This window comes from Rhipicephalus sanguineus, chromosome 4, assembly GCF_013339695.2.
Source record: "Rhipicephalus sanguineus isolate Rsan-2018 chromosome 4, BIME_Rsan_1.4, whole genome shotgun sequence".
In the NCBI taxonomy this organism is placed as follows: domain Eukaryota; kingdom Metazoa; phylum Arthropoda; class Arachnida; order Ixodida; family Ixodidae; genus Rhipicephalus; species Rhipicephalus sanguineus.
This window is the reverse complement of record NC_051179.1, coordinates 39654738-39726581: the sequence shown is the minus strand read 5'-3', so window position 1 is coordinate 39726581 and position 71844 is coordinate 39654738. Positions and strand designations below refer to the sequence as shown.

General features: G+C 45.4%; 3 protein-coding genes across 13 annotated transcripts in view; 2 read left to right on the top strand and 1 right to left on the bottom strand.

Moving 5' to 3' along the window:
* The window catches only part of LOC119389804 (protein O-mannosyl-transferase TMTC2), a 395851-nt gene extending 389260 nt beyond the window's left edge, over positions 1 to 6591 (top strand). The window contains exon 14 of the mRNA XM_037657191.2: positions 2177 to 6591. Within this exon, the coding sequence (XP_037513119.1) occupies positions 2177 to 2380 (204 nt within the window). The 3' untranslated portion in view covers positions 2381 to 6591. The remainder of the gene's footprint in view (positions 1 to 2176) is intronic.
* Positions 6592 to 19181: 12590 nt separating this feature from the next.
* Positions 19182 to 47935, top strand: LOC119389802 (vesicle-associated membrane protein 3). 11 transcript variants are annotated; one of them, XM_037657184.2, is made up of 7 exons: positions 19190 to 19288; positions 22204 to 22244; positions 23588 to 23711; positions 27637 to 27715; positions 30617 to 30696; positions 33435 to 33486; positions 44988 to 47935. In XM_037657184.2, the coding sequence occupies exons 2-7, from the start codon at positions 22237 to 22239 to the stop codon at positions 45026 to 45028; spliced, it is 384 nt and encodes a 127-aa protein (XP_037513112.1). In that variant the 5' UTR covers positions 19190 to 19288; positions 22204 to 22236; the 3' UTR covers positions 45029 to 47935. The 11 variants fall into 11 exon arrangements, with proteins under 11 accessions (XP_037513113.1, XP_037513112.1, XP_049270500.1 ...); XM_049414543.1 differs by having other exon boundaries at positions 43608 to 47935; XM_049414545.1 differs by lacking the exon at positions 33435 to 33486 and adding an exon at positions 32857 to 32908 and having other exon boundaries at positions 43608 to 47935.
* A 7796-nt stretch (positions 47936 to 55731) lies between these two features.
* On the bottom strand, positions 55732 to 64699 carry LOC119389800 (uncharacterized). Its single transcript, XM_037657181.2, is given in 5 exon segments — positions 55732 to 56461; positions 57877 to 58063; positions 59999 to 61965; positions 61967 to 62871; positions 64449 to 64699. Coding segments are annotated over 4 exon segments (3057 nt in total). The 5' UTR covers positions 62672 to 62871; positions 64449 to 64699; the 3' UTR covers positions 55732 to 56263.
* Positions 64700 to 71844: the final 7145 nt, after the last annotated feature.

Here is a 71844-nt window from a genome sequence, read left to right as displayed (position 1 = left end):
TGTTAATCAATCACGCCCGCAGATATAATCTATCATTAACGACCGCTTTCGGACATAGTTCGGAGGTCGCTCGGATCATTAAGTACCAGCACTGTTTCGTTGCGGACGCATGTAGCGCATAGTAAATACCGGCATCGAAGCATCTAAACTGCCCTTTTGCCGATCCCCCCGCGTTCCCGGTAAACAAGCGCGCGAGCTTCACGCCGCCTGTAAAGCGTGCTCTCTTGCAGTTGTACTATGCTTGCGGCAAAGCCCGCTTTCAGCACGCGATGTTCAGAAAATTGCGGAGTTTCAAAGTTCAAAAAGAAACATGCATTGCTTTAAATAGCCTAGTGAAAATGTATATTTACGCGGCTTTTTTTTTTTTTTTACGTCGACCAGCATAAGAAATTATTTCTTTTTTTACTTTTTTTTTTTTACTCTGCAGTCTTACCTAAGATACAGGCATAGGTCGGCAAAAAAAAAAAGTTGGATCTCACGCAGACTCACTCAAGGAATATATTTTGCTCTGCGGGCTCTCTCGGACTCAGACTCACTAATATTTTCCTGAACCGGACTCACTCGGACTCAAGCTCACCAACTTATTACTCAGCGGGACTCACTCAGACTCACGGCTTGACCTGAGCCTGAGTGAGCCTAAATGAGTCGACTTATGAGTCCATTAGCGTATAATTCGCTTTTTCGATCATTGTGGGAATGCGCTTTAACGCTAGTATCTCATATAATCGGTGCTCTACGATACGCCTTTTGATCTTGCGCCTTGAAATACGAGTTATCAGTGGTTTCAATATAGTAATGACATTTTTGTGAAATACGCAACTCACACGAGATATAGTTATGAACAACTTCCCATGAGAGATTTGGAGGGGGTGGGAGGTCATGGCACCCCTCTCCTTGACTCACGCCTCTGATGAATAAATATTGAGGTGGCACATGAACGCTAGCGCATTGAGATATGTGTGAATAGACTTGAGTACAAAGGAAAGCCGACATAAGGCAGATAGTAATGCTGAAGGTGAGTAGATAGGACCATACATCGGCAATAAATGCTGGAGCTCACTCAGACTCACTCAAGAAATATATTTGGCGTTTAGAGCTCACTCGAACTCAGACTCGCCAATATTTTCCTTAGCCGGACTCACTCAGACTTACTAAAATTTTCCTCAGACGGACTCACTCGGACTCAAACTCACCAAAATATTACTCACCAGGACTCACTCAGATTCAGACTCACGGCCCGATATGAGTCTGGTGAGTCTGAGTGAATCGACGCATAAGTGAGGTTACGGACCTATGGATGCAGGTACGACAGGCCATGGAGTTTCCTACTTTCTAATGTAGTTGTGTTGAGCGAAAGGCACGGAGGACTAAGGACAAAGAGAACAGGACAATTAGTTTCTTACAATAATTACATTTTTACCGCCTTTCCCGAGCTACTTTTTTAGTCACGTCCCTACAAGTATCCCAGTATTGAATCCCAATATTGAATAAACTCTCTACGGGCAAACAGCGTACTTCCACTGTTTGATGCGAAATGTCTAAGGCAGCAGTCCACAGGCAGAGCGTAAAAAAATTAGCGGTGTCAAAATTGTGCACGAAACACAGCTATTACAGTGTTGTAAGCGTTTCGCCCCCCCCCCCCCCCCTCCCCAACTTTACGCCGATAATTATTACGCTTCTACGGGTGAACAAGCAGCTCAGATAAATAAATAAATAAATAAATAAATAAATAAATAAATAAATAAATAAATAAATAAATAAATTTATTTGGCAATAGTTACAGCGTCAGCATCGTGACATACGCGAGGACAAGTAAAAAAGATTGCTATCTAGCAGCTTCACTTCTTGCCCCTATCCTTAACAGCCAAAGCAACACAGATTGCAGAAGGAAACATTTCTTCAGTTCTCGTATGTAGCACTTTGACATCACTGAAGGGAAGCAAAAACAGAGTAGTATTATGCAAAGGTAAACAAATACACTGAAATTACTATACGGCGATTATGAAATACATGCTTTGTTTTAGCAAATGGCGTTGCCTCGCACAAAGAAAGCGGAAAGAATGTACAGCTTCCTACAATCGAAATACATGAATTGTTATTGTTCTGCACAGCAGACAATTAACTCCCTCTGCAAGCCCTCACTGTTGCATTCGTCCCTTTTCTCTTATCGCTGCAGGAGGTCACGAGTCACATGAACCTCGGCGCCATGTTGCACGTCAACGGGAAGCTGCTCGAGGCAGAGTCGAGCTACCTGGAGGCGCTTCGGTTGAAGCCGGACGACCCGATAACGCAGAACAACCTGCAAAAGCTTCGAAACTTGCTTGCCCAGAAAGGGCTACGGGCTGCGACGACCACCACCATAGTCAACAACCGGCGGTAGCGACGTCCGCGGATATCTCCACGGTATTAAAGAAAAAAAAAAACAGCAGCAGCGCGAGGTACCGCCGGAACCGGAAACACCTCAGCAGCGCATGCGCGCAGACGGCGCGTCTGACGAGACGACGACAACGCCAGAGCTACATACAGCCTGCGGACACGTCCTAGCCGGTGGAAGGCTTCGTCTGCCGGAAATTCGGCTGCCCCTCACCAAAGTTTCGTATTGGCCTCCGAGATCGGTGGGCGCGCTCGAGCGCACGTGGATATCGGAGGCCACGGTTTCGTCTGCGAACTTCTTGCTCCGCCGCCAGGATTCGCCCGAAGAACTTTTTCGCCTGGCGAAGCGTCTCCGGCGGCGCGTCTCCAACGTGACATACACCGTCTACGCTGCTCCCAGACGTGTTGTTTTAACGCTCGCTGGGTACTTTTGTTGTTGTCGTGCCGTTTCGAGGGTTTCGACCCTCGATATGCGGCAGAGAAAAAAAAAAAACATTTTGTGTCCTACTACGTTGATCGCAAACTGACTATCGCCGTTTGAGTGACCGCACAGAGCCTAGTCAGTCCTATCCTTGCCTCGCCCCCTTTTTTTCCAACCCTATTATTTATAATGCTTTGTTGTTGTTTCTTCCTCTCTCTCATTGTCTGGCAAGCCAATAGCAGCTCTGGAAGCGAGTGACGACATTTGCGGCGCAGTTCTTACTGCACAGTGAGCCTTTGGAAAACGGAACTTTAGTCCCTCGTTGGCTTCTGCATTTTCTTGTCGGTACGACAGGGAAGTTTTTAAAAAAATGGCAGTGCAGTGAACACGTTACTTAGTCACTTGTGTGTCTGGCCGGACTCGATGCAGTATGAGTTGTTTCTTGTTTGTTTTTTTTTCCCTAGCCTGTCCTTGAATGTACATATATCGGGTTCATTATCGTGTTTATATCCCTCCCGGAATATCTGCTGCTTGCTGCCACACTTCGTCGATTGCGTTATAAACCTACGAGAAGCAGAACAGGTCTAGTCAAAGTGCCGACGCGCCGCCATGGCTTGTCCGCTGTAAATTACTAGCTCGCTTGGATGGACCTTTCTTTCCTGCGTTTGTACACGCCTCGCATTGTTTTTATCTTTATCTTTTTTTTTTTCGTGTGTGTGCGAACCCAAAGCCCACGTATGCTCGTTGTGCTTATTTACGATAAGCCTCGCGTTTATAAAAAAAAAACTTGAAGTGGGAGAACAGATTGCCGAGAGAGAGAGAGAGAGAGATCATTATCTTTTCCCTCTCTCTTCTCTGTGAAAGAACGGAAAGAGGATATAGAGATGCGTGAGAAAAAAAAAAGATAAATCTATATATTGAGTTGTGATAACGCGTGTTTTTCGGTTTCTCCTTTTTCGGACGCAATCGCCTGGCGCACACGACCAAACTTTTTGCTTCCATGTGTAGTTTGACGGAAAGGACATAGTATATATATAAATATTATACATATACTTTTTTTTTTCTCGGGCACATCCGTCGTCTTTGTGTACAGAAAAGAGGAAGCGATGTAGGTAGACAACGTGCGGTTATGCGTGAGCCGATGTCACGCATAAATTTGTTTCAAATGTCGGGAAACGAGATCCCCTCTCCCTCCCACCTCCCCTCTTGGCTTCGAAAATTCTATCTGCTTTGGATAAAAAAAAAGAATAAATAGAACACTAAACGTGTGACACAGTCATTGCCCAGCTGTGACTGGCTGTTTGTGGGGTTTTTTTTTTCTTTAAACTTCTTTTAGTGTCAAGGGCAAAGTTGCTTTTAACAAAAGGCTGGCGAGCATTCTATAAATTGGATTCTATAAATTATTTTGTGTTCGCGGCTCTATTCGATTAAGTTAAAATCTAAAATCTGTCAATTCGCAGTGCGTTACGATAGTTTATTCATGGTTCCGCGATGACAACAGTGCAAGAAACAACCTTCATTATAATTTTCTTTAAAGATTTGTAAAAAAAAAAACATTAAACGAAGATATGGAGTCTTTTCGTTGTATATTTATGCTCTATTCAAAAGCACCACCGATTCACTAGCAGAAGCCACGCAGGTTGCTTTCTTTTCCTTTTTTTTTTTAATGGAGAACGAGATTTTTGTTTCATATTTTTTCGCCTAGTGATATTTTTTCTTTTCAAAATGGCCGTCAATTGTGCACTGAGGCTGAAATTTCGAATCTTGAATCGCCGTTTCGCAAAGCTATAAACAAGAAAACGCGGCCGTTTCACGTTATGTAAATAATCGAAACCTGCTTCCGCATTTTCGACGAGAGAAAAAGGAGCTCTCTTGACGTTGACTATATTACTAGATAGTATTACTTTTTTTTTTCATCCAGTGGAGCGGCGGCGGATGTTTGTTCACTCGTGAAGAAATTCTAGGTCATTTGACTACGTTGGATTTCTCTGTGCTCGCTTTCTTTTTTCTCTTCCTTTTTTATCGTGTGTAGGCGTATGGCCGCATCGGAACGCCCTGAGTGACGTTTCCCTTGTTCTGCCATTGTAATTACTAGAAGTGTGAGAGATAAAAAGAAAAGATTAAGAGGAAGTGATAAGCCGCGGTGATTTCTATAGGCTGGTTGGGAGCGTAAGCAATCTTTCTGGCCGCTTCTGTTCAACGAAGAACAGCCGGCCTATTAACTTATTTATATTTATGGCATCCATTTGTTTGTTTTGTTTTGTTTTATTTCCATGCTCGACCAATCACCAAGGTCTGGTAAACGCACGCCGGGATTGATGTGGTATCTTTCGCACTACAAAACTGAGATTGCTTTCTTTTTTCTCGAAAACATGCGGCACTTGTGCCAGCATTCTGACGATATGAACTTTTTTTTTATTTGCAATGTTTCGGTTCAAAACGATTTTTTTTTCTTCCTGAGTGTGTGCTTATGTGTGTGTGTCATTCGAACCACCAAATTTTGACCGGAAATGTAGCACGTGACCACACTTTCTTTTTTTTTTCACTCTGCACAGTGTGTTACAGGGACTGTTACGCTTCCTTTGTAGAACATTTGCTGACGCGTTGGGAAGATTGCGTTGCGCATTGTTGCGGCCTGCGCGCCCACAGTCATGAACCTATAATTTTTCGAAATTCTTTTCGACTTAACGGAAGAATTTTCCCGGCCTACCTAGGATGTACCCTTGCCCACATATACAGTAATGAAAATATTTTAGGAAAACGAATTGCGGAATCGGCTAAAAAAAAGTAAAACTAGAGCGTCAACTTGTCACCCTCAATACTTGGTGTTAAAAATCACCGGCTGCTTTGTCGTACGTGACAGAAGGAAAAACCATCTTGCAATGCTTCTCCTTCTAAGTGCAGAAAACTTCGGAGGTCATATTCGTGAGCAGTCATTTTAGGTGACGTCATCTTTAGATGCACAATAATTGCACAAAATAGCGAAGAGCGCCTCTCTATCCAGAAATCATGCTATACGCTATGTCACTCACAAGAGTTGGCACTTCGGGAAGTGGTTAATTGCGATTACCGTTGCAGGTTGGAGTAGGCTTGTTACTGAAATGGCTAACATTAACCTGTGCTCTGCGGAGTGTTGGCGTTTCCGGCGTTGTTTCTCGCAAATGAAAGATCCGTTTCTACCTTTAAAAAATAAAGCAATGAGACGGCATTTGAAACTTCAACGATTCCTTCCCTTCTTGTCTTTGTTCTTGTAACGTTAGGCATATTAGGCAGTTTTAGATTATGTTACGTAAAGCTTTGCGTTAGCGTTTATCACCACTGCGCATGCTTCGTACGCTATCCCCTTGGGTGACGAAAATGGCGGACGTACTCCACGAACGCTATCATTGCGTATGCTATTGTAAAACTTTTGTGGGTCTCGTGACTTTGGGTGAACAGGACACGCAGTCTTTTGTTTTTCTCTCCTTTGTGACCCTCAATGCAGAGTTTGTTCTATACAAAACACTTGGCACGAGTTCTCGGTTTGTTTTTCATTTCGCTTGCTGCGCCCATCTGTATAACCAACCACGTGCGTCGTCCCACGATGACGCCTGTGCACGCTGCGTCAAGCCGGGCGCACGAAAGCCAGCGCGTGCCGAAAAAAGAAAATGTTAAAAATGATGATGATAATAAAGAGAAATGTTATTAAACTGGGAATGAACGCGCACGTGTAATAAGATTTAGGCTTTCCTGAAAAAAGTTCTGTACAATACATTAAGATATTTACAAATAAATTTTTGAAGCTAAAGACTTCGAATGGTGTCGCTTCTCTTGTTTCTTTTTTTTTATCTACCGGTAATCCTGGAGGATTGGACATCACTGGACACGTATGTAAGTGGGAGTACAGACGCACATTTGCGACTGCTGACTGGTCCACACATACACTGATTTAATAAGGCGAAAGCCTTATATGTCTCATGAGTCGAAAAATCTGGCGTCGTCGGCGTCAGTGTGAACGGTACCAAACGGTCACGTGGTACTCAAGTGAAAGAATGAAGTGAATTACAGTGTATCAAAGTTAAAGTGAGCCTGGGGTTTATCAGAGTGCATCAACGTTAAGTGAGATGGATTACAGTGGCTTAAGGTGCGGAGTAGTATGGAGTAGGTATCGAAGTTCATCAAAATTTTGAACTTAATTACGGTGGGTTAAGCTGCATTAAGGTGTCGATTAAGCCTTCGCCTTAAGTCGTCTTAGCGTTAGTTAAGGGACCCCAGAGATATTAGTAGTAGAAGTATCACTAGTGGTAGTAGTAATCCAAATGACCAGACCAGACAGTCATGTCCGTCATACACATACCGTCCTATGCCAAGTTTGGTCAATACCAAGTTAAGGAGGCGACCATGAGAGCGCCCAGACATAGGCGGCGGATAGATAGATGGATGGATGGATGGATGGATGGATGGATGGATGGATGGATGGATGGATGGATGGATGGATGGACGGACGGACGGACGGACGGATGGATGGATGGATGGATGGATGGATGGATGGATGGATGGATGATGGATGGATGGATGGATGGATGGATGGACGGATGGATGGATGGATGGATGGATGGATGGATGGATGGATGGATGGATGGATGGATGGATGGATGGATGGATGGATGGATTTGTCGAAACGTTGACTTCAGCGACATCCCGTGTTGAAGAATTTTTCGTAGTAGTAATAGTAGTAGTAGTAGTACGAACACAATGGGTAAGTGAATTTCGAATGATTTAGAAGGTTGCCTTCTACGGTGTTTCTCGAGATAAGCAGAGTGACATAAAGCGCAATACTTCGTTGTGCTGGCTGTGGAGCGAGATGGCGAATTCTGTGACATCAGTAAATAGCCCCCCCCCCCAACCATTGGCCAAGCCAGGCGGAAGGGGGGGGGGGGGCAATTCGCCTCCCCCCCCCCGAACTTTTTCAATTTTGCTTGTGGATATATGCACGTAAACATACTAACGCACGCATAAACACACATAAAGGGTATGAACCCCTCCGCCGGATAAACTTTCTGGCTACGCCCCTGCACCCTACAGTAAAAACAAATACTTGCTGTCAATTAAGAGCAATAGTAACAAATAGTGTAAGGTAACAAGAAACGTCTTTGATCATCATCATGATCTCAAATTGGGTCATGCCACACAATAAAGGATCATTGTCGTCCTATTATCTATTATTATTCATTATCACCGTCACTCTCGGTGACGGTGACAATATTTTCCGATTATTACTGTAAATAAAGATACTGTTGTCCAGAACCCTAAAAAGAGTATCGTGGGGCCTGAGAATGCATTGGATATATTATTAATACCACTACCTTAAAAAAGCACTTTCGGCTTCGATATCGAGGGGCGGCTTCGCAGTGACGTGCTAACGCAGTCTGGCGTCATTGGGAGACGGCAACTCGCGACGTACTAGCAGTAGCTCTGCCAGTCGCACGTGGTTCACGTGAACAACGATGAATGAATGGTCGTCTGGCGACTACAACAGCCATATCTGCGATTTAGGCTGCATGCAGGACGCAGAGTTGGCAAACGCAGTGAACTGTGTTGACTCGCCGTGGTAATGTCCATTGCGGTGGGGCTGGCTTGCAGATGCTGGGTGACGAAAACTTTAAAATCTAAGTAAAATATTTTGTGTTGTCTGGCTACGGTGTGTGCAGAGCGTTAAAGGGTCACTAAAGGCAAATAACAATTTATGTCAGAGTGAAAGGCCAATGCGTGAGAACATTTAAAACGTCAATATATAGTATCAACAGCAGTGCTCTAGTAATCGAGAAATTAAGGTAAATGTAGGTAATGTCCCAGTATTTTTCAAAGGTAGCGCAAACCATTGTCCGAAAAGGAAAGGGACAATTTCCTCCCCGCCCTCTGCGTCTCTCCTCTCTTCTTCGCCCTTTTGTGCTCCCCTATTGGACTAGGCTCGACACGTGACCAGTTATCCCCGATGACCCCTCCGCCTCTTGCTCTGGCGCCGGAAAACGACGCCATTATTGGGCGTAGAAACACCGCCGCACGTGCACGCTGTGCGTGAGCGCGGGCTTCTTATAGCTTTTTACAGTTTGCAAGATGCCATCGGCTGCAGCCAGATGCCAACTTGTTGCGCTGTTGGCTGCTCGAACAGCACTGCCAAGGGTATCAAGCTTTTTTTTTGTTCCTCGTGGAAAGGAAAACCTCAAACGGCGAGCGATATGGCTTTATTTTATCGGGAGAAATGATTTCGATTGCCACGACGGGAGGCTTTGTGAGGTAAATCGACCACTATTAAACCCTTTCGCGTATATTTGCCATTCGAACTCTTTTAGATGGAGCTAAGGCTCGATACTGATGCCTAAGTTAGACAAAAAAAAAAAAAAAAGCGGCGTGACATTATCGGCCACGCTTTCTCGCACGCTATATTTACAGCGAAAATAATTGTTCTGCGAAAATTTACTGCAACGTTTGAGAAAAATATCTTTGCAAGATCTCTGTTTTCTCGCTCAACCCTGGCGCGGCCCGTAGATTTTACAAAATTCGTTTGCCAAAAGTCGTTAAAAAGCTTACTCTGAGAAAGTCGGAGCTGTTCCTTTAGCGCTCATAAATAGAGGGTGGTGATGAGATGTGTACGATAAAGAAAGAGACATGGCAAGTAAGTAGCATCGATTGATCAGCGTAATTTGCTGAACGTAAAAAAAAAAATTTACTTAGCAATATGCTGCAAAGCTGCCCGTATGCAAACTATAATTTTAAACGCATGTTTGTTCTCCAACCCTCTCATTTTTTCCCCTGAACTATATGTTTATTTGAAGCAGGTGTAAGTTTTTATTCTTTGTGTTGTCGGTTTTTATATATCTTTAAATTTATCCGCATTTCTCAGTTTTTTCTGATTCAGTGTTGCTGGTACTCTGTTCAATAATAATAATTATTATAAGACAGTTGCTGCATGTTTCTCTTTGATGCGCTTTATTATTTGTTGTAGCTTTGAGCACTTCGGCCGTACTTCGTTAGGCAAATTACAGAGGGCACATTGGAGGATGTCTGTATATTTCAGAAACACTTCACGGACGATCAGTTCGAGCCTGTCATCCTTGCGACAAATGGCTGCAAGAAGCTAAAGCCTAATGCGGTTCCCTCCATATTTCTGCATCGGCCAGTCTGGAACAGTCTCCAATTAAATAGCTAGGTCAAATTAATGAGCGCGAGCAGCACACGATGGAACCAAAAAGATATTTACCTGAGGGGGCAACAGAAGCGCGTCAACCCAGTTCGAAATTTAAAAGAATGCGCGCTGGGGGTATTTAACAAATAGGTGCCTCCGCCGTGTTGTGTGTTCATAATATGATGTAGCGTCTGATTTTCCGAAATGCGTCTTGTGAACAAACACCACGGTATCCGAAAAGAAAAACGGCAGCTGCAAAGACTTTCTAGGATTGCGTTTAATATGTTCTACCTCTTGTTCGCCTGGTGCGAGCGACGCATCCTATACTTATGAACTCAAGTACAATGCACAAATGCTAGGTTTTCAAGTTGTCAAAACAGATCCCAGGTCCGGAAAGCTGTTCGCGCGTAAGGTGCCGCAATGAGATTTCTCATATATGCCGGCACCAGTGTGCGATTTGGTGCTTATAAAACGCGAAATGATAGCTAATGTACCGACCAACCACAAACTATTTTTACTACACATCTTACGTATGAACAGCTGTGTGAATCTGCGCCCAGAAATGTCGCGTTTCTAAGCAAGTACAAGCAAGCGCTTCGACGCACGGCATGCGGGCCAGGCGCGCCTTGCGAGTCTCGCCCAATAATGGCAAACGGGCGAGGAGGAAACGGCGCTGAGAGGAGGAGTTTGCGCTACCTTTGAAAAATAGAGGGACCTTAAATGTAGGACACATGTAGGACACGACGTGCGCCACGAGTGGGACATTTTGGAAATGATCCCGATGACATCAAAGAGTCCAGAGTACGATTAACCGCCACTAATCAAACTAGTTGCAATAAAAAAGGAACCTTCCGTGCATCGCAAGACATAATAAAATGCTGCTTGTTCGTTTCTGTTTGATTCATGGAAAAAATAACCTCTTGGCGCTACCACGGGGAACGGCGTGAGTGGTTCAAAAGTTCCGTTTTCGCCGAGCTGTGCGTCTCAGTGGTAGTTTCGGTATCACGTACTGCTGCGTACGCTTGGCTCTCGCTATTTTCGCCCTGTCGATACTCTACTTCTACTGCTGTTGGTCATGCTAAGCTCTGTTACAGTGAACTATACAGTTTCAGAGTGGCCCGTGGCTGCGTCTTGGCAAGGTTGATGGCCGCTGTTGCGCAAGAAACCCTAGCTTCGGCGGCTGGGCATTAAAGGCGGGCAACGTTGGGCACGGCAACTGCTACGTCAGAAGGTCCGTTCAGGCGGGTGATTTGAAGTGCGCTAACGCCGCGCGGACCTCTAAAACGTGATTTTCTTTCAAAATAAGCATTTCCCTGGCACGAAACAAGCACTACGAGGTTTCTGCAACGCTATTGCAACAGTCAACGTCGACTTAACATTTGCCTTTAGTGTCCCTTTAACACTGCATACCAAGGAAACTAAAAATACTCCTTTTGCGATTCCTCAAAATCGCGTCAGTACTCCTTTAAATAACTTTCATTGTGCAAGTCAAATTTTCGCACAGCTTGGTGAAAAGAAACGTTTCGGTTTCGGAGACCCGCCATGGCGGTCTAGTGGTTATCGTGCTCGACTGCTGGCCCGAAGGTCGCGGGATCGAATCCCGGCCGTGGCGGCCGCATTTTCAATGGAGGTGGAAATGCTTGAGCCCCGTGCGCTCACATTTAAGTGCACGAGAACCCCAGGTGATCTAAATTTACGGAGCCCTCTACTACGTCGTCCCTCATAATCAGTGTTCTAGGTGTTACTGAAAAAAAGTAACTAAATATGTTACTCGTTGCACTATAAAAAAGGAACGAGTTACTGCCCTACGTTACCTACAAAGAAATGTAACTCGTTACCGAAAAAAATTAACGGACGTTACCTCTGCCGTTACTCCGCAATCACAGGTTTTATTCAATGTGTCTTTGCTGCAGGAACCCACAATATAATTTTTTTAAATCTCAAATTTATGTTTCACATAGAACTTCTAACCCAAACAATGATTATATCCAAAATGTTGATTTAGCGAGAATTATTTGCACAAATGTACCAGGCCTTAGCAATGTTATAGTGCCTTAAAATTACCTGCAGATGTGATGGCTTCTGACTCTGGCACATGGTGAAGCCAATTTTCTCGACGTTACACCCCAGATATTATTATAAGCCATTTTTCTCAATGTGACATTATACACAATAGAGATTCAAATAATCAACGCTATCCGCAAAGAAAGCATCATTGAACTCTCAAGAAATTTACAGTAATTCTGACGGCGTGCGTCTACTAGCAGAACAGATGCGCATATTTTGTAGTAGTAAAATGCTTAAACTGCCTAGTCACTGAAAAAATAACTGTGCATAAACATTTTTTGTTCACTTTATCCTGCATAATTACGCAAAAATTGCGAGCGTTTCTGTGAGGATGTTCAAGATCAGCCTCGCATGCTCAGGAGTTCAATAACCAGAAACTCGGGCAAAGTTGATAAGCCTTATCAACTATGTAGCAACTATAATAAAATGTCGCATATTTAGACATTTTTCAAAAGTAGTCTCCTTCGCTCTACAAGTTTCAAACAGTGCTAATTTACTCTTCGTTGCGCACACATTTCATGCACAAAATGTCTTCTTTGTAACGATAATATTTGTGTTTTACCTCGTCGTGAACATTAGGGAACGACAGGTAATGAAATTAGTCCCTCCGTATTGAATATGTTCGATATCTTTTTCCTCGTGAATTGTGCAGTTAATAAAAAAAACTAAGTTCATTTTCGGGCTACTGGGTGGTATGGGCATAAAATATAAAATAATGAACTCTAAAATATCCATTTTCAGATCCGCGTCGATCTCTCGTGGAATCATTCGTTTGCGATAACCACGGTTAGGAGACTAACAGCGGTTATGTCTGCCGTGTAGCTACCTGTAACCGTGGTTAGCCGTAACCGTAGTTAGCTTAACCGCGGTTAAGGCTGTTCTTGTGACAGCGGTATTAATGGGCTTTAGTTGAAACAGAGGGACGCCAACCAAGGTAGTGAGTCAGTCAGTCAAGAACTTTATTCGTCGGTCCTGAGGAGTTTAGGCCGCCGGGCGATCCAGGGGGGACACCCTAGCAGCCGCTACCGTAGGCGACGCCCGAGTCGGGGCGGGAACGTCATGGCGTTCCGCCAGTTCTTGGGCCCTCTGGACTGCCTTGTGTTGTTGGTGGAGCTCGGAGCTCCTGAGTGCCTCTTCCCAGTCGGACTCACTGGTGAGAGGTCCCTGAGGTAACGCGGGACATTGCCATAGCATGTGCGAGAGTGAACAATAGAGTTCTCTGCAATCTGGGCATTGGGGAGTGATTTCTGTGTTGTAATGGCTCAGTCGGCCGCGTGATAGGTACGATCTTGTTTGTAGAATGCGAAAAGCTACCGCTTGCGCACGTTCGAGCTTTGTGTGTGGTAATGGGTATTGGCATCTGTTGTTGCGGTATAGTGCGAGGTGATTTCGTGGAAGGTTAGTAAGGGGTCGTTAAACTGTATGTCTGGGCCCAGCTCTTCGGTGGCTGATTGATCGTCGCGGCGGGTGAGCTCTCGCACTCGGCCATGAGCCGTTTCGTTGAGGTTGGGTTGTTGGGAATGGACGTCTTTGCCCATGTGGGCAGGGAACCAAGAGAGGCAGTGCGAACCCGTGTGCTTTCGTGTTTGTAAGATGTGGGCTGCTTCACGCGCGATGTTGCCGGTTTCGTAAGCCCGAATGGCGGCGCGAGAGTCAGTGAAGACGCTAGTGTGCGAGGGGTCGGTCATCGCTAAAGCTATGGCGACCTGCTCAGCTATGGCGCTCGTTGCTAGCCTAACCGAGGCGGCTGAGCGTAGGGCTCCATCGCCATCTACTGCTGCGAGTGCAAAGGTGGAGGAGCTGCCGTATTGCGCCGTAAAAAGTTTTTTTTTTCTTTTTTCTTGCGTTATCAAAAAAAAAAAAAAATCCGACGTTTCGCGTCCCTCTCGCATTCTTTTTCAGGGTCTTCTTCCTGCCGTCGGGTCACGCCTACTCTCCATGGTGTGCAAATTCCGTTGAGGCAGACTCTCGATCGGCAGCGCGCCTGTAGACCGATTGACGTCAACGGTTATCGCCTGGATGGGCCAGGATTCCACAAAAAGCCGCCTATAGTAATTGGCCTCTAAGTCGACGACGCGGGAGTTGTCAAATTTGATGCGGTGGTCGTTCACCACGCTGTGCTCAGCGAGTGTACTCCTTCGTCACTCTAGCTTGTGGACGTCGTTTTTATGTTGTCGCAGCCTCTATAGGGGAAGTTCTTTGTTTCCTTCATGTACGAAGCGTCACGATGAGCACATGGTATGGAGTAAACCAGCCCTTGCGCTTTCTCGTCGGGCGGCCAGACTTTTGGGCATGAAAAGGCGCAGGTTAGCAATCGACCTGTTACAATCCCCTTCCACGAAAATCATGTCCGTACAGTTTCTCATGGTGGAATCCGCGGCTTTTTTCAAGCTTTGTGTGGCGATGGCCCTACACAGGGAGATGGCCTCCCCAGAGGGAGTCGGCGCGTCTTAAGAAATTGGTCCCCGTAATTTCCACAGACAAAAGCGATTCCACCCGCGCTTTCTTCGTCAATGCATGGCAGGCCGACAGCAGTCCGACGCTGCGACAAAAGAATTCGTCGAGGCGAGCTCTGGGAAAATGGCACCTCCAGGGTGAAAAAGTAACAAGTAACGTGACGCCACACGTTACCGAAAAATGTTAACGTAAGTGCGTTACCCGTTGCAGTTCCGAAATTGTAACGAGTACGTTACTAAATTACCGAGAAAAGAAATGCGTTACCGGTAACGCCGTTACTTGTAACGCGTTACCGCTAACACTGCTCATAATCATATCGTGGTTTTGGGACGTAAAACCTCAACAATTATATTATGTCGAAAAGTGATGTACGTTAAGGGATATTCAGACGGAGGAGAAATGCTCGGGGGTTAAAGGCGGAGCCTAGTGACGTCAGCTCGCGAGGAGAAGTCTCCACAAATGCCCCCCCCCCCCCCCCCTCACACGGACGAGGCAAACGGAGGGGGAGACCAGTGTTACTAGACTACTCTGGTGGCTTGCACCACCCGTTTGACGAGCTGCTGACGACGAGCTGCAGACGACCATCCAGCTGCAGACTGGACACCCACTGCCGCTCTCTGCAGGAGCAAGTGCAACAATGTGGCCAAACAAGAGCCCGAAATTCCGCCACATCCCCCACCGCAGGGGGATCGTTTGTCCTTTCGGGGAAAACGTCCCCGTCTCCTCCGAGGAAGCGCGGGGGGGTCACGCCCACTCGCTAATCCGTGACGTCGCGGTCACGTGATACGCAATCCCCCCGTCTCCCCCGAGCATTCCTCCCCCGTCTGAATACCCCTTTAGTCACCAAAGTACAGAGGTCTGTAAACCAGCAGACCCTTGCGACTCTGACTGAGCTGCATCGCAGCCGAACGAAATATTTCCAAGAAAGAAGTTTTATTGAAGACCGCTACTGAACAACAAGAACGCTGAGACAGTACACGCGCGTGTCTCGTGTGTGCTCTCCGGGCTTTCATGCTTCTCGGGAAGGGCGTTTCAATTTCAACATGCGCAAGAAACTTGTCTTAACCTTACAACTGCAGAAACATTCAAAATCCCTTTAGCTAACGCTAAGGACAGCTCAGACGAAACCGTATGCTCTTGCGTGAGACTTACAGGGGCCCCGTAACACTTTTTCAGCAAAGTCAGAAAACGCTGCCGATCAGTACTCGAGGCTCCTGAGAACACGCGAGCCAGTCATTATAGCGCAGCACGCGGCCTGGAATTTACAATTAATTCTGAAAGTAAGCTAGAAATCGCTGCCTCTTCTTTCTACAAATGATACCATATACCCAAATGACGGCGCCATATACCCAAATTCACGGCCATTGGCTGATTTGAGCATCGTGAGCTGCATAGTTACCGCGGCCGCCGCGGGAGACCGCCACTTGCCCGCGTGGGCGCTCGCGATCACACTGAAAGTAAGCCGCGTGTTCAAAGACAAAAAAGAAGGAAAACAATGCTCAAGGTCATGACGCGCGCGTGACGTAACTTCTTTCCCCCGTGCCATATCCCTCCCTGCTTAGCTTCCAGCGCGCTCGTCGGGACGAGAGAAGAGAGAAAGCAATTACAGCGTGCGACAAATCTCTGTAACTCCGCTCGTACTTGAAGGAGTCTAAAAAATTTTACGGCGGTCGATTCGTGAGGCTCTAAGCTCTTTTAATAAAGCGGTTCGATTATTTGGAAAAGTGTTGCAGGGCTCCTTTAAAGGGACACTGAAAAGAAAGACGGTATTTATCGTATTAGTAAATAACACTTCCACAACACCACGAGAAGACGTTCAATTGGTAAGCTAGAAAATAGGCAAAAAATAACACACTGGTGGCGAAGACACATTTAAATTCCCGCACCACCTCACTGTGACGTCAGAGATTTTGACGGCACCTGCTCGGTTCTACGTAATCGTTTATCGGTAAAAATTGTTTACATTGTGTTCTGTGGGCCCCAAAGTCATAACGCAGCGACTTCAAAAAAAAAATCATTTTGCTAAAATACGCAAAAAGACGTTGAAGTTTGTGATGTCACCGTGACGTTCACAGGCTGAAGTTTCGGCGCGAAATTCATGAATGAAACTCTGACCTTCGTATCGTTTTCTAATAATTAACCTATGATGGTTAGATTAATGAGTGTAGAGTTCTGAAAGAATAGTTGATCTGCATAAACAGATTTACTTTAATAATAATTGATGAGGTTTAACGTCCCAAAACCACGATATGATAATGAGTACCGATGAGTGTGAGTAGAGTGAGGAAGAACGTGAGCGAGCGCCGATTAATGTGGGTAAACGTGAGTATGAATTTCAGTTAGTGCCGATGAGTGTGAGTAGGCATGAGAATGAACTTGAGTGAGTGTACCGCCGATGAGTGTGAGTAGACGTGAGTATGAACTTCAGTGAGTGCCTCTTTAAACTACTCTAACGGTCCCAGTCGGCGGCACTGTTGATTAGCATTACTTGTTCTCTTTCGATTCCCTATAGGCATCAGTACTGGTTCTACATAGGTTGAGACTTGGTTGCAAAGGTGCTAATTCACATTTGACTCACATTCAATTCACCTCAAGATTTCATTCACTGTTAATTCACATTTGATTAATATTTAATTAATTTAAATTCACATGCGATGCACCTTTAATTCTGTTTAATTCACATTTGATTCAGCTTATGCACTCATTACCAATTCTAATCTCTAGACTCTGGAGGAAATGCTGAGCCGAAAGAGCGCCCACCGTAAGAGCACCGCCATTACCCTACCGCTGTTGTCGCCTTTGCATTTATTTACAGATCAGTTAAAATTAGGGCTGTTTAATGTTAGTAATACTGGCAATATAAATCCAAACACGGGCATTTTGACGAATTAGAAACGTGAGTGTTTAATGTTAATTTAGAAGGTTTCTAATGTTCACTTTTAATGTTAATGGACTGTTTAATGTTCATTTAGAAGGCTATGTGGGCAATTTATTGTGCGCCGGACTTGCAGCGCAGGAAGGCGCGTTTGAAGGCACTTTTGCTGGATGGCACCATCATATCCACTTGTGTTCGAGATCCACAGTGCGTCGTCGTTTGCGCTTTCTGTTGACAGTGCTTACAGCTCTACTCCACGTGAGCTCACTTTCATCAAGATGAAAACTGAATATCACCGTCACTTCTACCCCGCGTCTCAGGGGCTGGTAACGCCCGCACGGCTCGCACGGTAGTGTAATCGCCCCTGTGGTCGGTAAAATATTAACTCTGATTTGTAAATTGTAGGCCGCCTCAAATAAGCCCGGAATCGAGCATTTATTTTGTGCCGAAAAATGCCTGGTTGCATGGCCCTTATGGGGAGCTTTTCCTCTAGAGTTTGTACTAACTCTGTGCATTTGGCATCTTTTTACTGCGTTAGGCGCGCTTCATGTTCGGCATTTTGATTATTTATCTCGTTAAAAAGAATGTCGTCTTTTTTTTTCCCCTGCATGGCGAAGGTGGCGACCCTGTGCGCACGTTGTGTGAATGTTTCAGAACGAGCAACGACACCCAACGCGCCAAAATTATAGACTCCGAGATTAATGCATGCTCTCGGAGGTCATGGAAACTGATTTGCATTTGAAGTCGTGTTGCGAACTTATAATGGCGAAAATTGCGGAATCATCTCATATTTTCAAACACTCAGAATCTAATGGAAGTTAACTGAACAATCAACTAGAATTTTTGTTGCATGCTGTCGTGAATGTTTCGTCACCAAACAGAACATCTCGTTGTACATGTATCAGGGAACACTTTAAACTTTTAAACAAACTTCCGCGATAAATTACTTAATCACTATGTAGTGCACAATTTTAACGCGTCCTCTTGCTTACGTTTAACTTCCTAAAAACGTCAAGTGCTACTTAGCAAATTTTCCAAGTGTTTTTATGCGACTTGAAACGCAAGTTGAGAACAACACAGAGAAGATATTCCGCGAAGTTGTTCTGCAGTTGCATGAACGAAGCAGTGTTCACGCGCAGGACACGTCCAGCCATCCTTCGGAAGAAGGAGCAACCAGAGCAACCACGATCCGCGCGCTTCTTTTCGGCGGCCGCTGACGTAACGACATCTGTCGGGAATCGTCGCAACCGCAATTCTCATCGATCACGTTTTTGTGCATTAGTTGGTTCAAATGCGCTATTATCGGGTCCTTTGTCCACATCTGTTGCCTTTTCTGGAAGCCAGGGCACGCTCAGTGCTTCGGCACGCGGCGTGAGTGTGATCAATATTTTGGCCGTACTATTCTGGGAAGGCGAGCAGCGATTTGTGTCCGTCCGCAGGGAGCCATTTCTTTTCTCTGACCGCACGAATAACGTGTGCTCTATAATCGAGAAAAAAAGTGTTCCGCAGTAGACAGCATCAGGTTGTCCCTTGACGTGTGAAAATGTATCAAATTTTTCCCGTTTTTTGTGGGAGCCGGCGCACAGCAGTTTTCACGACGCTTCAGCCAACATTTCCAGAGCGTTGCTGGAAGCACGGAGACTCATGTTACTGTAGGGATTAAAAAGTAAAGGCTCCAGGCTACTTCTTCAAATATCAAGCAGTTTCAAACTTTCCGATCTCGTACTTGCTGGCGCCCACGGAAAGCGCCTCTACAGTGAACTAGCAGACGACAGCGAAGACCGATCGAGGCGCCACGCGGCGTCGGTTTCTCTCACAACGTACGCATCTCATCCCCGGATGTATGACGTCATTGAAAAAGCTGTCGCCATCATTGATCCTGAGTGCCCTTTAAAGCCTTAATTTTAATCAACCTCGGGCTCGGGAACATGTAAGTCGCATTTCCTTTGCGTTCTTCATCGGTCTCGCTACGAAGCGGTTGATGTAGCACTCGATGATTAGCGACGGAAAGCTTTATTTCGCCCATTGCTCGCTAGGCCACTGCCGGTTCGGCCCATCCCGGACTTGATTTTTGTTTTTGCTCTCCGCGCTTATGAACCATAACTCGTTGCTTCCCATACGCGTAATGTATTGTACGATGAAATCTGTAGTCCTTTATGAGGGGTATCGGTAATACACCCCTTCTGCCTGAGCCGTCGACTCGCCGATCGTGCGACAGCTCGTCACCGAGCTCCGCTTCGCAGGCTAGCACAGCCCCCCGTCCCAAATCGAAAGCTTCTCCATTTTGACCCAGCGCTGGTGCGTTATTTGGACCGAATTGAGCGGCCGCAATTTGGCCGAAATCGCGTCGTAATTTCGAAGATACGACTGCCCTCATTGCCGCTGGATCACATTATTCCCGCAGAATGTATCGCGATAGTCGTCAGCTGTGAAGGCGGGCGCCTCTATTTTCGTTTTGACAGCCAGCCCTCTTCCTCTGGCAGGCGTTCGACATGCTACGAGCAGTCGCGCATTTGACGCACACCTGACGCTTACGGGAAGGTCACACACGAGGGGATCGTGCTTCGTACTTGACCGCTCGTTTTTTTTCTTTCTCCTATTTTCCTGTTCGTCGCCGGCCAGGCGCAGTCCCTAACGTCAGTCTGAACAGCCGTGCGCGTGGGCGTTTTTTCATGAGACGGCCGTGCGCAGCGCGGAACGGTGTTAATTATCCCACCCACATTTTCTGTGTCGTTGCGAGGAGGGAGGTACTGGATACTGAGGCTTACTTTGTGGGCGGCTTGCACGGTTAACCGTCTATTTTTATTCATTTATTGCGCGTGTGCTGCTGATAACTGGTGGTCCGCCGCCTTCTCACATTCTTCTGTCCTGTATCTGTCGCCATATAGACAGCAGCTTTGGGGAGATAAGCGCGCTCCGCCCGTTCCGCATTGTCTGCGGACTGGTCTCTCTTGTTGCTTCTTGAGAACAAAAGTATAACGCATCAGTCACCTAGAGACGTGCGTGAGAGGGAGGGCGGCTGTCGACCGCAGCGCGATGACTCACGGGCTTGTACAGCAAGCGCTCTGGGAGCTCTTTTCACGCTGGTCGTGCAAAAGAGCGAGCGCACACGCACAGACGTTGCAGTGTTTTTTTTTTTTTCCTCCTCTAAGAGCGTTCCGCTGCTGCCGACGAAAGCCTCGATGTCGACCATATGCCATTTTTCGTCCACTATTTGCCCGAGATAAACTCGGCATTGGGAAATAGACGAATACGGGTCCCGTCGGCTCTGTGAGAAGGAACCTTTTGCAGAACATCTGTTAACTCGGCAGTGGTGCTCCTAGAACAGCTGTGCATTCTTCTCAATGGAAAACTTGCCCAGGTTAGCGGGTTCTGCCCTTTTTGAAGCAGAGCGGCGCGATATCAGATGAAATAAAGGCGTTTTTTTTTTCTTCGCTTGCTGCAACACTGAGGTAATAGGGGTGCGTACTTTTTCTTCGCCCATATGTTTCAATTACTGACGGATCGTGTGTCTACACACTCCTGTGTTTCGTAAGTTACGTGCAGTTGGAGCAAGGTTAGAAGTCGAAAATATTTCAACAAAGTACAGACAATGCTATATTTGGGTGTGACCAGTTTTGCCTAAACCTTTGGGAGGGTTGCTGCAAAGCAAGGAAATAGCCAGGTTAGAGGTTTAGGGTGTTGCACAATGTATTTTCTACTGACACTAGGCATTTTGTTTATCATTGTTGTGGATCACTGTAGTCGCTATGTAGTGCTGTGATGTATTCAACTGGCACAGTCATGTAATTCTCGTATGCAGATGTTATGACAGGCGTTGTGTATTGATATCGTGCTCATCCGTAAAGGTCGCGCACACAATCGGTGGCTTGCGATGATTCATTTGCGGCGTTTTGTTGCTGCGGTTACTTCAAACAAGTCTCCAAGTTCATTGTCCCACTTTGCTCTTTCGAATGCAAAAACAAAACAGTGTCAAGAGACATTGCTTCTGCAGTTGAAGTCTGCTCCCAGAGAGTAGTGGGCACCCAAAATGCTACGATGCGTGGAAATAAAACTTAATTTTCTCTAACAATGAGTACTTTATGAAACTGCTATACAGCGATCTAATAAACAGCAGATGACAAAATGAGTTTCTTTCTTTGCATATAATGTACGACCACTGCCCTAAAGGGCTGTAGATAGGGATTTCCATATCTCACTTAATGCTCTCAAGCGTAGTTTTTTTTTTCTTGCCTTGGACTGTATTTAGCTTTAGGAAATCGGGGTGATAATTTCAAGAAAAATCTGGCGTATTAAAAACCCTTTACACAGTCTGACCATGTACTTCACGTGTTGTACTTCCTTTTATCTGACACTTAGCTGCTTGTATCTGCTAGGCTTATTATTCTTATATATAACCATGTACACAGGAGGAAAAATTTTCGTAGTTGGCTTCGAAAACTAAGATACTTGAAGAAAAAGCATGAACACTAAAAAAAACTTATGTACCTGCTTTGCTAGCAGTGAAGAGTAGTTTTATAGATCAGTTTTTTAAAAATGACCCACAAGAAAGGACAAAATATAGCTAAACATTTGGACAGTGGCATCACAACAATTTTAACAAAAGTGATAGCTAATCACGCCGAAAGTGAAGGCCCAATTGCTCTGTCATGAAGCAGCTGCAATTCTCAAGTTGGCTAGTTAGGACTATGCTGCGTCATGTCTTCGCACTTGGTCACTGAGGTAATTGCAAACGAACCATTCTGTCTAGGCCTTTGTTAACAGCATATGTGAGTCACCCTTTTGTAACGTTTGCATTGAACTTACGTTTTGTATTTTCTTTACAAGGTCATGTTCTCGTTTCAGCTATTTTAGGGCAGTTCGTCCTATGTACTGAATATGTACCTGTAAGTAGACCACCTGCGCAAGCCGTGGGTTTGATGCATGCATAATGTTAATCTTTCCTGGTCCTGTCACTTTTCTTAATTAAAGTGGATCCTTATCAGTTCTGTGCAGAATTAGATACAAATATAACGTACTGCCGTATCATAACCGCTTCACAATAGCAGAGGAAAAGGATTTTCATGTAACTGATGCATTATAGTAATTATGAAACACAAATATTAAGTATGGTGTTTTAATGTAAGCGATAGACTTAAAAAATTACTGGTATAGTCACCCTTACAGAAAATTCGCGCTGCAAGTGGAATACGAGGTGAAAAAAAGAAAATCCAGTTTGTGTCAAATCACTGCATAATGAATTGCTACAAATTTTGTCGTGTTGAGGGGGCAGCAGGCATAAGCTGCACCTGTGAGCTGTCTATTCCACCAAACCGGACAGTATATTCGCCTTTTTGTCCATGGAGATTGCCACCATTACAGCTCATTTGGAAACTGGAATGTGTCGGGCGGAGGTCGTGGGTTCAGCTCGCGCCTATGGCAAGTTGGCTGTGGTGGCGTGACCAGTGTTGGTTGCTGCGGAGTGACAGGGAGAAACATGCCTGCAGCCTACTCGCACTCATTTGAAAACAATTTATATGCACATTCTGGCATTTGTAAAGGGATTGAATACGTAGGTGCTAGTCGCTTCTGAGTAGAAACCAGAACGTTAAACGGAAAAGTTATTGGCCTCGATCGACGTACAGAACGAGCCAGTGATTGTGCTTTCTTTTTAATCTTTTACCTTGACATATCCAGCTATATCAACGACATTTACAAGTTCATTATAATTTATGCAGGTTTAGCAAGATTCCTTTAAGTTAACAGCCTACGTGTTTGTCTGAGGCTGCATTTGAGAGGGCTAATAATTTCATATTAGACTTTATTTAGGCACTTAAAGAAAGCGCGGCATGTCGGTGAGCTGCGGCAAAAAGGACATGGGTACACTGTGCCTTGCAACAAGGAACACGTCAAATAGTAGTGCATTGGCAAAACAGCATGGCAGTTCAGTGTTGTGAGGTTAATTCTGTGTGGAATATTAACTGGCCCAATCAGCAGTGTTGCTAATTGTTAATACCACTAAAACAAGTATAGCATATGGGGAGGGTTGGGGGGGGGGGCATAGTTAAAGGAGTGTAAACACCAGTTTCTCAGGTGAGGATTTCTCAGGTGAGGACCGTAATAACAGCAGTTATGAAAGGAAAAAAAGGTGCCATCCACCCATTTTGTAGTACAAAGCTAGTAGGCTGTCCCTTGTAATGTTATCATGGTTTCCGGATGTAAAATCTGTGCTCACTAATGTGTGTCGCAGGTCTCAGCCAGGAGTAGCGGGAGGCCAGGCGGGGGCCGACCAGGAGGGTGCGCCCAGGCCCCCCAACCCCCAGCATCAGGCCGCGTCCAAGCGGATACAGCAGACACAGGCGCAAGTGGACGAGGTGCGTTTCTGCAGAGGATGCGCTTTGGTTGCTTTACCGTTCCAACGGTGTTGACTTGTTCGTTCGTTCTCTGTGCTGTCGGGTACAGGGTCGGCCGTATGTAAGGTGAACGCCTCATTAGTATTCAAGCCTTCAAAACTAGAACGCTTATTACAGCAGAGCTGTTAAGCTTTCCTCAGTCTTTGCACCACTAGTGCGTAGCTTCCCAATTTTTTCTACTTCATGATGGAAATGTCTGTTATATGATGTCTGCTCATGGCGTCAGTAAACACATTAGTTTTCCGAATTAAGTACTATAGACCAGTTTCTATGAGCTCTTGAATACTAGTGAGGTGTTTGCCTTAGATGTGGACGACCCTGTACATATTAGCCTACACTGTGTATGTAGGTTCTGCGCACTGCTGTGGTTTATTGGGGTTCTATTATTAGCCTAGACATAACAATACAGTATCATTGAAAATCTTTTTAGAGATTAGGGTCCTATAGTCAGAAAACTGTGGGGTCCCCATGGTGAAAAGTTCAGTGGTAAACATGTGAAAGCAAGTAGAAATTGAGATAATACAAAACTATGCAGTCAAGCTGTTATCACAGTAAACAAAAGCTGAAGAGAATAGTATAAAACACTTAAGGCAAAACGTAGAAACAATGAAAAAAGGCAAATAAATTTAGCGGATAGGACAGGGCAAAAGTAAACTTAATAAGAAGGAAATATGTTAGAGCTTAGAAGAGCAGAAATTGACATTTGCCATAGAACCATCTCGTGAAATTTTGTGACCAAGTGCACATGAAATGATAAATGTTGTATCTATTGCGTTCATAGTTGGTAGTCAAATTGGAAACTTGTACCCAGCAGCAAACTCTTCCATGTGCTTTTTGTACTTTTCTCTGGCTGCATAGTCGCAAAAATTGACTGAGAGTAAAAAAAATATCTGGCTCGGTGGCGTTCCAGTTTAGATCACCTGTCTTTTGCTACAGCAAGCCACGCAGGCAGGCAGTTTTCTCAAAAGTGCAAATGTTGTTGAACTCAATATAGCAGAAGGAAATTATGGTTGCCTGTTCAAGGCAAATTTCTTCATTTGTTTCATAAGGGTTGAAAATTTCGCTATTGTTTCAGTTATAACTTCCTTCCCAACCCGACAGAATTCTGTCAAATGTTCACCTTTAAACTGTTTTCATAATGCATGGCACTAAAATTGCTCCAGGAAGCTTAATTGTGTGTATAGGAAAAGAATAGATAGCAGCGCTTAGGTGCTTTTAGTTAACCGTTCGTGCTGCTCTTTATGGATTATATTGCTTGTTACACAGCCAACCAGGCAGTCACAATGCACGCTCTCCTCATAAGCATGCAGGCCTTCATTATATGTACAACTGCCCAGATGTGCGCATCCGTAGTCAGCCTAGTGCGCGTTACGTCCACAAGGTGACCCCCTAAAAGAGGAAGAAAAAAAAGTATATGAAGGAACAGCTAAGCTGTGGATGATACAGTGAACTTCTGGGATAGCAGATAGGCTACTCTAATACTGGACAAGCTTTATAGGTGAGAAGTGAGCTAGTAGCAGTCAATACTGCAACAGTCTGCTTAGGTCTGAGTTTGTCATTTACCATAAAAAAATATTAGGCTCACAAAAAGTGCAGAAGAGGAAAATGACTCAAAATGTACGTCATATGACGTCAGTGCAGTTGTTTGTACCTAGAATGTAAGGGAAGCTCTGCCTTTGTTTTGCCTACAGTCAACAGAATTCAGCCAGAGAAATGCAAATAGCTTGCAAGTGTATTTTATCACTTTAAATTCTTGTAGAACTTCTTCTCTTGCCATGAAAAGTAAAGTTAACATGAAGATTAAGTTGCTTATGGTAACTACTACTAATTTCGTACTTTCCTTTAGTAGCTGCTGGTGCTGCTGTCTCCCTTCTGCTAGACGTGGCTATTTGATTTCATTATACCAACTTATCATACTAAACACTGCGTTCATTATGTATTTTCCTGCCTCATGCCTTACAAATGAGAATACAGTCAAACCCTACTATATAGAACTATTTTCGATCATGACAATGCTTTAATGTCAATTCGTAAAAAAATACACGGCTACATCGTACAAAAACAGCCCAAACACTTCATACATTGAACATCGAGCTACGCGAAATGCCCCAAGAAGTTGGCTTTTCCTCACAAGACGTTGATTTTTTCTCCTGGAATGGGGGCGTTCCCTTATGCATTTGGTCGCGAGTGGTGCAGAGGGGGTCAGAGGCTTTTGACGACTACGTGCAGCTGCGTATGAAGTTATTGGGGCACTGTTTACATCGATACTCTATTTTCTCGTGTATAACGCTCCTGCATATAACCTGCAGCCTCAACTGCAAACTGTGGAAAATATAAAAGATTTTAAAAATCCCCGAGTAATCGCATGAAACTGCCTTCCTTGTATTATCATGAAGTAGTGCCATAAAGCCAACTTGCGCAGTGAAGTTTGCGTGGAAAATACGGTAAATTCAAAGTTTTTTATTGAATTATACAATAAATCGAACTAATTCCCGTTTTTTTAGAGAGTTCAATATATGCGGGTTTGACTGTAGTGCTTGCTTTTGTATGCCTTATTTTCAAAATTTCAAACCAAGCGGTTTGTGTTTGCATCGGCGGGGTTGCGCTCTTTCTCTGCTGGGCCCAGGTGGTGGGCATAATGCGTGTCAATGTTGAGAAAGTTTTGGAACGAGACCAGAAGCTGTCTGACCTGGATGACCGCGCAGGTGAGAAAACAAGGAACACAGGTTGTGTACCGCTGCGCATCGCCGCAGGTTCGCGTGAAAGCACATTTAGAGCTTGCAACACCACAAAGGGAACGAGGCTCGTTACCTGAAGGCTGGCAGGCGTTTAGTAGCTTTGTGTCATGTCATGTAACATTGCCATAGACATAAATGTTCAGCTTCAAAGATTCGCTTCAGGCGTGGGCTGGGAGGTAGGGCTTGCACATCTGGAAAGACCTACAGGCTTGTATGTATCAAAGCTTCGAAATGTATAAAGCCCTGTGAAAGCTGCAGTAATGAGAATTTTTACTTTACGAACTTTGAAAAAGATTTCGTGCTTACTGCTGCTGTGTTGTGCTGAAATTTCAAGCCTAGTTTGCCCAGAAAGAATGAAATCGTGGTCATGCGTTAACCCTGCCCTTACTCTGGCTTTAGTAGTATGCGGTTTTGTCTGACTGGTGCTCATTGGAAATTGGTGGGAACCTTGCAGAGAAAAATGCTTAGTGTTTGTATCGAACAATGTTTACCGAGAAACAGTCTTATTGAGAAGTTTGAGTGAAAAGAAAGTGCAAGTAGTAAACACGCAATCATTTAAGGTTGTTAAATGAATCATGTGGATCACTTTATATCCTACATTGTGATTCAACACTCACGATGATCTTTTTTTTTTTTCTTGGGCATACATGGGTCAAAGAGCGAAATGTTGCTTTTTTTTTGTATTTGCTGCTAGAGATGCAACATGTTCATGTGCTGGCCATAAGGGTACAACAGTTCCTTCTGTGGTGTGCTTGCTGTGGATGGCTTTCCCGTGGCACCTGAAAAGAGTTTTGACACGTGTGCACAGATTGCTTCGTGTAATACATGCTTCGATTGCATCGTTTGAATCAGCTTCACAAGTGTGGTGACGTGTGCTTTGTAGTCCTTTCTCGTGTTTTTTTTCTCCTGCAGGCAAGCATTCGTACTAATGAAAGCCCTCGCCTCTCTTCTGTCGTCTCTCAATCTTTCGCATTCATCTGCCCGTTTCTCTTCTCATTTCCTTGTGTTCCCCGCAGCCACGGCGAACCCGTGGCAAAAAGGGATGCGGTGTTGCGTGCGCATGTTTCCATGTTCTGCTCTCTTCTTAGTGCGATTTTCCTCCTTGTGTCTCTCTTCCCCCACCCGTGCTGCCCGTCCTGGCGTTTTAGGTTGTGGATATCATGCGCACAAATGTGGAGAAAGTGCTGGAGAGAGATCAGAAGCTGTCGGAACTGGATGATCGCGCAGGTAACTCGTCGACGAAGGTTGCACATTCTCGGCTTCCTCGTGCTCTACTTCGAGCTCTTCCCCCTCCTCCGCTCTGCCCATCTGTGCGCTTCCGTACTTGGACGTGCTCTCTGTCTAAACCTTTGTTCTTATGGTTTGTGTTCTTTGGTTTGAGGGTGTGTGCTTCCTGTAGCATTGTTGCTTGCTGCTGTAAGCCTTCATTTGTGGTTTTGGTTTCAGTTTGTCCCTGCCTGTCATTCTGTTGCGTTCTAAAAATTTTTCGGAACATTCTTTTAGTTCATCACTACAAGAACCTTCGCACGCTGCGAGCAATGCACTTCGTACTTTGAAGTTGCAGTAGGCTATGCTGACTAAGCTGTTTTGGACTAGCAAAGGGACTGGGGCTAACTAAGCAGTAGTGAGGTCGTGACATGCAACTTACTTTCCACTAAACAAGCAGAGAACCTGTGCAATTTGTTTGGACAATGCATGCCTGAAACTAGGTCTTTTCTTTCTTGGAGATTGTGCTTCAGAACCTAACATTGTGAGGTGTGAGCTCGGCAGAGGCACGCCGCATCAAAACCCTTAATTTTCTAAAATTTAATTGCATGTTTTGGCTACATTAGAGAACTGAACAGATTGATTGATGTCAACGCAGCAGGGAATGTGGTCTAAAAAAGGGATGTAGGAGCGTATGCTCAAGAAAACGCTACAAGTGGCTCACAACGTATTTAGAATCTTCATACTGCCCAGACAGAGAAAGTTGCTTTGAGGGACAGTGTTCTTATTTTACGTTTATTAGACATTACGTTTATTAAACATTCAGTAGTGAGTCATCCAGCACTCCAGGCCTGTTAGTTTTATTGGAGTACTGCTGAGTGACTGTTGTCGCGTTAATACGAGCTTGAGTCTGTGCATATTTGCTTCCAGCTGTGGTGGCAGCCAGATTGAGCAAGTGCCTTGTCTGTAACGAGACTTCCTTCAAATGTCCAGTAGCGTCTGGATCCTCTTGCACTAACTTTTGGTCATATAAGGTTCCAGCGGGTCTGCATTTACTATTTAGTTCACAAGCTCAAGCCACTGATTAACGTGCCAGCTTTGCCAATTACTGTTTATTGGTTGAACAGTAATACAAACATGGTGAGACCAGCCATGTTAAATGTGTGTAGCAAGTTATATAGTTCTAAATAAATTTGTAGGATAACCGTTCGTTCCTCATGCTTACTTAGCAGGGTGTCCTTAACATGTCCTGAATGCTTGCCTCTGTCCCACACTTGTCTGTAACTTGACGTCCCTTTTCTGTCTATGTTGTGTGTGTGTGCGTGTGTCTTTTGTTTGTACTGCTTTTTTCTGCACGACTGTTAGCTTGTGTTGCAGATAGCTTAAGGTGGATCCACGTGACTTGTTGCCTTTTCAGTTCTATGTAAAAATGTTTGAGAAAACAAGACTAATTGCCACGATTTTTCTGCTCGGAAAGGGCCGTGCCACTGTAGGTTTCTCAAAATTCTTGGTGGTAAGGGTAGGGTGTGACTGGGGGAAGGCATTTTGTTTCCTGACCACTCAGCCTCTCCATGTCAGTACGATCTTGTAAATTAGTTACGTGGAGCCTGTTGATGTGAAGTCTACAGGCCAGAACAATAGTTTGTGTAATTATGTGGATCCATCTTTAAGCATACCATCACCATGTGGCCTTAATTAAGTGAGTACGACAATTGTTCTGCTGCACCTGATGCTTCATTCACACAGGTGCTTTAAAGCACATTTGAGTCAATGCATATTGAACTGGGAACTGCCACGCGTTTCTTTCAAGAGCTCTCAAATTCAATCCTGCTGTGCTTGCACACGCATCATGCTTTCTTTGCACCAGAAAATTTTCATGGATCTAAACTGTAGTGAGGTTTCATGCTGCGTGTGTGACAGAAGCATCGTGTACCTGAATGAATGTACAAGCGCATGTACGATAGATTTGACGTTAAGTGTGCATGTCTTTGTCCGGCATATTGAATAGACTGGTTCTCAAGCTTTGCTCCCTCTGCCATAATTCTGCTTGTTGGTACAGCATTATTTGTTGTAAAAAAAAAGAATGACTAATTTATGTAAGCTGGGCCATTTTCAGTGAGGTTTTAAGAAGTAAGTTTGCTTTTTATTTTTTTTCTTGACAGGCATTTAGTTAGGGAAGTGGGCAAGCTTGAGCTAGATAGTGTTACTCTTGTGAAAGAAGGGAAATTGATCAAGGGCTCGTTTTCTTCGTTATGCACAACATAATGAAACCAACAGACAATGAAGGCAAGGAAAGTATAGGGGGTTTGTTTGTAGTCTTTAACTGTAATGTGGTTATTATTATATAAATGTAAAGAAGTTAAAGTGGATAAAAAGACAGCTTGCCGCCAATAGGGACTGAACCCACATCCTTGTGAAGGGACATTTACTGAAGGTTGCACAACACTTCTCGGCAGTAGGGTCCAGCTACTCAGAACAACCGTTGCGGGTTCAGCTTTTTGTTGTGGTAGCTCCATTCTGTTAGGGACACAGCTCAATAGTACTTGTGTACCATTCCTTGAGTGCACATAAAAAAAAAGCGCAGTTAAAACTTATCCACACTTCTGTGTAGAACTTGGGGCCTAATCAAACATTGTCTGAAGTTTTAAGCTGTGTGAGTGGTGCTGCTGGCCTTGTCCTGTTTAAGTATACCGGTGTTCTTTAAATATGCCATCCAACTGCATCAGCCTTTTGTAAAGCTTTGTTCAGCCGCTAAAACATGAGGGAAGTAGCGAGTGTAGTGAAATCCTAATTTGAAAATGTTCATGTTCTTGCGCCCGTGATTTCTATCCAGTATATGCACTTGTCAACGTCAAATCCTTTGAATGCTTCTAATTGGCACATTTTGTGTGTGTGTGCTCCAATTGTAATTCACACGAACAGATGCCTTGCAACAAGGTGCTTCACAGTTTGAGCAGCAAGCTGGAAAGCTGAAGAGGAAGTTCTGGTGGAAAAACTGCAAGGTGAGCTAACGATGCCTTTTTTTCTGCTTGGGTGGATATAAGCAGGAAGAGGCATACTACGTTCACATTGAATCTGAGCCGCTAAGTCCCGGGCATTTCATCACGGTAGGGCAGTTGTCCTAAATTAATAAATGCCAGCACTTGTCGCAGACCTTTCTTGCCGTAGTATCTGCGTTCAGAATTAGCAGTGACATGGTGCTTGCTTCCGTTTGTCTTATAGCAAGCTGAGGGCTCAAATTTCATTTGAGTTGATTTAGCGCTCCTCTGATAATGTTTTGCATGTACAGACGGGCTCAATATGACTTGAAACATGCGAGCGCATGGCCTCACAATCTCAGTCTGCTCAACACTTCTACTAGCACTTGCTTCTACAACTAAACCTATGTTCTCTCACTTCGGGATGATCCCAAATAAGAAAATATCATTTAGTCGTGAAAATAAGGGAAAGTTGAAGCTATGCGCAATCTTTGAGCATGTGAGACCACGTGGTCTCGTGTTGCGAGCCATATTGAGCACGACTGTTCAGCAGAACCCCTTCGACACATTGTTCACATGACTGCGAAAGAAAAAAAATGTAGCAGTGAGCATGTAGAAAAAGTGCTGCTAAATAGGCACATTTAGCTTGTACGTATACCTTTTAACATTACCGTGCAGGGGCGTAGCCAAAAATTTTTTTCGGGGGGGGGGGTTCAACCATACTTTATGTATGTTTGTGCGTGCGTTTGTATGTGTGCGTGTATATATACGCAAGCAAAACTGAAAAATTTCGAGGGGGGTTTGAACCCCCCCCCCAACTCCTCCCTTGGCTACGCCCCTCTTACCGTGTTAGCGGATACCGGATTGCGTTTAATATGTTACTGGAACGCATGTTTTAGAAAAGTTTTAGCTCGCCATGCGTAAACATTTACGTACGTACGTAAACGGATACCTTTACGTTTGTGCAAACCACTAAATGGTGATGATAACTGCATTTAAACTATATTTAATTTAGATGATATTGAATTACCGCTGGGGCAAAATCATTAGAGGTTTTTAGCGTGTGCAGTATTCCGGTATACGCAAAGGGGTGTAGGATACCGGGTTATCGAACGATGGTGTTGACATCTTGTGACGCTTTGTGCAACCATGGTCATGGATGCGTTTGTTCGCCTAGTGTTTTTGAGGGGAAAAATGAATAAGAAGGCAACACATTCCTAATTGTGCTGCTGCAAGGCATTTACACTGGAAGTAGAATGCATGATTGTTTCTGCAACAATAATTTTGTGCTTGCCTGGTTAATCTTGGCCCCGTTAGATGGCGCCACCTATCCAGTCTCTCAGGGCTTTAGGTCTCTCACGTTTGCGGATTCGGTATTCTAGGTCACTCTAGCCTCAGTAATCCGGCTGAAACAAGGTGATCACAAGTGGCGCTCGCACTTAGACTTATTTTGACTCGGCGGCTGGAGTCTCCGCAAATCTGATATCACTAGTAGCCACGAATGAAGGTGGATTTGTGAGATAGGGCTGTAAATGTAAAGCCTATCCGACGAGTAGTTCACGTTCCGTAAAGGCCCATGGCATGCACACATTCCTTCGAGTATCCGGCAACACGGTAACGTAAAGAAGTGTACGTACAAGTTAAAAGCCCCTAATAATAAAACGCATCGCACACAGCTCTACCTCGGAAGAATTTTCATAAGAGTATGACTTTAAAAAGTGCTTGATGGAAGTCTGACATTTCTTTCACATTCTGCCGGAACCAAACCCTTTTCGAGCGCTTGGATCACCTTGTGGCAGTCCATATCGCCAAACTCATTGACTTACCTCCTCGGCACATCCAGTGCAGTGACAGTTCACAACGTATCGTGCAGTAGCATTCAAGGACTGACATGTGAAAAGGGGATTCAAATACATAGGTGTTTGTAGATTCTATGCTGGCACCAGGGATATTATTACAGGGATATAATACACAGGTAAATGTAAAAATGAGGAACGAGGTTCTACCCTATTTTAATTCAAGAGTTGACTTCTAGCTAAACTGCTTTCCTGGCAGTTTCTTATGTTCTGGATCGTTGAAGAGCTGTGCGACACTGTTACAACTGTCTGAATGCTGTGCCCTTCTCTCCCTTCATTTCTTCTCTCTCATGCAACCTTGCTTTTTGGATAATGCACACGTCTGCAGATGATCGCCATAATGGTGGGGATCGGTGTAGTTGTCGTAGTGATTATAATTGGTGAGTACAGTGTCGTATGCACTTTCTCTCTGTACCAGTTGGCCTGTGGCTGCTTGCTTTCTTTCTCCTCCTGCACGCCCCGGTCTGAGGGTTTTCTCCACGTCCTGCCAGCCAGAAATTGAGCAAGAATTGTTATGTTCATCGGTCCCTAGTTTGCAGGAGCCACTACACTTCATACAAGGCCTAAAGAAAGCCGTTGTTTTCAAATGTTAGGTCACAGTGGAGCAGCTAGAGTATCATGGGTAAACTACCAGATAATTGCTAGCTTCAGCCTATGAATTTCCAACCCGACAAAGCATCAACACTTTTGGTCATTATCTGTAAGAACTGCATATGTAAGTGCGGTTAGGTTGTCCTTCTAGCTATGCACAACTGATAGGCCATAACAGCAGTCAAGATACCATTGGAACTAAGTGTGTATGGGTGAGGTTGCCATTTTGCTTAGCTTGTTTACCTGGTTAAGTACCCTTTCACTGTGTGAAGCTAGGTCTTATGTTTCTTGTTCTCATTTTCTTTTTGTTTACAGATGTGGGCCATCTTAATCGGGGTCATTGCAATCATAATTATTATCATTATTGGTAAGCCTGTGTTTCTTATGTTTCTTTTCTCATTCAGTTGTTGCCAAGGGTTTGCTGTGTACCTCTTGTTTTATTTTTAGTTTTTTAATTGTGCTTTTTGTGTTTCTTGTGCAGAAATGCTTTATCTAATGCATACAGACAGGCCACTGCCATCGTTTATTTTGGTCTGATCATTTTTTTTTTTTCTGTTTTACCTTGTATTGTTTTGTGTGCGTTTTTCTTCAGGACTTTGAACAAGGAGTAGCAACACACAGTATGAAGGTACTTGTGGGCGTTGGATTTTCATGTTTGAAAGCAGACCTGACATGCAGCTGTTATTCCAGACTAGAGGCTGGACAATGTAAACTATCGCTGCCACTTGCGGGTTGCAATTTTAAGAGTCATCCTCTGCGATTTAATTTGACATCAACAAAACAAGTCTATACCAAGATATTTTTGCACGTTGAACTTGTGGCTCAAAATGAATTTCGAGCTTCCTTTGCTTCATAGCCAGAATGTGGCTTTTCGGCACACACTGCCATGAATCAATAATATTCTTGCAGTATTGTGGTCTTTACATGTGCAGCATTTTTGGCTGGCAGGTCAAACGCTTCTGGCGGGGAAACTGCCTGCTGGACAAGCAGATGTCTGTTTTTACCTTTGTGCATGCTTTCGTTTGTCTCGTGCTGTGTGCTGTGCCATATGCATGCCGTTGCATTCGACTATTGAATGACTTGATCTGCATTTTGCTGGCAGTGATGCCTTATACACCACAAATGTGGCATTTTGTCGGTCGCAAAGTATACAGTGCAGATTCCTTCCAGAGGCTGCCCATTAGAGGAAACTTGTTCATGTTTTGATGCACAGACCACGTAAATAGAGCTCTCCGCTGTGAAAACTGCCTGCAAACAGTACCGTCCGCAATTAGGCAGGCGCAGAAATTCTCACTTCATTGTCGAAGTATGCGCCTGTACTTTTTTATTCAGCAGCGATTCTCCGCTACATTCTCGTGCACCTTCCGTGATGTGACGCTTGTACTCATACTTTTAACCCGACAAACATGTAGGTAACAAAACAGTGTTCTTTTAAAAGTGATGATTAGAATTAAAAAGGTTGTTTCTGTTGTTAGTTACAATGAAATGTAGTTAATGAAGGTTGCCGATGCCAGAGTTTCACATTTGTTCCATTTTGCAAGACGCGATTTCCTGTAGAGAAGTTACATGAGGGGAGCATACTGATGGCAGAAATGTTTATAATCCTTTACAAGGGCCTGTGCAAAATAACTAAGCATACGTCTACAGTAGAACCCCGCTGATACGTTTTTGAAGGGACCGTAGGAAATAAACGTAAGAGACGGGAAACGTAAGAGCCGAAAAACAGGAAAAACGGCAATATATTTAGTGGTACAGAATTTTATTTCAATTCTTACGAGCAGCACGAAAATTGGCGCGCTCAGTCGCGATCTAGCTCGATGGATAGAAACGCGGAGCTTAGGACGGCCTCATCCACAGAAATGTAATCAACGTATGTGATTTTTTTAACACCAACAGCTGTAGGCATGAAAGAACTAAGCACACGCAATCACTACCGGCGCGGCGAGTCCGACCGCGAACCGCACGCATGACTATAGTGTCAACCAGCTCGAACTCCTCCCGTTCTCCGACAAATAACGATGATGATGAGTCTACGCCAACGCAATGGCAGAAGTGAATGCCAATCTCGAAGGCCTTGCTTTCGCGAGCAGTTACGTCATAGACGCCATCTTTGCAATTTGAATCTCGAAGGCCGTGCTTTTGTTTGCATCAATTGAAAGATTCTGTTGCTTGCGCCTCTCATGCGGCTAATATTACGGTCAAACGAGGCCAAGCTGCGTGAAAATGCACCATGGCCGCTCTCTTTGGTAGTCACTCGGTCGGCTCCGAGCGCACTTCGCGACGTATCATACGGGAACGGTCCGACAGTTACGACGTAACGGCGGGGTTCCCAATACATTGTATCCTATGGGAGCTATGCCGGGACCGGCGGAAAACGACGTAACAGCCGGGAAAACGCAGCAGTGAGGAACGTAACAGCGGGGTTCTACAGTAGCTCACAAGTAGGTTCAGACATCACACACGTACCACTTTGACCAAGACCTAGTCTAAGACCACTGCATGGACGTGTGAAACTTTATCTTTTAGTACTTGAAGTCCTGGTATTCCTAGTTCTAAGCCCTTGGTATATTTGAGGGATGTTAAGAAAGTATTTGTTAGGTCACCGTAACAAATGGGTTTGTTTCAACCATACAAGTCTCATTTCATATTGGTTATCTGCTATGGTGGCTCAGTGCTGAGCATGCCAAACACTGATCACTGAGCATAGTTGCTGAGCACATGTCCACTGGTTTGATTTGCTGTAGCAACCACATTCAGATCGAGACTAACAGCAGAAACAACTAACACTTCCATACCAAGATTTTGGCTTTAGGTTCACGTTGAAGGGGCTTAGGCAATCAGTATTGCAATTGTAGATTACACCAAATGAACCAAACGTTGTTCGTGACATTCGTATACTCAGCCTTGGGGTCGTTTTGAGAAGTCATCAAACCATGGATGTTGCGGGAGCCAGCGTTTTTGACAAGTGGACTTGTCGTCTTGTTCAGACATTTAACATCTGTTGAAGTATGCTCAACTTCATTTGTTTCTATCCTGTGATACCTGACCTAAAACTTCTCCAAAAGAATTTGGAAAGAAAAAGAAAAAAATGTAGACTGTGTTAGTTTAACCAACCGTACCGTATTTTCCTGCAAGAATGCATTTCACACCCGTAGTGCAGATCTTATGCCTCGTGGAACTTTTTGCCGGAGCAGTGCGCTGCATTCCGGTGAAGGTTCAGTAGCTGAGCATGGTAGATACTGAATGCAGATTTCCCCCTTTTTGGAATTTTGACTGCACATGAGTTAGCCCCCAGTAGAGTGCACTTTTGCGCCCTCCTTTTCTGCGATGCACGCCATTTTTCTCCCATTTTGCTCTCTCAACTCTTCCAGTATGTTGGATTCTCTCTCCGTACAGTGCTCGCCGACTCAATGTAATTGGCTTGTGGGGCAGCCAGCCCTTCTAGCACCACTGGTGAATGCTGAAAGATCAAATTCAGTTAGAACAATGTTGCAGAGGCCGTCGCTTCCATCATTTACCTCGGTGCATCAACCGAGATTCCTCGGTGCCCACTGGTGGCACAAGAAGCTCTGGCCAATGCAGGCTGCTTGTTGCATTGAATCGTTGAGCACTGCATGCAAGCTCATCCACTGTGAGCGAATATTTAGTGTCGGTATTCAGGCCAATTTATTTGAGCATTCCTTCAAACAAAAGCCCGATTGTGCACATTCAAAATATAGGAGCACCTAAGTACTGGTTAAGGATTTGCTCTGCAGTAGATAAACATTTCTTGATAAACATACACACAACCTGTGATTTTGTGTGCCATTTGCCAGTTCGGGTGACCACCTTCCTACAACCGAAATGCAGGACTCGCTTATCAGTATATGCGATTCAATAGTATATTAAACTGAGAAGAAAAAGATGGCTTTTGTCTTCGAGTTGTCTTAAGCAAATGCATAAAAGACCGCATCACAGTTTTGTTAAACTCTAGGTGAGAAATATTCTCTTGAAATGGTTTGTCTTCTCTGACACAAGCTTATAAGGTCAAATACACATCTGTTTAAACGAAACTGTTTTATACGTCACTGTAATGTGCTTGAACATGGAAGAATGTTATTAATCTCAGCGTAATTAGGCAAATCTATAAATAAGCATTTGGATGGGCGACCACAAGTAGTCGCTCGCAAAACCACCATGGCTTAGTTTCGACAAGTTACTGATTAAAAAGGCTGAGAAATACTCAACACCACTTGTCTTACTATCTCGAAGTCTCATTTCTATAGTTGGCTCTATAAGCATCCATCGCCATCATGAACTGCGTGGCTAGCTGACATTTTCGGGAGCTTAGAGTGCTTGCAGCTAACGCATCCTCAAGCGGGGTGACGAGATACAGCTTAATTCAAGGTGCTGGCGACACAATAACAAAGTGTGAAAGGTGCAACATTTTTTTAAATTCTCGTATCTCTTGCGAGACGCGAGACAAAAGCCCCCAATGTGGGACAGTCCCGCGAGTCTCGGGGGCACGTGGCCACCCTATTGCCAGTACATATTGGCCCTACTTGAACCATGTGTAATTGTTAAGTGAATTCGACACAGACAGGGTGACACAAACTATAATTGGCAAAAAGCACCTGCCTTACTCCATTTAAATGCAAGAACAACGCAAAAGCACATTCTGCACTCGGGGACTGTGCAGTTATGCTCTAACCTACTGACACATGCAAAACTTAATTGGAAACACTTCACTAAGGCATCATGTGTAGGCTTGCTGCGAAGTGTTTGCGCTGTGCTGCTGTTTGTAGGACTTATGAACTGGTCAGGTATTTTTAAAAATTTAATTTGCGGTGCTGTCAAGGAAATGAATCTCTGTATCAAAAAGAAGCCACAAATATTTTAAACGACTTTTCGTCAGTACCACTTCAAATCTTTGCTAAAATAATACTCATATTTCAGTCTCTAAGGGAAAGAAGTGAAATAGGGCTGGTCACATAAATTTTAAAGCAGCGGAATAGTGATCGTATAATAAAACAGAATGGACAGACACCAAATGAGAGGAAACAAAGCCAATGTTGTCAGAAGATAGGCCTTTTTGTTCAGTTTAGGAAGTTTGGAGGCATAGGACTGAATAAACTGACCAATTTGTATGAGGCATTGTGTAACTACTACAGTTCTGCGTAATATTGTAGCCCAGTATTGGTGCAATGATTCAACGACTAGTTAACTGTGTCATGGATTGGAAGCAAACGGCACTAGAAAATGAGCAAAAATAATATGCTAAGCAGTGTGTTGTCATAAGCCTCACGTTGTATGTTATTTGTGCGTTTCTAGCACTGCTAAAATTTGAAGAAAAAAGATGAGATTATGGGACAGAGCAAAGCAGGCCTTTGAATGCACGAGCAGCAAATGAAAAGTGGGCTGTGCTTTTGCAGGAATGCTAAGCAGAGTTCAAGAACTAGTAATTAATTGATGTTTTAGCATACCACATTTTCTAGTGTATAACCCTCCCCTGCATATAACCCACACCATTAACAGCACACTGTGGAAAATTTTAGAATAAAAAATCCCTGTGCTGTGAAGCCACCCTCCTTGAATTATCGTGAAGCAGTGCCATGAAGCTACCTTGTGCACTGAAATTTGTGTATAACTTGCACCCTGACTCTAGCTCTGAAATTTATATTTTGTGCATGTTATAAGCGAAAAAACACTATCGTTGTTTTCCTACCATTACTGGCTGCCACGGCCCTGCACACATCAGTTTGATTGACAGCTGCCATCGGGCAAGTTTTCAGACAGCAGTGCGCAGGCTGCCACTTCAGTGTTAATTCACTCCCTGCACTAGGCACCCATCATGACAGAAAGGAACGAACTTAAGGTGGTGTGATTTCGCACTGAATACAAGGTATTGGCAATGTTTAGGCATTATTGATATCTGCTGTGTTAACATAGTAAGGCCATAGGAAAGGCACCACTTAGCTGCTTGTGTTTTATAGACTTCTGCTTACCGGACTGCTGCACAGTATTTAGCGTACATCTTTTGATTTGGTTCATCGTTACTAAAGGTGGACCAAATATTTTGGTATGCGTTTTCCAGTTTGGGTACCTCAGCATTTGCTGTCCGGGTACAACTCCAGATATGAGCAGTTGTGGCAGCCAGTATCGACAGTGAGGGAATGGTAATTGTAGGACAGTTGTAGGACGGAAGCGGCAGGACAATCGTAGGATGGGTGCTGCAAGACAGTCGTAGAACGGTAACGACGGGACAGTCATAGAACGGTAGGTAACGACGAAATAGTCATAGGACGGTAACGACGCCCGTTGTTACCGTCCCATGACTGTCACAGGACAGTAACGGCAGGACGTTGATAGGACGGTAACGGCAGGACGATGACAGCACGGTAACGGCAGGACGATGACAGGGCGGTAACTGTAGGACTATGATGGAGCGGTAATGGCAGAACGACAGGACGGTGATAGGACGGTAACGACAGGACGATGATTGGACGGTAACGGCAGGACGATGATAGGACGGTAATTGCAATACAATGGTAGGACAATGACAGGATGGTGATTGCAAGACAATGGTAGGACAACAGTAGAACAGTTTGTTACATGGATCCTTGAAGCCATTCTAGCTGTCTTTCTCATTTGTGCGTGTGTTGCTCTTGTTTTTAACTTGACCTCGTGCCTTCGTTTTCATATAACTGTCCTTGTGCCTTTCTCTCTTTCCCTGTCCCCTCGACCTTCTCACTCTCACCTTCACTACCACATCTCTCACTCTCTCTCACACATCGCTACCCTCCTCCCTCTGTCATGTTGTGGCCGTGCGCACACAGCATGGTTCATGACATAAGAAGTGATTTTCGGCCCCGAGGGGAGCACCAGAGAACCCCGAAGAATGCTGTTCGCCCCCTTTTTTCCCTGCTGGTTCTTCTTCCTCTTCGTGGTCTGCTGCTGCACCACCTCTTGAGGAACATTCTTTTCTGCTCTTGTTATCTTTTTCTTTCTCTTTCTCTCTCACCTGGATACTTTGGACCACATTCTCGCATTTTGAATTTGTTCGCACCCCTCAGAAGCCGCCTACCCTGTCCTTTACAACAGTACTACACACTGTGTTCATCACAAGGACTACTCGGATCTAAAAAGAAATGGTGTAAACTGCGGTCATCGCGCTGTGGATATGTATCTTGTCATTATTTTATGTGCACCCAATTTCTCACGCAAGCCCTCAGTCTTGGCCCGCTGTGACGGCTGCGCAGTGGCTAATGACGGCGTATGTTTTTCTCTCATCTATTGTCCCAGACTTCGATGTTAGGTAGTTTTTTTTTTTTTTTTTTTTTGCTGTGTTAGTGGTTTTTATATTGAATTCTTTTTTTTTTTTGCTAGTTCAGTAATTGGCTTTTTGTCTGTCATCACATCTTCATTTCGGTAGATTTACCAAAACAGAAGCCGGCATATTTTGTCTTCTTGTGACGACCACAGTAGTTTTTTGGATGTCACCATGCGTATTCGATTTGAAGGACTCGCGGCTGGTGGAAACAATGACATGACTGACCGTCAGTGACATTTTGTTTCTTACACAGTATGGAATACAGTGGGTATTTGCACTTCTCATGAGTGCAGTTGTTTATCTGCTTTAAATGATGGTGCTGCTAGGGAAGCTTGCAAAGCAGTGTTTCTCATTAAATTGAGTCTTATTTCACCAGGGTAGAGAAAGACACACTTATAATTTTTTTTTTTTTTTTCATGCAAGTGAAACGTGAGCTTGGCAGTGTTCTTTTTTCTTCTCTTGTTTCTTTGGCATAAGAGAGGGGCACTGTATTTTTTGAAGATGTTCACTTTGAAGTGAAATTAACCTATACATATGTCTCACAAAGAGATATCTGAGGAGTGGTGTGTAGGTTGTGCTTGAGGTAGAACAGAGTGCTTTTTTGTGACCATGAAGCATGGTATGTAATTTTTTTTCTTTATTGCGTAATGGTAGAGTGGCCCATAGCATTATGTAAGAGCACAGGACAGTCGTAGCTCTTTTACTCGTCGTCACGCAGTGGTCACACTTCGACACGAGCAACATTTTTTGGGGGGGGTGGCGAGGTTGTCGGCAAATGACTCTTTGACAATGGAATGCAGTGACATAACTTCTAACTGCAGTTGTTTGGCTGTGTGCAGTCTGTGGTAACATGTATGTATGTGTACGTGTGCGCGTGCTTACAGCTTGGTGTGCAAGCATTCTCTGTGTGTTTGGCCTGATTGTAATTATGCCTGTGGCTTCATTTTCTTTTTTCCTTTGCCGGTGTTGTTGTTGTTGGGCTGTGTATATTAACAATGTTGTAGTGCGCTGCTTCTGTCAAGTCTCAACGATTTTTTCTCGTGCAAATTGCATTAACGGTGCGGACTAGTCTGTGTAACATACGGTTAAAGTTGCTTTGTGTAGCTTCTTTTGCGACACACAGTATAGATGCCATGACTGACTTGGTACCAGCACGCATGTGCGCAGTTTGATGAATTCCACACCTTAGTAACTTCTGGGATTGCTGGTGGGCTTGAGCTCCATTGCTGGAACATTCGTGCATAACGGCAGTGCAAAAGGTTAAGCAAACGGACGCATACAAGCAGGACAAATGCTTGTCCTGTTTGTATGTGTCCCTTGTTAATTCTTTCGTGCTGCCATCATGCAAGAATATTAGAATAACCAGCTAAATACTTACCTAGTTCCCTTGCCGGGCTCCAGAGCCTGTGCTTGGATGATTTGCTACACATTTTGGCGTTACCGATTTCTAACAACCTGTTCAGAACCAACAAGCTGCGCTCCTGTGTGTTGCTAGTGTCAGTTGTGAGCTAACCGACATGCCTGCAATCTTGTAAGACGTTTTCAAAGCCGCTCTGGGAAGGTAAATATTTATTTTGGGGGTTCATTTAACGTGCCTGGAACTTCGTAAAAAGCAGGAAGCACCGTCCTTTGCGGTCTAAGGGGCTTTGGTGCAGCAAAACCTCCACGGTGGGCCCAGTGGTTTCTCTTGATCAGTTGCTGAGCGGCTCTGAAGCTTCTTACAAATAGTCTATGCTGAATGTGGCTTCAGGAGGATATTGCTGGTATCAGACAACCCGCTTCTGTCTGTTGTTAACCATTGTGTGCAGGCTAGGTCCATTGCTCCACCATACCATGCATACTTACCGTGCCTGTTACCCTGAGCCCTCGTTGGCCTTGCAAATAAGACTCTGCTGATAGTGTTATTACAGGATGAGACGCACTTCACGAAGATGTCTGTGGAGTTTATCATGTTTGAAGCCTTGACTCTCATCTAAGCACCAGTGTCAAATTTCTTTGTTTCGTAAGACGCACTGCAGTGCCTCTGCCATCTGGGCTCTTAAGGCCTCGTTGCCTTATTCTTTTGTCTGTAGCTTCTTATTTCTGGTTGCACGTAGCAAGTCTTCTCTAGCTCAAGCTTTTCGTTTTTTCTCATGACATTTTGACGGGTGTTTTTCTTTCGTTGGGCAGGGCATTTTGTTAAACTAACGACAACTAACAACTAATGCAACACTCATGGACAGCTTTCTGGACGTTTAAGAAAAAGCTACAGAGGCATAGCACACACGTGACCACACACCCCCCTCTCTTCCCCCGAAATAATACACGAGTCGCATTTGTTTCAGACGGAGACAGAATTTTATGTGGCACAGCATTTATCGAATGAGTTAAGAACTATACCGCTCAATGTTGACACAAGTGTTATTTTGCTGTATTAACAGAATAACAGGCTAAGTTGATTCACTTTCTGATTCGATAAGTTGAAACAGAAAATGACGTCTTGCATCTTCCAGACTGTCTGATTAGGTAATGCATGTCCCTGAACCTTCCCATTCTTTGCCATAGAAAGTCAGCTGTAGATATCAATTGCAGAACCACTGTAGACTTGTTCCTGTACTGCCACTGAGCTGAAAAATCAAAACCGATGGTTGCGACAGGTGACACTAACGGTGCGAAACCTAGTTTGGAAGAACATTGGCAGGAATGTGGAACTAAAACTGCTTGCTTAGCTGTACAGAAGAATGTGAATGCTTAATTGTTCTTTAACATTACTGCACGCTTTTCTTTCTCTCTAGCTGTAAGCCAGGTGTCTGCAATTAATGCATTTCAAACCATTACACTTGCACCAGTTTGAAAAACAGTTTTCCTGGCATTTATGGCTCTTGTATAGCCAAGAATTGGCTGTGGTACTTCTAACATATCAGAACTCACTGGATTAGTTGTAGCAAGTGAAAGCAGTAGGTTTGTGTACTTAAGTGCACGTAATTCTTGGTGGTGTTGGCGAATCTATAGTTGCATGCAGTTGTATGAAAAATCTGAATGTTTGCGGGTTTAATTGCATGCCTTTTAAGTTGTAGTTGGGTTACTTTGCCTTGGTTCAAACATTTATGGTACAATGCTACTGTTTTTTCCTCCTTTCCTCCCCTACATTTATTTTCTTTCCAACTCTCCCTCCCTATCCTTGAAAAAAAAAAACTTAGTTTGGGCTTCGACGGGCTAAAAGGGTGAAAGCGAGCGCAAGAGATGAATGAAGTCGACTCGAGGAAGGAGGAAGAGGCACGTTGCACAAAAGACGAGAGAATGACAAAATGTTTCGCCCGATTATTTTGTGCCGCTCTCCACCACACAAGACTGCATCAGTTGGCAAGTGGGGGTCATCATCCTGCTCCCTTAGCATCGCAGCATCGTCAAACTGCTTGGGGACGAAACTATTCTCCCCCAGCACGACGAGCTGTGGTGGCCATCGCTGTGTATTGTATCATTTGCTATTGTTGTCTTTCTTGTACTTTTGTTGTGATGTCAGATTTTTTTTTTTCCCAGCTGGGTATTGTTTTTTGATGCTAGCTGTATAGCGCTCCTTGTTACTTTAGGTCGAACGCTGATCCGATTGAAGATGCGCTGCTCATGTGTATTTGAAGGAGCTTGATCATCCTTGTGCAAATACTTTCTAGGGTAATGTCCTGGAAAAATGACATTGAGTACTCCCTAATGAAGTTTGGCTCCTGAACAAATCTATGCTTTTGCTTGGCATTAAATTGAGTCGTTGCCTTGTACATCCGTGAACACACAGTAGTTGATATTGTTTGTTCAAAATGGAGTGGCCACAAATTCGAAGAGCGACCCCTGCTACATTAGGCTCCATAAAGCAGTCAGTTTTCATTAGCCGATAATTTTTCACAAGCTATTATTGCTTACGATAGGGCATTTCATGGGCATTCGGAATAAGGTTTCTGCAATTGGCCCCTGGACTTCGAATGGCAGATGCTGAAGGTTCAACTGTTTTTGTGAGCAGAAATGACACAATTCGAAGTCTTCAAACAGTGGCAGGCAATTTGTGTCAGCTTTTGTGTCAACCTTCCATTGCCTCAAGAAGCATGGAAGCGTTTTTGAATGAGCGAGTCATTGACACTGTGGTTGAACTTTGCTGCATGCATACAGATTGAAAGTGTGCTGCTAGTAACAGACTGACATGCTGAGGATGACGGGTCATGACGAATGTTCTCTGAAAGCCAATGTCTCCTCTTCAGGGTAAAGTGCTCTTGGAGTCCAGGTGCCACTTGCAGTTTGCTAATGCTACATTCGCTAAAGCCATATGGCTAATACGTTAGTGCAAGGTATAGAGCGTGGCCTTGTGTTTTATCACTGTTGTGGCGCGAACATATCTACAAACATGGGCCTTCATAAGGCCAAGACCATGTGACCTCTTGAGAACTTGCGTAGTTGCCCGCTTTTACTTAGCTTCACCTCGCAGTGGGGATGTCTGTTGTTGAGCAAAGGGGCACTTGGTGGGGATTGCTTCCTAGTCGCTCGTTTTTGTGTTGTTGCTTTGTTTTTCTTCGATATTCTTGTTTCTGTTGCAGTTTATGCATCCACCTCAACCTCGTCGACAAAGACCAAGTGAACATCCTTCCTTTCGCCTTGGCTCTCGAGGCTTCAGTGCACTTTTTTTTTTTGTCTAACTTCGCCAGTGCGAGAGAAGTGTGCAGCTGATCTTTCTTAAGCTGTCAGTTTGCTGTCAGCGGTTGAAAGGAATCGTGGAGGGCTCCTTCTGTGACTTACCGGCTTTCAGCATTGTTTCTTTTTCCCACCCGCTTGCACTGCTTGTCTTGTAATTAAAAAGGGATGGCTGCAGTGCCGGTCTTTGTTAATGCTATCTATATAGGTACCATCGTTGTAAATGCGCGATATTCAAATTGAGCTCTCGTACTGCTGCTGTTGTTTCGGGGCTTAGTGTGAATTTGGTGTATATTATTGTTGACGCGGGGAACCGAAATTGAGTTTTTCTCTCTCTCTGCTTATGACGAATTGCGTGTGTGTGCTGTATGTGTGCATGTGCATGCAGGTGTGTGCGTGTGCGTGAGCCACTGGATGATTTAGCATGTTTATTCTTCAGCAAATTGTATGTATTCAGAAGACTGCCAGCGTTGTAACGCTGTGACCTCACCTTCCTGTGTGTTGCATGTACATAAATAATGTAGTTACAAGTGTCGCTAGGAGAGGAGCAGCAGCGTTCACACCATCCCAGTGAAGCATGGTACTTCGAGAGTAACGGCGGATTGCCACATCTTGGAGGTCATATCGGCGAGGTCCAACTGGGGTTCTGTGACGTGGCGTACCGTTTCGCCGGGTGCAAAACAAAAGTTTTAAGGTAGCGTTATGCATGCTTCCCTGGGTTTAATGTAGTTGTGTGCTTTGTGGCGCGCAGCTCATTGTTTGGTGTGAACGCGGCTTCAGTGAAAGTGGCGTTTTCTCTGCCCACCCCAAAAGAACTGGCGAGGTTTAACATGTGCACGTTACTCTCTTCGCAGTTGAGTGCAACAGTATACAACCTAATGTCCCATTCTAGTAGAGTTGGTAATTCCGAATCTGCTGGGTGCATTGTGCCTTTTGATGCTGTGTGAAATGTGTGCATATGTAGCTTAAGCGGGCATTACGGGCAATGCGAACGAGAGTGAAGAGTTCAAAATACCAGTGACTGACACTAAATTGAATTCCTAGATGCGGACTATCCCGTCGTGTGTTAGGTGGCTATACTGGTGCACTCGGCTGCGTACACGTGCTTTTTAGCTGGCATTCCACGCTTTGGTAATTGACACTTTGCGAAAAATCTGAGTTGGCTTTTTTCGCAAGAATGTTTTCCAACCAAAAACTCTCGTTCACAGAATGCTCTTCTCGCTCTAAGCGCGTTTACCCCTCCACATTCCAGGGTAGGTCCCCACGTACCACTGCGGCCTTTAAAAAATTACTGCGCAAATGTCACAACTTGTAGTAAAATCTGTAGTGTGCAGAGAGAAGAAACGAAAGGCAGGGAGTGTCGAGTGGGAAAAGTAATTATGCTAGTCTGTGATCAAGGCTACTTGGTTGGAAAATATATTTGCTCACGCATGCGCAGTAACGTTTTTGCAAAGTGTCAATTGCGTCTTCTTTTTATTTCGCTCGTTTCAGTGGGCACGGAAGAGTAAAAACGGGCGAGTACTATTGTAACATCCCTTGTCATAAGGAGTGAACACATAGCACGACGTTTGGCTTAGACACACAGTAGTGTAATGCTTGTAGAATGGTTGACTTTGTGAGCATCAAGTGTCCACACCCGTAAGATCCCATAGTCGGACGTTGACAAAGCAGCCCTTTGTTGACATATGCAGCTGCAGCCACATATTTGTGATGCACACTTTCGTCATCATGTTTATGGCTGTTGGTTTACTGCTCCTTGCAGCAGCATTATGGGCTAGTGCTGCATCAACTCGTGCAACCATCTTGCTAGTGTCACCTAGCTTGGCGACGCGTGCCCAACAGTTCAAGCCGTACTGCGGCTCTTATGAATAAGGTGTTACATTGGCTGCGCTGTAAATGTCACGCACGACGTTAACCGATATTTCTTAGAACGCTGTGCGCGAGGTATTTGTGCGCAGTGTTGTAAACGAAGGAAGTGTCTGAACGAATGCTGCGTGCATACGACTGTTAGTCGTGAAATAGAATTGCACATTAGCGGGTGTAACATATTTAGACGTAACTTTTTCGCAGCGGTTGTAGAACTCGCCGGTCACGTGGTATGGGTGTGCATACCCGAGAAACTGAACCGCTGCGCATCCAGTTGCTGTGAGGGTAGCTGCTTCAACCCCCCCTCCCCCCTCCATTTTTTTCTTTAAACTTGGTGTGTTTGTGTCAGCCGTGGGGGATTTGCACTGTTTCTAAGTGCATTTTTCGCCTGACGAGGAGCTTAAGAACTACACGTGTCTAGGGTAAACTCGTGCTCCCTTAACCATTCCAGTCCACACCTTCCCCCCACAACTTTGCTCGAATCTATGGATTAGCCTGACTGGTGTGAATGTGTTTTGTGTGCGTACCTCGCTTCTCTCTCTCCGCTTGTCATTTTGGAGTCTTCTTCGGCACGATTAAAAAAAAAAAAAGGCTGACAGCCGCTGTATAGCTGCATATGCTAACTGCAATTACAAACAACTATTCATGTAAATGTGTATAAACATAGAGGCATATATGCAGCGCACGTGTGCGTGTGTGTGTAAACGCGTATCTCGCTGTCTTTTCGAGGTCAAAATGATTTTGTGGGGTTACTGAAACCATACAGTTGGTTGGTGTCGAAGCTCCTTGTTTTTTCACACTTTTGTGAAACACCATGTTGTACCACTCTGTTACAAGTGTCGTTCTTTGTTTGTGTGAGCTCGTTTTTTTTTCTTTTCCTGACGAATGTGAGAGTTGGTGCGTGGTGTTACGATGACGTTAATTATTTAAAAATATTGCGAGGATAGTCTTGGGAGAGAATAATAAAAGCACTAGCCTTTGAATCATTTCTGTGGCATTTGCGTGAGTTACTTCGGTCATCTGACCCAAGGAGATTTTTACAGAAATGCTAAGCTCTCTCATCACCTTACGCCCCGCCCCCCTATTCACCTAAGAGGGGGGGGGGGGGTGCAAAGTCTGCTCCACACATTGACGTAATAGGGAGGGGGGTTGCAATGTCTGCGCCATACATTGACATAATTGAGAGAAGGGGGGGGGGGCGCTACGACAAACCATCGCCCCCCCCCCCCCCCTGAAGGGGAACCCTGCACACAGGCGTAGCCTAACCTACAAATCTCGGAACCGTGATACTTTTCGGTGGTGCCCGCATAAAGATAAAATGTTCTAGCTCTATTAATGTAAATGGGATATTCTAAAATAAGAGGTCTTTGTTACCGACAAATGTAACTTGTCGAGGTAAGTATCGACTTCATCTCTATTAAAGGACCCCTGACACCAAAATTGAAACCTCGAGATGTTTGTGTTGTTGACTTTCCTGTATACGGAGGCACATCTGACCGATTATTAGTGACGAACGTTGCCTTTAAGATATCTTAATTTGGTTTTAAAGTATGCGTGAGTGCTCCTTTGAGTTGGCTGCACCTTGCGACATCCTGGAATGACTTAGAGAGGCCCCGCGTGACGCCCGGATTTGAAAACCGCGCTTTCAACGTCGCCACAGCTTGAGTGCACGTGGTCTTTGACGCTCCCCCGCATGGGGCGCTAGTTTCTTGTGGTTTTTAGGCGGGCGTTTTGAAGTGACGCTAAAATGGTCACAATTAACTACGCTAGAATTAGTACGATACACTAAATCATTTACGATTTAAGTTAGAGATTACCAGACACAAAGCTACAAATTAGAGTAAAAAAAGTCTCCAACAAAAATTTTGCTGTCGGGGGTCCTTTAAAATGTGCGAATACTTTTGAACTTTCCTGAGGTAGCCGGTAACACGACGCCCATTGAGGAGTACATGTCTGGAAAAAATTACCGTATTAAACTTGTAGAGCGTGGGAGGTAAACTCTCCCATTTCTTCGCTTAACGCCGTTTTATCCTGCCCCTTTAAAATGGAGGCCGCAGACACCATCTAAGGGTAGGTACGGCTTCGCTCTATTACCCCGTCGGGAATTCTTTTTAACCCTTTGAGACGCTATGTACGTACACAATTGTGTACACCACTTGTTTTTGCTATTTGTATCGACTAGGGGCTAAGAAAGAGCAAGATACATTGAGCTTTGGATGAATACAACCTCCTACATAATTTGTCTTCATTTAACTTCATTATGCAGTGTTGCATATGCTCACTGTGTTGATGGCACTACCATATTCGACGAGTCGTTAGACATGCCGCTTCCCGCGACCCTCATCAAGAGTATAATTTTTCTTTCCTCAACGTAGACATAACCGAATTTGCACGATATTTCTAGCCTTCTAGCCTGAGATGTCATTCTATTTGTGCAAGAACATAGCGTGAATAACTTCAGAATAAATAGATATATTTGGTTACAGAATAATTAGAAATGATTGCTATAACATAAATTAACGCATAAGGACATTATTTTTGTTGCAGTATCGAGTGCCTTGTAATAACGTATGATTTTGACCCATTTAAGACAGTTCTTCATAGGTGGCGTCTGAGAGGGTTAAACCTCATCGGTTCGACGTTCGACCCAAGCGACCATTGTGGGCCCTGCATCAACGTTGAGTGCATTTCAGTACATGAAGATTCTAGGCCTACTTCTCTATAATCTTTAGCAAGCATGAGATAGTGAACGAGATGCTAAACGTGAATGGCTTGATTTGTCTCGAAGCAAGACAGTGCGATCTCTGCAGCTCTACGCTGACTGCTTCGCATTACATAGAATTCCGCAGTGCGTGGGATCTTCCTGTTATTTTCTTAGTGCTCATTTGCCGCGTTACAAGTATCAGCCAAGGTAGGCCGCAACTCGAGGTCAGAATTAAATTATCACCATATCCCGAAACCGAAAGTGGGTAGAAGAGAGGTCCTGGAAGACGGCTTCGGCGGCTTCGCCACAAATAATCCAACCAGTCCAACTCGCTCGCCTCGCTAGTGTCTCCCGATTACGGTGCGCTCCCGGCCGCCGACTCGCATCGTTTTGGAGGGCGATTGTTTTTATAGCCTGAGAAAAGTGTGCAGAAACTTTACGACATTCGGTATCGTTATGACTTAACTCACAAGCCTATCAAGGCCAGAATCGTAATAGCGCGGAAGCAACACGAAGAGTAAAAAGGGACTCAGACAAGCGCTAACTTTCATCTAAGCTTTATTGTAAACGAAAGGCACTGGGTGAAACGACAGACAGAAAGAGCAAAGGCAATCACGTGTCAACCAAGCATATCGTTTCACTTATATTTCGTTTCACAATAAAGCCTAGTTGAAAGTTAGCGCTTGCCTGCGTCCTTTCTTGTCCTTTGTGTTGCTTCCGCGCTATACGATTCTGATCATGGAGCAACTAGCCAGATCTGCCACTCACCCTATCAAGGCATCGAAGTATGCCTGGGTGCTGCGCTTTTGGATGCAGCAACAGGTGGGAATCGTGCGCAGCTCTCTTTGCTATTCAGAGCGGGAATTTAAAGTCGCAGAAGCGAACTTCTGCGGTATTAAACGTACCTATCTATCTATCTATCTATCTATCTATCTATCTATCTATCTATCTATCTATCTATCTATCTATCTATCTATCTATCTATCTATCTATCTATCTATCTATCTATCTATCTATCTATCTATCTATCTATCTATCTATCTATCTATCCGCCTACGACTTTGTGCTCTCCTGCCCGTTGATATGGCATAACATGACTGTATGCCGAATATAAATGACAGGTCATAACACGAAGATTATTACGTGCATGTCATGAACCGCATGATTTACACGCCACTGTCTTGCGGCCATTTAACAATGTTAACTTTAGATATACCACGATTGGTATGGCGTGACAAGAGTGTATGATGAACATGAGGGACTGGTCCTAACGTGCTAATCATGAAACGCATGTCATGTACAAAACGATTTACATGACATGGTCTCGGGGCGCTCGCGGCCGTTTAATTAAATGGATATATACCCCGAAGCCCTACACCAACGACGACGTGCCCGTGATATCTGAGAGGTGCGAATTCTCGGTTTTAGCGCGAGTTTCCGTCTCTGGAGTTTGGACGTCCGTGTCGTGTCTGTGGCTGGGTGTGGTTTAACTCGAACCTCTGCTCCGAGGATCAACCTAGCATCACCCATGGCTGAAGCCTAGCAAAACAACCTAGCATCACCTAGTTAAAGCGTAGCAAAAACCTAGAAGCAACCACATTAGACTTCAGAATCACCCAGTTTCGCTCTTTCAAGCCATGCGCGACTTAGTGCAAGCTTCGCAATTTTTTTCTGCCTACGAGGAGCTTTCGCGCATGTTGAAGCGGCGTAGGCGTTCGTATGAAGACTCCCTACTGTCTCGCAGGTCCAGAAATTTTTGGTTGGTGTCCGTGGTTCGTTTATAATGCAGTGTGATTTTTTTATCGGTTAACGTTACCGTACAGAGCAGGCGCTTTCAGAATTTGCAACCTCACAGCTGTAGGATGCTGTTGCGAAAACTTCAATATGGCGGCTTTGATCGTCCATCACACTCTTGTTTCTTGCACTCTTTCAAGACTTTCAAAACTTTCGTACACGGTAAGACTTTTTTGACCTAATTCATCGGTCCAGCTTTTAGGGGCGAAGCTCCTTAAGGCGGCACCCGTTCGTCCCTCGTAGTCGTAGTCGTAGTAGTAGTGCGTAACCAGTCTTACGCTTTGACCTCCAAGGTGGTGCCGGTGGGAGATTTTTCCTGTGCGTTGTTGAACAATAAAAAATTCGCAGCGTGCGCGTTAACTAAAAGCCGAATTCTTCTGTCTCTCATTCCCCATTAGCAGCCATAGGCATGTTCCAGTAGGAAACATTAGTAGAAGTAGAAGTGTAAGTGTTAGCTAAAAGCCGACTTCTTCTGTCTCTCATTCCCATTAGCAGCCATTGTTTACCTCCAAGGTAGTGCCTGGTGAGATTTCTCCTGTGCGTGATTAAACAATAAAAATTTTGTTAAAAACGCCGTTGATTGATGAAATAAACTAACGAAAGACGCCAGATGTTTTGTAAGAGCAAAACGAAAGAACGCCAGATGTTTCTAAAGCAAAACGAAAAGACGCCAGCTGCTTAACGAAAGACGCGAGATGTTTTCTAAAGCAATGGTTTTCTAAACAATGAAAATTCACAGCGTACATGTAAAATTAAAGTGAGCTGCAAGTCGTCATAACTCATCGAACCTTTAGTATAAACGCGCCCGATCTCACGTCGGTGATGATGTACTGGGCAGAATTCACGGAAGATTCACGGTTTACCGATGAACCTCCGCAGCTTCGCCCACTCATCATCATTCACTCCGCGGATATGCTGTGATTTTTTGATAATTTCGCTATGTAGTCACCCATAAAGGAAATTATTCGCAAATTTGAACAAATCAGAATTTGTAGAGCATGTTGCCATGGGTCGCAGACACAAAACCGAAGGAATGGTTTGAGGACAGAGAGAGAGGGGGGGGGGGTGGTTCGGGAGAGAAGAAATGTAAAGGTCGATATTTTCTGCCTCCCATCGTGGGGGCACGGCTCAGCGCCTTTAGGGATCGGGAAGTGGGGAGTAAATATAATAGAAGGAGGATACATGATTACCTCCTAGGGGCTTAGCCCGAATTCTTTTTTTTTCGAGGGGGCTTCAACCATCCTTTTTGTATGTTCGTGCGTGTGTTTGTATGTGTACGTGTATATATACGCATGCAGAATAGAAAAATTTCGGGGGAACGGGGTTTACCCTCCCGCCCCGGCTACGCCAGTGCCTCTGCTGACTAAAACTTCGCCAACAACATTCCTTTAACCCTTTGAGGGTCAAAGACGTACATGTACGTCATCTCGAACATCCACAAGACGGTCAAAGACGTACATGTACGTACATCATTGCCTGTATGTTTAAAACGCGCGCCTTTTTCGATCATTTTTTTTTTTTTTGCTTGGAGTGTGCTGCCACATTGCGGGAATACTTCGGTGTTTTTTTCATCGATGCCTCTCCGTTTCATCTTTATGCTCCACTACAGCTACACTACAGCGGTCCGCCGGCTAGTTTCGGTTTCGTCCTTCGGCCGGTTCCCGCTTATTACGCCCGCAAAACTGGTGGCTTTCTGGTTTAGAATATTTCAAAAGGTGACGGATTTGTTACTCTCTCGTTTATTGCTCCCCGGGGAGCGATTACGTCTGTTTTCGTGCAGGCGCTCACGGACGAAAACTTTGCCGCTGTGGTCGCGTTTCCTGTTTCGGGGTCTCACAAAAACCGCTTCCGTCCCCTTGGAGATAAGACGAAGAATTATGATAGGTTCTGGTCTTGTTTTCGCTTTCCGAAGGCGCTCACAACTACACAGTTTTCTTCAGTGCGCTCACCCGCGCAGTTTGCTTTCGCTATGGAAGTGCGCGCCGGTTTCTCTGCTGCAAGTGAGTCTAGCGGCAATTCCTCGGAATCGCCACTCGACTGCCAAATCAGAATCTGATTCAGTAAATATCAGCTCGTCATAAGAGGAGTTGCTTACGAGTTAAGACTCAGATGTTGATGAGTGAGCGACATCTCAAAAGCGTGCGCGGCGAGGCGATGCTGACTGGATCAAAAGTGACTTTTCTCCCCCCGTGTTTCCACTTAACGCCACTTCGTGCACTTATTTTTGTACGTCGGTGAACTAAAAGACATTTATTTCAACGCATAATTTTTTAACTGTCGTATATGTTTTCTTTAGAATTTATCTTGGTGTTACTCATGAAAAAACCATGTGCATGTAACAACATAAAAGTTTTTTTGTCACTTTACGGTCACCCAAAAAGTTTTAGACATTTTCTTTTTCATAATTAGATTCGTCTGAAGAATTTAATTCAGCAATAAAAAATACAAATTTCTTGGACGCATTTCGCGAAAGAAATCGACCCTCAAAGGGTTAAAGATAACATTCCTTTAAATGGACTGCTGTCATTTACATGCTGCCCAGCAACGTAGGCGTGTCCTCAAACGTTGAGAAACAAATGCATGTTTTGAAGCTATGCGTCTTCCAGTTTCTTTGACCTGTAGAGAAACACTCGAACGTGAAACGGCACAGTCGACCTTCACATCGGGAAGCGGAATGTATTTAAGCGTTTATTGAAAACTTACAAAATCCAACCATACGTACAGGACTCGTCACGGTGACTGTAGCATGACCGCTGGATGAAAAGGCACATGGTATTCCAATCCATACAGCAACAACGGTATGCACGGTACGGTCAATACAAAATGCAGCCACACTTACGTCTACCTTATTGAATAATCATCACAATGAGGTATATTTGCGTTTAATACATATATTTACACGGCGTCTACAATCGCCGGAAGAAAAGAAGACTAGGACTAGTGGGTGCCATTAGGTACAGCGGCCATCTTATGTAACGTGTAGTGCGCATACGAACGCCTGAATTCGCTCTAACAGCGCCTCGCAGTAAGTGCCGCACGCACGACGACGCCCTAAAAGCATGTCACACGGCACTCGGCAACATATATTTTTAACGGAGAGTGGCCTCACCTCCAGGCTCCAACGCCTGCACATTGCGACGAAGACGAGGTTCATGCCCAGAGCATGTACGCATTTCGCACAGTTCCCTGTACGCAATCATCGTCATTCGCAGTCCATTTCCATCTCTATCGTTCTCCTTTGTTTAGTGGCGGGTCGAAGACAATGCTCCTCTGACCGACCTCTCTAATTTTCTCGCGTTAAAGGACTCATAAACCACCCAGAGGTAAAAATTTAGTTGTGGTGTCACAGTTGTGCGTGAGTCTACAACGAACACGTGGCCGCGAGAGTTTTTCAAAATGGTACCTAAAAGCGGCGTTACACGCGCTTGATGATCTAAATGCGACCCTCGCACTTTCCTTCGCTACGCTTCGTTCGTTGGCCCGTCTCTTTTCGTGACCGAGTGTTCATCCTCGCCTTGCAAGGAGGATAAGCAGGGAGCGCGCGTAGTTGCAGACTAAAGTCCCTAGATTTTTGCTTCTTCTAAAAAATCTAGGGATTTTACTGCAGATAAACAGGTTCTTTCTGCTGCTGACATGACCAAATTCTACTGATGACGTCACGACCAACTCTGGGGATAACGAAATGCCTGGAGAGAAGCACGGGATCGTTTTTTTTTTTTTCTTTTTGTGGCGAGCCCGCGGCGCGTAGCGCTGCCGCGTGTTGATCGTGACGGCACTTTGAACTCGATGCACGCGTTTACTTGAAACGTTAAAAAAAAAAAAAAGATATCGGGGCCCGCTGCGCGCTGAGTCGCGCACCTCAGGATTTTTCGATAAAGTTTAGCATCCATCATCCTTCGGAGGTGGTTTAGGGACCCGTTATAACGTTTTTTTCTCACCCTCTCTCGAAAACGGGGACAAAGCGTGTCACACAGAAAAACAGACCTATAATATAGTTGCCTGTCTTTGTCCTAATTACTTTGCGCCTTAATTTGTCCCTGTCTTCGATATCGCAACCATACGAGTGAGCAATTCCAACGCTGCAATGACGGAGAGTGTTTGCAGAATACTCAAGTGTTTGGGAGGCCGCTGTCCGCGAGACCACCATCCGGCATACACTTGAGGCCTGGAGGTATTATGAAGACAGGAAGGATAGCAAACTTTTCGATTACGATACGCCCTCATCTATGATAAGGACTGACTCAAAACTCGACGAAACTTGTGTGGTATCTTCTGTATACATGGAGCTTCTTCCCGTCACCACATTAACATTGACTAGCTAGCTACCACAAGCGCCCAAAATCCCTTGGCGGTGCAAGCGTGGGAGCAAGCCAATACATTCCACGTATCTCACTACGAGGCACCACCTTTGCGTTCGCAGGTGCATGTCATGCGGTGTATACGCCATATGCGCACCACGAAGCACCGCAGCTAGCAAACTCTATGAAGCCTGAGCTCGTATACTATGGCATCAATATGGTCTGCAGTCCTTCATTGTGGTACTGAGCGCAAACACGAAAGAACAATGACGCAGTGCTGTATCGTTGTTCTCTCGTCCTGTGTCTCGTGATTGCGCTCAGTACACTCAGTACCATAATGAACAATTTATCCCAACTTGCCCAACTCGCAGTTTTGTTGAGTTATATTCGCGCAGTCGTACTACGCGCGTCCTGCACTCGGTCGCACGCGTCTACCTTTCATGTTGACGGCGGAATAGTGTGGTACTCTTGGCGGGAACTCCAAATGTGCGCACATGGTTGTCGGCATTGTGCAATGCAGCTACCGGATCGCAGTCCGCGTCGACTGCGTAGAGCGCGTGGAAGACAAGCTGGCCTGGCTGGTGACCGTGGAGACGGAGCTGACGGAGCTGGAAGTGCTGAGCTTGGCCCTGGCTCCTCGGCGCACGTTGCAGAATAGCGACCGGAACAGGTGGTACGTCTTGCGGTTGCACACGAAGGCGTAGAACAGGAACAGGCCCTGAAAGTAGCGCACGTTGAAAGGTGCGCTGCTATCACCATGTCATAACACAGCCACCAAGGCCGGCGCCGGGGGAGGGGGGGTTGCCCCCATTCAACATTTTCGCCTGCCCTTCTTTTGTCCCCACCCCTCCCTCAAGAGCAAACACAGTCAAAACACAACGCACAAGTTCCCCGGCTCCCTGCTCTCCTACTCCCACCCAAGACTCATGGCGCCGCCCCTGACAGTCACTGCGAACGGCAAAGAGGTGGAGGGAACAAAGAAATGAGAACACATCTGTAAATGGTAATATTTCTAGCTCTCATGATATTTACGAACTCCGCCGAAGAAAACCCCATTGGATCTTGCTCTGTGCTACGTCGGGACGCCGATACTGATGTATATCACGCCGATGTATATTGGCGTGCGCACAAGGGGGGGGGGGGGTAGCCAGGAGCCCCCACCCCCACCCCTATTCGCCTAGGAGGGGGGCGCGCAAAGTCAGCCCCACAAATTGACATAATAGGGAAGGGGGGACGCTGCGACTTGGGGGGGGGGGGCGCAATGTCAGCGCCATACATTGACATAATTGGGGGGGGGGCGCTGTGACGAACCTTCGCCCCCCCCCCCTCCCCTGAAGGGGGGTACCCCTTGGAAAACAAGTTGACAAAAGTGAAAGTGTCAACCTTTAGGTGTCATTAGGACACCTAAAGGGGCCGTATTCGCGTTGATATGTAGCATGTATTCGCACAGCGAATACGTACAACACTGCCATTTCAATATTTAATTCCACACAAGAGACACTAGGCCAGATTTCTTTGAAAACTCTATACTGTCTTTACTTTAATCATAATACGTCGTCTTTTTACGAGGAAGAATCGAAATCGATGTTTCATTTTTCTTTAAATTTGGCCCCGTAACACCAACGCCGGTGTATATATAAGTCAGTGACGTCAAATATTTCTATTGTTTTACCGTATTTTGGCCATGTTTGCCCAATGAGTCCATGAAGCTTGTCATATTGTTTTTGGCTCCTACGGAACGTGATTATACAATTAATTATTTTTACCGACGACGTAGGCCCGTGCAGGTGACCTCAGTATCTGTGAAAAACGCTTCTGGTACACTCTATCTGTGAGGGCGCCATGTCAGCCCCATACCTTTAAATAGTCATCCCTGCACCGTCATTGTTTAAAGTGCATGGTTATGACCCTGCAGGTTTTTGACCATAACGGCGGCCGAGGACCCCCGATGTTGCGTTCCAAGAGCTGCTTGCTTCTCACATTTGCCCCCAGAAAGCCCGGGACTAAAGGCAGGCCGTTCTGAGATGCACATCATATCGCTTCATTTTCAGCCTATGCATCTTGACTAATTGGTTTAGGTCACTTGAACGCGAATGAAGTCAATGACCAGTGCCATGCACGCAGCACACATACCTGCAGCGTGTTGCAAACAATGAACAGGTAGGTGAAGGCTGTTCTCGCAGCTTCAGAGCTGCGCACAAAAGCCGCGACGAAGCCGAACACCCACGTCAAACCCATGCCGGTTGCCATGCGCACGTACGTGGCAGCCGTCGCCGGACCCTTGTCGCTATGGCGGCGCAGGACAGTGCCCGGCTTCTGCCTGCATCAATACGCGACAAGAACAAGTTCAGCAGAGTTTCTCGATATACGAGTTACTCATCACCACTATTATCACCGGCCTCTTTATGCTCCTGTAGAGCACCAAGTTAGGCTAGTTGGTGGAAGTTCGTTTAAAATCGTTTTAACTGCGCTAGAAACACGGACAACAGACGACGTGTTGTCTTCTCATCATCCGTTGTCCGCGTTTCTAGCGCAGTTAAAACCATTTTAAGATTATCTTTATGCTCTGTTCATTATAAGGCGAAAACCTCATGTAGCGGACCTCATGTCGCAGGCATAAGATGCGTCTTATGCCTGCGAATTTCCCAATTTCATCACATGAATTTTTTTTGTCTATATTGTTTGCACTTCCCTTCCCGTGGCATAGACTCTGTCTGTGACTGCAACAGACAGCCGGTTATCCGCCCCACGCATGCATGGTGGCCTGCCCAGTCCGTACTTTCTTTCCCATCCTAACGTCATGTATGACATTGGCTAGCTTCCCCCGTTTAATACCTAATCACATCGCTGTATTCTGTATGGTAATTCTAATTGCGCCTAACATTGTTCGTTCATTCGATCGCTGCGCGGTCCTTCCCAAGCTTGTTTGTTAACTAACCTCCAAGTTTCTGCCCCGTACGTTAGAGCACTGGCAGAGCAGACTTCAATGACTGCGCACTTTTTAAGTGAACGGCAAGCTTCATGTCATGACCTCGCGATGGTCGCATGATCTTCAACGAATTTTGTGTAGACTTCTTTGCCATGGTGTGTCCCCTAAGAGAATGTAGACGAGCCAGCGGAAAAAAGAGGCGTTCATTGGGGGGGGGGGGGGTATAAATCCTTGGCTTTGTACTTGCAACCAAGCGCCTCATTTGGAGAGAAAGAGAAGAGATATAAAAGGAAGCTAGCTAAGAAAGACAGGGAGGTTAACTAAACGCACGTCCTGTTTGCTACCCTGCACTCGTGGAAAGAGATAAAGAGTAAAAATAGAGATATAATGGAAGAGAGAGTGAACACCAATCGTGCTACCTCAGCTTTATTGGAATGGCAAGTCCATCGCTCATCCTTTGCACGTCTAATCTTGTAAGCGCATTTTCGTTATTTCATTTTTTACTTTTTTTCTTTTTTCTTCGTTATCTTGTTTTAAAAACGAAAGCGGCGGAAACGTATTGCATTGGCTTGACAATCGCGGCTCGTTACAAGCCACATCGAACCTGTGCGGAGACACATGTCGCGCCCTGCATGGCATTAGGATCGACCCACCAAATCACGAGCTATTGCACTCCATCCAGGATCTGTCAAGTCTACGCGGCAACAGGTATGATAGCGTGGTGAGTTGGAACTGATTCATCGTAAATAAATAGCTCGAAACCGGCAGAGACAAAGTAGCGTCACTCACCCTGTGTGCACGGCAAGCAGCCGTACACACGCAGACTTAGTGGAAGAGCGAAAGACAACGTTGCGAGGCCTCGTGTTGCACTTGATATCGCAGAGTCACGTTTACTTCAAAAGACATGGTGGAGTTATTAGTATATGCGCGACAGAAACATATAACACAGCGTAACATATCCCAGAGCTTAGAAAAAAAAAAAAACCGCCAGTCAATAGTGAGTATCGATATCGCACGTGATCCATCTTCTGTAGGCATACGAGCATCACTACAGAGCACGATCGTACGGTCCAATGTACAAACAGTTTGTGATACTACGCATGCACTGTAACTTTAATACTTTTGACCATGAGGGTCGTTGAAGTAAGAATTTCATGAAACGCGGAAATCAACATGCAGCATGTAATGTATACAGGGGTGGTCAAAAGTTCGCAGGCCGCTTTCCCATGTATTACTATGGCAACGTCGACTGCGAACTTTTGACCGCCTTCCCCCTGTACATGTCATAACACATTCTACGTTACCACGTGAGCAGGGCATGCTTACCTGGCTACACTATGCACAGAGTAGACGGTCATGACATAGAAGACAAAGTTCAACAACAGGAGTACGGCAACGGGTACGGCGAAAAAGGCAAGCGCGGACAGTTTGTTGACGATCCAACAGACGCCGAACAACCCATACGACGGGGAGAGGAAGGTGTCGAAGTAGTCCAGTGCCAAGCATGCGCCCACGATAGCAAGCGGCGTGCCGAAGGCGTACAACATGTAAAACGGCAGGTGGCGGGAAACCCTGCGCGTGCCACCCATGGAGCTGCCACTCGTCCTGAACGTCTTGTACAGGTCGTAAGCGAGCACGTTCATCCAGAAGAAGGAGTTGATGACCGTGTAGTGGCACACAATTGCCGCAGCTCTGCAGGCAGCGCCCTGTACGGACTGGCGCTGACTCAGCAGGAACGTCAGCTGCATGACGAATAGCGAACCGGTCAGGAAGATGATGTTCCATCCAGGAAGATTGCGAAGCTCTGAGAACAGCGAGTAAGTGGTTAGCACGAGCACGAGACACAGTAACGAGATGGCACTCAGCACGAGACTGACGAGGGCCATGATTGGTCCATCGAACAGTTGGCCGCGAATTCTGAGTCCCTGTCGCAGTTCGTCCAAGCATAGGCATACCTTTCCTTCAGGCATGAGCTGGTAATGACGGCACGTGACGGAAAGAGGGCCAGGTCCCGCGTAAAGCATGAGCGTGTCGTTCTCGAATATCTTCACCTGTGTCGTGTTGAAATCGACGCAGGGGCATGACTTGGGAAGTCCCGTTCCGCGGTCGCACACGATGACGATGCTGTTCGTAGTCACTGGCGACTTCTGGTCGCCGGTGACTCGTATGAGCACGTTGGCCACAAAGTCGCCCGCCTTGAAGGTTCGACCGGTCTTGTTCACGTACACCTTGCCGATGCCGGTGCCATTCTCGGTTCTGGGCAGGAACACGAATTCGTCGTTCCAGTACTCGCGCCATATGCCTCCATCCTTTTCGCCGCACCAGTCATCGAGGACAAGCGGCTTGGATCGCACGCTGCTCACCGCCGCCGTCGTGTTCAGTTCCTTGAGTAGAATCGAGTTAAGGCTGAAGCTTCCCGCCAGCGAATCGATGATGGAGCTTATCGATGGCTCAAAGTCGTCTTTCGTGGGTTCGTAAAGGTCGAAGTGAGTGATCAACGTTGCCGGGGAACCGGTACTGTTGGCAGGGTCTGGTACGTGGCCGTCTTCGTGCACGTAGTCTCCCTCTTCCACTACTAACACGTTGTCCGAGTCTTCTAGGTACTGGTGCACCTTTTCGGGGTCCCAAAGTATGGCGACAGCCATGTTCTTTATTCTCTCATTCGATATGTTGTAGTGTTCGACGAAACTGCTGGTGAGGGACTGCTTCAAGTCCTCCATGCGTACTTCGGTTGAGCGGTCCAGGCTGATGTTCATCACGACTGTAATGCGACTGTAGTCAGCGCTTCTATTTTTGAAGAGGGGCGCGTTCGTTACATTATTTTCTGTAGTGCCCTGCGGTTTCTGTATGCACTTCGAGTTTACCAAGGTGAACTGAGTGCCGCAGTAAAGCTGACGGCAAAGTTCGGCGAAAGGATCCCAGATGAACCCTTCCTTACATTTCTGTTGATTGCGCATCATCGTTTCTTTACTTTCAGATGAGAACTTGTACTTTTCCACTCCGTCTAAACCGAAGTTAAGGACAATGGAAAAAGCCGAAGGAATGTCATCCGTGGCCTCGTAGCTCTTCTCTTTAGTCTCCTGGAACAGCGAGCTCGCCATTTCCTTTTGGCTGTAGGTCGCCACGCCGCCGGGACAGCGAAGATCTGGTACATCGCCATTGCAGAGGGCACAGTAAGCGTTCTTGTAGAGCTTGCGCTTTCGGTTGGGCTTCTGGAACGATCTCACGGGGCCCTGAAACGCCGCGCACAGGTCTTCCAGGTTCCTGCCCGTCGAATACCGTTCTCCTAACTTTGCACGTGCTAACGGCCTGCACGCAAGTCCTGACAAAGTAGCGTGTCGAATGGTTCCCACTTTCCGCTTCCGTATCGTCCAGCAGACCAAGTGGCACGGCGTTGGTCGCACCGTTGCACCGAGCGCGCGCGTCGTTCGCGTAGACGATGCCATCATCGCCCAGAACCTTGACGTCGTCTTCCTCATCGTCGCTGTTGAGTTCTACACCATCGGGACACGTAGACAAGAAGAAGAAGGACAGGTCTAGCGGAAAATCGGTTTCGTAAACGCACGGGGGGCGAAGCGAGGACTGCTCGACGGCTAACGGATCCAGCGAACAGTGTCTTTGCACGTCGACGCAGCAATCGCCGTATTTTACGCAGGAAGGGTCACAGTGGCACGTGTACTCCTCCTCGTCGTACGAGGGCTCTCCGCAACGGTTCTTGCACGAGTCGGTTAACGGACATCTCGGCGGGAAAAGACCGCTTTCGCCGGCTTTACTGACGCTTGTAACGTTCGGTTTTCGAAGCAGGAAACTCGAATCACCTGGATGGACCTTCGAGGGCTCTCCGACGTCCTTGCTGAGCGCGTTGGCGTAACAGACGGTAGAGGCACCCCAGTTTGGCCACGTGACCAGTACGACGAAGGTAATCAGAAGTGGTGTCGAAGAAGCACCCGAGACATGCTCCTCCCCCAAGGTCGTCAGTGACGGTAGTTTCCTCCGCATCTCCTGCCTGTGCTACAGTGAAGGTTGTTGCTGTGTCTTCTCTGAGCGGTGTCCAGGTGTTCCGGAAAACGGCCCAGGTGAAACATTTGCCGCAGCGATAGATCGCCGTCACTCTGTCTATCCTTCAGGAAAAGTACCGACTTCGTAGCCAGGGGTCTCGCGGAGGCGGATCTTCGTTAGCCGTTGTCAAGTGCATGACCCTGAAATGTAAAAGAAATCACCGTGATTAGAAAGCGGAGCCACAGCTGTAAGTGACATCTTAAAAGTGCCTCTTTATCAATCACGAACCACGACACGGGCTTGTGTACAAAGACATAAGTTAGCGCTTATGTCGTTTTGCTTCCTTCGTCCCTGTCTAAGTGAGCGCTTTTGCACTTTCGTTATGTACCAACAAGCCCAAGCTGCTTTTCTGATTTACAGAGACAGTGATGTGACGGAGTTGTTTGAAATAAGCGCCATACGTGATTCGCCGAGCTGTGTGGCTCTGTGGGCTGAGCTCTCCGTTCAGTGAGTGGTGCTACTGCTGTAGAAGTGCATCGAAGGGGGGCACCGCAGCGCTCGTTGGCTTATCAGCTACCGTGGCAGGTGGTCGCAGCGACACGACTGAGGCGCGAAGGCCTTAATGCTGCCACTCGACTTACTGCAGCAGCAGTCGAGAGGAGCGAGGTATCAATTTATGCACCCTTGATAACAGAACGTGTTACGTGCTCCAGTTATATGTGTCTATTGACGACTCTCCAGCGCGACAATGCCTTTTAGCGCCCTGAGTAGGCCACAGTACGTGCTAGACGGAAGGGGTGTGATGGGATCATTTGGCTCTAAGGACAGGGTAACCTTGAAATGCGGGTGGACCCGGCTCACAAACCCTTCTTTCTTTGCCTTCTTCTTCTTTTTTTTTTTTTTTTGCTTGCATCGAGTATAGGAAAACGCTTTTATGAAGACTGCACGCAGTACGGAAACGTGTGGTTTGAAATAAATGTAGGGCTTAATTCCACACAAGCATAGTGAGCAGTCACAAACTTAAATTTGATGGAAAGCTAAATAGTTAGCTTAGTGCGAGGGAGACCATGAAGATACGTTTCTGATAGTTTGCTTTTTAGTAATATTCTTTTCGTTATTCGTTAAATTCTGCTTTGTTCGCGATTTTTGCCAGCGTAGGCTCTTTTCCAATCCAGGTATACATTAATAATATCTGGGGTTTTCACGTGTCAAAACCCCGATGTGATTATTAAGCACGCCGTAGTGGAGGGCTCCGGAAATTTTCGACCACCTGGGTTTTTTTTTAACGTGCACCTAAACCCAAGTACACGTGCCTCTAGCATTTCGCCTTCATCGAAATGCAAAAGCGGCTGCCATGATCTAACCCACGACTTTAGGGTCAGCAGCCGAACACCGTAACCACTGTAACACCGCGGCAACTAGTTCATGTAGTAGATGCTTATATATCTATTGGGATTACAAAGACTATTAGGCTGGTATTTTGACATGTGGCTTTAAGAAATAAAGAAAGCAGGACACATGTATGCACTCTATATTATTTCATGTACAATCATATACTAGTAAAACACATACACAAATGACAAAGAAGGAACAGGCAGGGAACAGGCCCTTATAATTGGCTACAAGAGGGCCTGCATACATTTTATGCACAATCATATACTAGTAAAACACATACACAAATGACAAAGTGAGAACAGGGAGGGAACAGGCCCTTATAATTGGCTACAAGAGGGCCTGCGTACCTTTTATGCATGAGGGAATGTAAATATGAGCTGACCTGATCGAAGGTTCCTATTCCCGTGGTCAATTCGAGATAGTAGAGATTACGTGCCTACGCTGAAAGCAGTGTAATTCCGCACTGGCACGTTTGACGAGCTGCTACCGCACGATATCGAGACGTGATGTATCGACACAGTCCGCTTTGTCCTCTGCCAGCAAGGCGCGAGAGAATAAGAGAATACGATACCGCTACGACGCATTCCTGTCAGCTGTGAGCGTTCCCAGACCGCGCTCGCTTGTGTATCGGTGTTGTCCGAAGGGGCTCGTTCGGCGTGTGTATATATTGCTGAGGACCGAAGTGGTGTACTTCCCCTGGAGGGGAGGTTGTGTGATTGTTGTTGTGTTGTTTAGGTTGAAGGGATACTAAATAGAAAAACGATTTTTTAAATGCGAAGCATTTCTTAGCGAACTTCTGCGACTTTGAGCGTATCTATCTATCTATCTATCTATCTATCTATCTATCTATCTATCTATCTATCTATCTATCTATCTATCTATCTATCTATCTATCTATCTATCTATCTATCTATCTATCTATCTATCTATCTATCTATCTATCTATCTATCTATCTATCTATCTATCTATCTATCTATCTATCTATCTAGCCGCCTACGACTTTGTGCTCTCCTGGCCGTTTCGTTAATTGGATGTATACCAAAATTGGTGTGTCATAACATGGCCTTATACGAACATAAATGACAGGTCATATCATGAAATCATGACACGCTTGTCATGAACAGCATGATTTACATTCCACGGCCTTTGGGCACCCTGGCCGTTCCGTTAATCGGATGTGTACCAAAATTGGTGTGTCATAACATGGCCTTATCACGAACATAAATGACAGGTCATATCATGAAAATCATTACACGCATGTCATGAACAGCATGATTTACATTCCACGGCCTTTCGGCTCTTGCGGCCGTTCCGTTAATTTCATATATACCAAAATTGGTACGGCGTGACAAGAGTTCATGACGAACATAATGACAGGTCCTAACATGCAAATCATGACGCGCATGTCATGTGCAGCATGGTTTACATGACATGGTCTCGGGGCGCTCGCGGCCGTTTAAATGAAGGGATACATACGAAAACTGGTATGACGAGACATTTCTGTATGACGAACATAACTGGCACGTGGTAACATGAAACTCATGATATGCATGTCATGTACGACATGATTTACATGCCACGCTCATGGCGCACTCGCGGCCGTTTCGCTAGATCGATATACACCAAAATTGGTACTGTGCGATCTGACTTTATGAAGAACATGAATAACAGGTGGTAGCATGAAAACCATGAGAGCCATGACATGTATGTCATGATTTACATACCACGCTCATGGTGCATTCACGTCCGTTTCGCTTGCGTGATGTACACCAAAATTGGTGTTACGCGACACGACAGTGTGACGAACGTAAGTGAGACGTGGTAGCATGAAAATCATGACATGCAAGTCATGTACGACCTGATTTACATGCCACGCTCATGATGCGCTAGCGGCAGTTTCAGTAGATTGATATACACCAAAATTGGTATTGCGCGATCTGACTGTATGAAGAACATGAATGACAGTTGGTGAGATGAAAACCATGACATGCATGTCATGTATGTCGTGGCTTAATTGCCGCGTTCATGATGCACTCGCGGCCGCTTCGCTAGCTCGATGTACACCAAAATTGGTATTGCGCAAAGCGACTGTATGACGAAGGTAAATGAGACGTGGTAACATGAAAATCATGACATGCATGACATGCACGACATGATTTACATGTCATGCTCATGACGCACTCGTGCCGTTTCGCTTGCTTGACATACACCAAAATTGGTATTGCGTGACGCGACTGCATGACGAACGTAAATGAGAGGTGGTAACATGGAAATCATGACGTGCAGGTTATGTATGTCATGATTTACATGCCGCGCTCATTGTGCATTCCCGGCCGTTTCGCTAGCTTGGTATACACCACAATTGGTATTGCGCGACGCCACTGTATGACGAACGTAAATGAAAGGTGGTAACATGATAATTATGACATGCATGAAATGTACGACATGATTTACATGCCATGCTCATGGCGCACTCGTGGCCGTTTCGCTAGATTGATATGCACCAAAATTGGTATTGCGCGATGTGACTGTATGAAGAACATGAATAACAGGTGATAACATGAAAACTATGGTATGCATGCCATGTATGTCATGACTTACATGCCACGCTCATGGTGCATTCGCGGCCGTTTCGATAGCTTGATATACACCAAAACTGGTATTGCGCGATGAGACTGTATGATGAACATTAGTGACAGGTGATAACATGAAAAACCATAATATTCATGTCATGCATGGCATGATTTACATGCTCTACTCATGGTGCACTCGCGGCCATTTCGCTCCTTTGATATACACCAAAATTGGTATTGCGCGATGTGACTGTATGACGAACATAAATGAGAGGTCTTAACATGCGAATCATGTTATGCATGTCATGTACGGTATGATTTACATGCCACTGTCATGGTGCGCTTCCGGCCGTTTTGTTAACGTGATATATACCAAAATTGGTATGGCATGACACGAGTGCGTGATTAACATAAACGACAGGTCATGCATTTATATACCAGAATATGCGTTTCATTGGCATGGTATACACTAGATTGTGCATGCATGCGTTGCATGGCAAACATGCGATATATGGTGGACTAGATGCCATGGCATGAATGATTTCATTTGGCTCAAAGAGAAACAAGGCGATGTATGCAGCTCTTTGCTGGCTGCTTCGCATTACATCGATTCCCACAGTGCGGGGGATCTGCCGAATTTTTCTCGTATTAATATTATTACTTCCACATGATGAAATTTAGGACAGCTGCCTTACAGACACCTAAACTTTCACCTTGTTAAAGATTCGCGCAAAAAAAAATTATTGCTTTTGCGTCTGTAATGTTTGTTGTTGTTGTTGTTCATCGCTTTATCGCTTTTCTTGTAACTAACTGCGCTTAGGTTTCGAAGGCGAGATAACCCGTGTGATGGATTTATGTGGACACACACGCATCATCTACGAAATATCAACGAATAATATAGCCTAGAACATATTTAAAATCATGTTTAAAGTGCACGTCACCCCACTCCACGCGAAACGCGCTTTCGGTGTCCTAGTAAACAACCAACGGCCACCTGCGTCACGAGTTTGTGTTGGCTGCCGCGATTGTTGCTGGCGCTCTCTCCCACTGACTCCTAGCAGACCTTTTCAATGGAAAGGAGGGGAGACTTGCACGGGAGTACAAAGGCTGATGTCCTCGCCTCGGCAGTGCATCTTGGGGGGGATCACGCATATTTACAACGCCTCAGAGGGCATTGTAGCAGCACCAGGAAGCCTTCGTTGAAAAGAGTTGTCGACACGGTGCTCATGTGCACGCGGTTTTGTGTGCTCACGTAGCCAGCTATGCTTACACAGCCACCACCCTGGGTCCTGCCTCCCTCGGCGCTCTCTGAAACCGAAACTGCGACTGGGCGCTATAAAACCGTCTCCAAATAATTAACGGTTGCGCGCTCGAGCAAACGAGCTTTCCAGCCGTGATAAGTGGGTCGTTAACTACTTATCGCAACAGAAAAAACAAGATGCAAAATTTTAGTGTCAGTGCCCCTTTAAGAAAACGAAAATTAGAGAGAGCAGGCCCGTAGCCAGGAATTTTTTGCGGGTTGGGGAGGAGAGTGAGTGTACTTGCCAGGGGCGTAGCCAGAAATTTTTTTCGGGGGGGGGGTTCAACCATACTTTATGTACGTTCGTGCGTGTGTTTGTATGTGTGCGTGCCTATATACGCAAGCAAAATTGAAAAATTTCGGGGGGGGTTTGAACCCCCCCAACCCCCCCCTTGGCTACGCCCCTGGTACTTGCTGAAGGCCTTGAATAAATTACAAAACACCTCTTTTCATTATGTAGCTTCGGTAAAAGGCTCCATCAGAATATCGGGGTGGGGTGTGGGGGGATGGGGGGGGGGGGCTGGTTACGGGCTTGAAAGAGAGCATCTCGGTTAGTGCAAACGGACGCGCCCTGCGGGTCCGCAGACGTGTGTCGCATTTCCAAATTTCTATCAGATGCATAGCTTCAGCGGCAAAGCGGCCTCACCAAACACACCCCTTCCTGCTCCATTCCCCTCCGCCTTCTTTTTGCACAGAACCTCCCTGTCTTTCCGTTTTTCTTCTCCTCCTCCTCCAGATTATTGCTGACTGTCCAACGATTGCGCAATTTCTGCAAATTAGAATTGAACATTTGGCACATTCACTTTGCAGGCGTCTAAGCTTCCCGATAAAGGCTACGCATTTCGGAGTGGTACAATTAATACTCTGAAGTCGAGCGGGTTATATTAAGCAGTGCTGTTAAAGTGAAGCAATGAATCAATTTTGACTGCTAAATTATGCCTTGAAAACTTTACTGCCTTCGGTGTATAAATAAATAAATAAATAAATAAATAAATAATATATATATATATATATATATATATATATATATATATATATATATATAAGTACCTGGATATTTATACATGTGGCAAGTCAGGACTCATCAAAAGAGAGTAAAAGGGCTCTTTCCTTTTTCTTAGAGTGATAGATACGTAAAAGAAGATAAAATAAAGCACAAGATGAAGAGGAGGACGAAGAGAGCGCGTGCCGGTTTATGATGATAATTTCTGTCGGCTTAAACATCTCCGCTGTTAAAAAGCGACGCTAATGCAAGACTTGCCTGAGAGTGGCACTCGCACTGATTGTGTTGGTAAATTTAGAATAACAGAGAGCCGAGCAAGTTGGTAAGTATTCATTCTAAAAAGACAGGGCGTGCAAACACGGACAAAACAAAGAAGGCAGGACGGCTTGGCGGTCTCTACATGGGACTTGCCGGGTGGCGCGGGGTCTCCCCTGCGTCTTCTCTGGACCCCAATAAAGTTTGCATCATCATCATCATCACCACCACAAACGCCGACTAACAACTGAAGAGACGTAGGACAGACTGGAACATAAGAGATCGCTTACAGGGGGCTCACTTTATAATCTATCTTTACATTGTCGAGATTGTAAGTGCACGCGAAAATTCGATGAATGAGCAGTGTTGTATCGGCATAGAAATGAAGATACGCGCCTGATGATTGAAGCATGGCATATCGAGAATAGTGGTAGCGCTTGCGTGAGCCAACCGTCGATTAACTTGCATATCCTCCACGTAGACCCCCACGCGTGCCGGATTGATATATGTTCGCCTGTTGCATGGGCATGCGCAGATAAGTTTTCGTGCCTTCGTTCTTTTCCGCCGTTGTGCATCTCTTCAGTTGTTAGTCGGCGTTTGTGGTGTCCTGACTTCTTTCTTGTGTCTGTGTAATTGCACGTCCTGTCTTTTTAGAATGGTAAATTTGATCGTAATTAACTGTGAGCCATCTTCTTTTCTTCTCGGTCGATTTACTGATCCTTGCCTTCCACCCCCCGAAAGCTTTCTGCCCTTCACTTGGTACTGCACTGCCTCCGGAATCGGCGAACCTATATGACCATGCTGTGATTTCGTGTGTGTGTGTGATCACGTGACGTTGTCTTATGTGACGTCACGATGGCATCATACTGAAGTCGTAATTTTTGGCATTTGTGATGTCATGACGACGTCAAATTATGACACCGCTCTCTCGTTTGATGAGGCATCTAATGCTTTCACCTTAGAGGGGTCCTGCAACACTTTTTCAGCATGGTCAGAAAACGCTGCCGATCGGTAGTCGAGGCTCCTGAGAACACGCGAGCCAAACATTATAGCGCAGTACGTGGGCCGGAATTCACGGTTAATTCTCAAAGCCCGCTAGAAATCGCTCCCTCTTCTCTCTAAAAATGATGTCATATACCCAAATTGCTGTGCCATATACCCAAAGTGCACAGCTGTTGGCTGATTTGAGCATCGTAGGCCGCATAGTTGCCGAGGCCACCGCGGGAGGCCGCTATGGTCAAAAAGACCGTAAAGTGTTCAGGATGCGGAATGGGGCGGAAAATAGAGGTTTGTGAGGATGAGACGACAGAGAGAGCTGACGCCAAGTGTAAGCAATGCGAGTTAGAGGCGAAGATGGAAATAATGATGGCCGCCCAGAATGAGCTCATGGTGAGAATCTCCGAGCTGGAGAAAGCGGTGGCGACAGAACGGGAAAAAACGATGGCTATGGCGGAAAGGCTTAAGTCAGCCGAGGAGGGATTAGCAAAGGTAGACATGCCAGCAAAGGTAGCCACGGGGAACAAGGAAGCAAGCGGCAGCGGGAACAATGGGGCATCGACCCCCACAGTGGTAGGCGCGAAGGGGGAAACAGGTTTGGAAAAGACAGGTGCAAGGGTCACAGGACCCACCTTCCGCGAAGTAGTCTTGGGAACGGGAGGGGACAAAACAACAGCAGTAGCACGCGCTAGTAACAGGTGCAGTGGCCAGGTGCGGGACAGTCCAGCAGAAAAGTCGGATCACGTGATAATCGCCGGGGACTCGAATTTAGCTACATGCGCAGAAGCAGTCAAGGAAAGGGTGAGAGGCGACAAACGAGTTTTAATAGGGAAGTTCCCGGGCCATTGGCTGGGATCAGTGATGAAACAAGCTAACGCAAAACTCGCAACTAAGTCTAATGGGCGTAACCTCGTGATAATCGCGGGAGGTCTAAACGACGTCTTGAGTAACGAATCAGCCGAACTAGCGACCACATTGGCGAAAGGTGTCGATGACATGCGCGCCATTTCCCCCCAGGTGCAGATAGTGGTATGCACAATACCGGAGGTACCGGTGCGTGACGGCAACCTGCAAAGAGCGGTTGTCGACGCAAACAAAGATATGGCAGATGAGTAGAGAGAAAGGCATCGAGGTAGTGGAAATAAACAGAGAGGTGCACAGGTGGGGTGGTTTTCGAAGAGACGGAATACACTTCGACAGGAAGCTTGGCCATGAGGTGGGTTGGCGTCTTGCAGGACGCGCAGTAGCTTTTTTGGGGGGCACGCGGGCCCTTCGGTGCCCATGGTAGCTTGTAATGAGAAAAACAACCAGGGGGACTCTTTGACAGGTAGTATAGCGAAAAAACAGAGAAAAGGTAAAAGAAGGGAGAAGGCGCGTGTTGCAATTAGTTACATTAACATGCAGGGTGGCAGAAAAAAGGCAAAATGGTTAGAGATTGAGGAACAGTTAAACAAGGAACAGATAGGTGTTTATGCGGTTACAGAAACACACCTTAGAGACTTGGAAGAGCCACCACATATTGAAAATTATGTTTGGGAAGGATGTAACAGGATCACATCAGAAAGGAGAGGTGGGGGGGTTGGAATGCTAATTCATAGCAGAACAAAATGGGAGAGAGTGAAACAAACGTGTTCAGAGCACATGTGGGTT

Excerpts from the sequence above, each read along its gene's own strand:
- LOC119389802 (XM_037657184.2), top strand. Across the intron at positions 27,716-30,616 it reads GGAACTGGATGATCGCGCAG|ATGCCTTGCAACAAGGTGCT; the intron begins GTAACTCGTCGA and ends TCACACGAACAG. Across the intron at positions 33,487-44,987 it reads CATAATTATTATCATTATTG|TTTATGCATCCACCTCAACC; the intron begins GTAAGCCTGTGT and ends TTTCTGTTGCAG.